The sequence below is a fragment of the Mus caroli genome, unplaced genomic scaffold, assembly GCF_978045245.1.
Source record: "Mus caroli unplaced genomic scaffold, Mus_caroli_1 scaffold_15, whole genome shotgun sequence".
NCBI lineage: Eukaryota > Metazoa > Chordata > Mammalia > Rodentia > Muridae > Mus > Mus caroli.
This window is the reverse complement of record NW_028227270.1, coordinates 32,938,435-33,010,523: the sequence shown is the minus strand read 5'-3', so window position 1 is coordinate 33,010,523 and position 72,089 is coordinate 32,938,435. Positions and strand designations below refer to the sequence as shown.

The following is a 72,089-nucleotide window of genomic DNA, read 5'->3' as shown; positions in this document are numbered from 1 at the left end:
CATGGCTTTCATTGCTCTAAGTCCCTGTTGCACTCTCAACCTTGCTTTTCCCTCTCTGCATCTGTTTCTCCCCTCTGTCTTCAGGGTCATTCTGTGACAAACTCAGGAGCTCTCTATTTTACAAAAAGCCAAATTCTTTTCACTTACAAAAAAAGCTATTTCCATAGTGGAAGAAGTTCCTCCTCTTATTCTGAGCTGATATACAGCTAGACTACAACCATCTCCCATCTTATTTCTTAGTGTTGTCTTTGGGCTATATTGAGGCCAATCTGACCTTCTGTGACCTTCCCCATGGCAGTTTTCTTTTTAATATGACAATCTCAGAGAATCTTCTTTTTGGGCAGATGAGGAAGTGTCATGCTGAGCAATTAACAATTGAAAATACAAGGGCACATCTACTTAGCTGTTTAGTACAATATATGGTGATGTAAGTCATTCTCACACAAAATAAGTCAATATTTCTAAGACTTTATAATTATAATCACTGTGATATTTTAGGTCTTCATCAATATTTGAAACCATCTTATACACAATTTTGTTTCACTAGATAATTTTATAATAATTCTATGTTTCTTTTTTTTCTTTTTTTTATATATTTTTATTACATTTTTTCCTCAATTACATTTCCAATGCTATCCCAAAAGTCCCCCATACCCTCCCCCCCACTCCCCTACCCACCCATTCCCACTTTTTGGCCCTGGCGTTCCCCTGTACTGGGGCATATAAAGTTTGCAAGTCCAATGGGCCTCTGTGATGGCCTACTAGGCCATCTTTTGCTATATATGCAGCTAGAGACAAGAGCTCCGGGGTACTGATTATTTCATAATGTTGTACCTACAGGTTTGCAGATCTCTTTAGCTCCTTGGATGTTTTCTCTAGCTCCTCCATTGGCCCTGTGATCCATCCAATAGCTGACTGTGAGCATCCACTTATGTGTTTGCTAGGTCCCGGCATAGTCTCACAAGAGACAGCTATATCTGGGTCCTTTCAGCAAACTCTTGCTAATGAATGCAATGGTGTCATTGTTTGGAGGCTAATTGTGGGATGGATCCCTGGATATGGCAGTCTCTAGATGGTCCATCCTTTTGTCTCAGCTCCAAACTTTGTCTCTGTAACTCTTTCCATGAGTAATTCTATTTTTTTTGCATAACATTGGGGAGAATCCCTTAGCTATCTTTATATAGAGATCATAGAGAAAATAATTTTATAAGAAATAATCACAAGAGTATCACAATGGATCTGAGAAACCATAATGTTATACTTGATATTATTATTTGTTCTCTGTAAGAGATCTTTACTAATTAATTCTACCTTATCAGACACTTTTGCCTTTAATATTGTTCTGGGCCTCTAGCAACATATGTTATAGAGTTGAACAAATAAATTCAAGAGACACTCAGCCACAGTAACCCATCTGCATGCACCTTTAAGACAAGCACTTTCTACCAGTATGGGGAAAGAGGGATATGAAGGTTAAGCCACTGCCAGAACAAAAAGTCAAGGTTGCCTAGCGTTGTAGAAAGGTTGGGAAATGCAGACTGGAGAAAGTGGTAGAACATGAATTAACCAGTCACATCCTTCCTCTCACAGTGCAAGAATCCTGCACCTCCTGTGAATTAATATTTTCTTATGTGTCATTTTTCAGCATGCCAAAGGTTCATTTTCTTAACTTTCCTTATGATGCTAGACATAAAATAAATTACTGTATATTCTTCATGGAAATGCATAATAAAGAGGGAATTTTATATATTAATTTATGAGATTATGCAATAGGTGTGGCCTTGTTTGATGAAGTATGACACTGGAAGTTTGAGGAAGTGTGCCATTGGAGGCTTTTGTGTTTCAAAAGCCTATAACAAACCCAGTATCCTCCCCCTCTGCTTCTCTCAATCTCTCTCTCTCTCTTCTTCTCTATCTCTTTCTCTTTCTTCCTTTCTCTCTTTTTCCCACTATCAGTGGATACAGATGTAGAAATCCCAGGTACTTCACTAGCACTATGCTTTCCTGTATGCTGTTTTTGTTCCATGATATTATGATAAAGGATTAAACTTCTGAGACTGTAAGCAAGCCCAAAATAAATGCTTTCCTTCTTAAAAGTTACAATGGTACTTGTGTCTTTACAACAATAGAACACTGAATAAGACACCCCTCATTTAAAAAAAATGTCTCATTGAAACAGATGGTGAAAATTCAACATATTATCCAATTATTTTCGAAATAGTTACTCTTATACTTAAAGATAAGTATAGTTCTAACCCCACACCAAAATTTTTCTCTTACATTATTTTATTCTAAACCTTGTATATAAAAAGGACTTTATGGAGCATGAATGAAGAATTATATAAGTTACAATCAGAATTTTATAAAGTGAAAATAGGGGTGTAGGAGTGTGTGTGTGTGTTTTCAGAAAATAGCACTTAATCTGAATTTATACCAAAAGGATATAACCTCAGCTGAATGTATAATGATGGCATTTTCCACAACAATACTGAAATATAATAATACATTCAGATTCAGCCCAAAGATGAAATAGCTTGATGAATGAAACACATATCAAATTTGACCTTATGGTTTGAAATGAATTGAACACTGAAAAAAATAGTTTAAGTTTTTCAAGATACATACAAAATTTACAAAGTGAGAGATGATTCTTGAGACAAAAGAAAATTGTAGTTTCTATGAACTGTATATTATGTTCACTACATTCTGCAAATAGAAATTGAATGTAACATTCTGCTTGCTATTAATTAAAATTTATAAAGGAATACGTCTGTATTATTTGTACTTAAATAATTATTTAAATTGTTATGAAATATCTACTGTAAATGCAGAGAAATATTGTTTGTTTTAATAAACAAAAGAGGGAAAGATGACAAAAACTGACCTTAAAATGTAAGAGAATTAAAACAAAGAGAAGATTCTGAGGTTGTGGAAGAGAAAAACAAAACAAAACAAAACAAAACAACCCCCCCCCCCCGTATTTCAGCTGTATTATCTCACATACAATTTAAGAAAGAGCTGAAAGGATGTTAATATCTTATTGGGTAAAAGTGATGTAAGTGTTGGGGATAGGTTCTTATGTTTTGAGTTAATTCGGGTCCCCAAATATTGGCATCTGCATGTTCAAATGCTTAAGTTTTTTTTGGTCCCCAATCTGTTTTTGTTTAATCAATAAAGAACCAACAGCCAATGGTTAGGCAGTTAGTTTGAGGTGGGGACTTTAGATTTGCGCAGGCTAGGGACTGGGAAAGAGAAAGGAGGAGAATTGCCATAAGATGGAGGGAGACAGATACGATTTACAGTTGCAGAAGGAACATCATCCAAAATGTAGGTGAGAAGGAATGCTGCCCATGGAAGAACTGCCCAGAAATGTATCGAGCAGTGTTGCTATTATAAAAAGAGTTATTAAGATATGTTCTACAGGGGTGTGGTGAGGTGTGGGGCAAAGGGATGTCTAGGAGGGCCCATCCCAAGGCATCCCTTCTCCCCGAGGGACCAGTCACATGAAGGTATAATGTAGAATAGCGTTTATTCAGGGTATGGGAACGGGAGTTAATAGCGTAGTAGAGGCAAAGAAGGGCACAGAGAGGGAGAGAGAAGAGAAAAAGAGACAGGCCTTGACCAAGTAGGGTGGGGGAAGGGAATGGGAAGGGGAGGAGAGGAAGAGAACAAGAGACAAAAGAGAGATGTGAGAGTAAAAGAGAGAGGAGGAAGCAAGCAGCCTCTTTCATAGTGGTCAAGGCCTACCTGGGGAGGAGCAAACCTGGCTGTTGCCAGGTAACTGTGGGGGTGGAGTCCAGACAGAATGCCAACAGGCAGCAAAGACTAGGGAGCCACCCAGAAGGAGCCAATGCAGCAAAGATAATATACAGAATTAGAGGGCATTAAGCCAGGTGTGTGGGAGAGGAGGGGTGCAGGGTACACGTGCTAGCCATGGCGAGGATTAGAACCTTTGAGCTTGTCAAGGCATATTTAAAACTAATGCATGTACCTGTGCATGTGAATCTCTAATTCGAGAATACAGATTACTCTTGGGTGGGTGTGCATGTGTGACCCATGAAGAGCAAAATGCAGTTACCCAAATTACTGCTACATGTGAGGATATAGACTTTTGGTTTTTCCTGACAATTGTTTATAATATATAAGTGTGTTGTAAATTTTGCAAGTAGTCTGTTGAATGAATTGCTTATTTCCAAACATGGTTTGCTAAGTCTATAGGTATTTCCAGTTTCTACTGCAAAGCAGATTGAAGTTTGTCACATTGAAAGTATTACTAAAATGCCTAGAATAAGACCCCTTGAATTTGAAATTTGGCTTTGCTCATAGCAAAGCTCAATTGGCATCAAAATAGTAATTGTTGAAACATAAATTTATGGTTTTATTTTCATATTTTTGAAATTACAGAAGCATTGTTTTGACTTTTGGAAGATGAAAGAGACAAGTATAAAATTTTATGTGTCTTCATATTCACACATACCAATAAGCATATTTGTCACAAAGCTTGATGTTTTGGTGTAAGTATACATGTGAAGCAATAATCACAATTAACTTCATGAATATAGACATCCTCTCATATAGCTGTTGTGTGTATATGCATTCATAACACTTCATATCTGTCTCATAAGCATATTTCAGCAGCACAGGAAACACTGTTAATTTATGTTCCTTATCACAAACACTTGTTTAAATTACATAAATAAAATCTCATACCTTTTGCCTTTAACTTTGCGTTACACTTTAAAAGAAATCATAAATACAAAAACTGTTTTATGTGTCTTTATTTTAGCTGATATTTTTCAATCTCAATAATAATTAATCACTGCAGTGTTATTAAGTTCAGACATGTATATATTTTACACAATTTAATTCATATTAAAGTAAAAGTAATTTTACTTTAAAAAGTTTAAAACTATTTTTTTTTGCATTTGTAGTTTACTGTTAAAGAGTAAGGACACATTTATTTAATTTTCAGGGTTTAAGAAATTACTAAAACATTTGAATCTATGCTGGGTTTATTGCTTTGTCTAAGATAATTCAAGTCTTACAGGACAGCCTGGAAGTCTGATTTTACTCAGCAACAGTGGTGATTTTGATAAGCTGTAAGAGCATCAGGAATGTGTTCCTGGGATTGTACATACAACAAAATTACCCAATATTAGCCTTTCCTGGTAAGGCCAACTTAGTTTCACAGTCTTGAGCTTTCTGTCAACTTCATGAGACTAATAGAGTGAAAATGCCAAGCTCTCTTGACCTAGCGTATCTACGTTTTACAAAATGACTAACTCAGTAAAGCTTCATATCTTTTGGTAATCATGCGATTAATTTAAAAGCATCGCAAGATTGAAGTTTACATTGTTCCCTAGGAAGAACAAGGTAAAAACACTGACTTTATAACTTTGTATTATTGATATACTTTTTATCGTCAAGAACAAAGAAAAGGGGTTTTAGTGCCATGTTTTCTATGAGATTCTCATCATCTGGCTTCTGGAGTTTCTATAACAAATAATAAATGAGATCTCCATCCTCATTCATTGTACTAGATTCTCTTGAGATATATTTTTCTTGCTTAGCTGTCATACAAATTGCAGAAATAAGCATTTACTTGGGAATGCCAATAGAATATAAGGAGATTCTGAATGTGAAATAGCTTAATATCTCTTGATAGAAATGGTCTTTCTGATTTACCAACAAATACAATACCTCTGAATTAATCTACTGTTCTCTTTTGAATTTGTTTTGCCTTCTTAACACAAGGTCCATATACCCTGTAAGATGACCTGACCTTGTTTTAACCTCTGAAGTACTGAGATTATTGGTATCTACCAACTACTGCTTTATGCAGCACTGAAAATCAGGTCTGTGGTTTGGGTATAACAACTGATTTACATCACAGCCCCAAAATAAAAATTAGTAATAATAATGACTGGATCCATATGTTCTAGGTAATTATATTTTTATCATCTATATTTTTTAATAAAATTAAGTAACTAAGGGAGTATTTTTTCTTAGAAATTATGTTATTATTTTCGTGATTGAAACTATTTGGTTCCTGACATTCATTCTTGTGTACCTTCCTTGCAGACAAGAAGATATGCTGTCAATGTCTTTTTGCTTAACCATGAAGCAGAGAAATGTTCCCATATATGTATTACAACCATAAAACAGGAGATAGTTAAAGCAAATCAAGAAACAAGCCTAACTGATGTTGACTCTCAATAAATAAACTACAGACTTATATTTGTCCAGAAAACACGAACGTTTCACTAAATACCTTAAAGTTGAGAGAATCTTACCTTGGTGCTGAAACACTGACTAGGTGCATATTCAGTAAAATAAAGCATAAACTGAGAGTTATGCTCAGTGAAGAATCATTTTAATTTAGATCAGAAAGAGGAAGGAATATTCTTAACAAGATAAATGCACATCTCACTTTATTTAATTACAATAAACTCTATCACAGATATACCCAGACTCTCATATCTGAACAGTAATCTTCTAAATTCTGAAACCCTGCTTTGCAAGACTACCTCAGAGAAAAGGTTTTGAGGGGAATAATCATCCTTCAAAAAGTTCGTTCCATGGACTCACATAAAATCTTATTTATTACCTTATTATTGTCTGTTTGGCCTGAAGCAACCTCCAGGAGAATAATTTCAGGTGATTTTTTTTCAATATGTTTAAAATAATGAAAGCTCCTTTCATTCATGCAAATCACATAAACCTGAAGATTTGTGGCTGGAACAAAATTAAGTTTAATCTAGAACGAAGTAGAAAAGCTTTCTGTATAATCTACACTATGTCTAGGGAAACTTCATTGAAAAATGAAGTTTCTTTACTGACATATTCTTCAATATTATACTAACATTTTTGATATATTGTTGATCAGCACTTTCTCACAGACATGTCAAGGGATTAAGGTTTTTGGTTTTTGAGTTTTCTTTTCCTATTTTGTGTATAATGTGTCTTTTCCAATAAAATGTTCATGCTGTCTATTCAAATTAAAATGATGGAATTCTCAGTGCCTAACAGGGATGAACGTAAAGACTCAGTAAAAACACATCATAAAACTAGTCATACTAATAGATGTTTAATTTTCTAAATTTCATTTCTGTAACATTCATTTTTAACCTGATTCCTAGATCTTACATTTAAAACTTATTTGTCTGTGTATCTAAAATTTGGTTGCTTTAGGTTCTAGGGATGCCATGAGGAAGAAGTTATCTCTACCTACAGTGATAATAGATCTGTAATGAGAAATGCAGTTCTTTCTTTTCATGGCAAGATACTACTTCCTTTTAAGCAAATGAATGTTTTTTAAAAGTTAAGAAGCTAGAATTTGTATAGCTGAAAATTTGGTGATTTTTCATATATGGAATGGAATTTTCATATTGCATCCAATGAGGCATAGAAAATATTTATCAATGATGACAGTACATTTTTAATACTGGGAGCACTATGAACTTGAGAAGGAAACTTGATTCAGACTGAAAAGGAACAGAACTTTGATCAGAGGGCTCATGAATTAATTTCACTTAACACTATCTAATCTACTTTTGAATCTGTCTAGACCTTAAAGAGTTTTAAGTATGAATAATATCATTTAGGTCATCTATCTGATATTTATTTATTTATTTATTTTAACAAATTAAATTTTCTTTTTCGACTATCAGGTAATCCTCTAGGACATATTTTCAAGAGTATATTCTGGTAATTATGTCTGTCTATCAGTTAGTTTTGAGACCATTCTATAAGGTATCATGCAAGGTATGGGCTGTTTTTGTCTGTTTTTTTTTTGTTTGTTTGTTTGTTTTTACACTAAGGTCCCAATCGATTTAAAAAGAATTCTTCTACCTTTACTTACTTATTTTTCAGAGTTTCATATGAACTTTATCATTTTTATTCTTTCTTTCCCTTATTAAACTACTGCAATGTGACTCTCTCAAATTCACGTTCTGCTTTTTCACTTTGTGCTTCGAATCTTGCAATTGACTTTTATTTCTTCCTTACCTTACTTTTCATACATGGATATGTAGTTGTCTCATGGATGTGAAGATGGGTAATCTCTGGATTGCACTATAAAATTTTATATTCAAAATTGCTGCTTCTTCCTCCATACATAATAAACATACATATTATGCACACAATATACATTTACAATGTACATATCTTATATAAACAATGCATGTAAGAAATGTATTATGCCATTGTATTTGCCAGTTGTAATGGCTGGTTTTATGTGTCAACTTGACACAGGCAGGAGTTATCACAGAGAAAGTAGCTTCAATTGGGAAAATGCCTCCATGAGATCCAGCTGTGGGGCATTTTCTCAATTAGTGATCAAGGAGGGAGGGCTTCTTGTGGGTGGTGCCATCCCTAGGTTGGTAGCCTTGGGTTCTATAAGAGACAAATCTGAGGAAGCCAGGGGATGCAAACCAGTAAGAAATATCCTTCCATGACCTCTGCATCAGCTCCTGCTTCTTGACCTGCTTGAGATCCAGTCCTGACTTCCTTGGTGATGAACAGCAATGTGGAAGTGTAAACTGAATAAACCCTTTCCTCCCCAACTTGCTTCTAGGTCATGTTTGTGCAGGAATAGAAACCCTGACTAATATGCCAGTGAAGCTTTGGGTTTGCATTATTATCTCCCTAGCTCTTCAGTTAAACTCCTCATTCCATTTTTTGATGGCATCTTAATTTCTGTGTGCAAACTAAAATATTTTGCTATTATAGATCTATAGAAAGGTGTAATCTTGGTGATTATAGATTATAACTTGGTGATTGATTTACATGTATTTCACAGCATGCAAGAACCTAACAATTTAGCTGGGCTTGGTGACACACACCTTTAATCCCAGCACTTGGGAGGCAGAGACAGGTGAATTTCTGAGTTTGATGCCAGCCTGCCTGGTTTACAGAGATTGTTCCAGGACAGCCAGGGCTATACAGAGAAACCCTGTCTTGAAAAACAAACAAACAAACAAACAAACAAACAAACAAACAAAAACAAACAAAAAATCCAAACAAACAAACAAAAAGAACCTAACAATTTGTTGTTTCTGATATGTTAGCAAATTTTCTCTCTCGGACATCCTTTCCATTTGTGCACCCTTTGCCACATGTTATACTTTTAGGATTCCTCTAGTAAATCTGGTTAATAATTTTCTCTTAGACCGACATCAATTCATGCATCTAGGTCACTATTGACATTCGTCAGTGGTATTTTTAATTTCGCTTCTTCCATCAGGCATTAGAGATTGCTTCTTAAAATATAGTTAAGGCACAGTTTTTTATCTTGCAGTTAAGAAACATACCTGTTACTCATTCCACACGTCAAACAAAATGCTTAACACATCCAAAGTAACTGTCCCATGATTTTGTTTGTGCATGTTGTAAAATCAATAAGCTTTACTTTTTGAATGGAATGGTACAAATATTCAAACCTAAACATGAGTACATTACAAATGAGGTAGGTGAATATATAAGTATATACATCAGCATTTATGGGATGAGTCAGTTTTACCAAAGTGAGAACAAAGACTACATACACTACAGTTTGTGAGCATCATTTTTTAACTAAAACAAAATTTTGTGTGAATGTCACACCATACACTGCAATCTCACCCATCTCCACATCTGTACATATCTGCCCTCCACCCTTGCAGTTACCCACCACAAGGAAAGAAAACAAACCAACAAAAAACAAAGAACCAAAAAAATCTTGCCTTGAATGCTGCAGGGTATCATATTATTTGTGGATATTATGAAGGGTGTTTTTCCCCCTAATTTCTTTCTCAATTTATCATTTGTATAATCAGGGATGCTGATTTTTTTTTTTAGATAATTTTATAACAAGACATTTTGTTTGAAGGTGTTATCATCTGCAAATACCAAGAGCTTGATTTCTTCCTTTCCAATTTGTTCCCCCATGATCTCCTTTTGTTACCTTATTGCTATAGCTAGAACTTAAAGTATTATGTTGACTGAATAGGGAGAGAGTGAGCTGCCATGTCTCATTTCTGATTTTAGAGGAACTGCTTCATGTTTCTCTCCCATTAATTTGATATTGGCTATTGACTTGTGGTATATTGCTATTGTTGTGTTTAGGTATGTGCCATGAATCCTTGACTGTTTAGACAGCATACCTGGTCTTTATTTAAATTTGGTAAGTGGTATATGTATGGAAAGTCCTCTATTTCATTTATTTTTCCCAGTTTTCTGAAGGACAGACTTTTGTAGTAAGACCTAATGGCTTTTAATTACCTCAGTTTCTTATATTTTGTCATCTTCTCCATTTCTAATATTATTAATTTAGATACTGTTTCTGTGCCTTTTAGTTAGCTTGGCTAAGGGTTTATCTATTTTGTTGATTTTTTTGAAGAACCAACTTTTGGTTTTGTCAATTCTTTGTAATGTTTTCTTTGTTTCTAACTGACTCTATTCAGCTCTGGATTTAACTATTTCCTGTAGTATATTCTTCATGGGTGTGTTTGCTTCTTCTTGTTCTAAAGGGTTCAGATATGCTCTTAAGTTGCTTGGATGAGACCTCTCTGTTTTCTTTATGAAGGCACTTAGTGATGTGAATTTCTTTCTATTATCACTTTTATTGTGTGCTCTAAGTTTGGGTATGTTATGTCTTCATTTTCATTGAATTTTGCAAAATGTTAAATTTCTTTCTTCCTTCCTTCCTTCCTTTCTTCCTTTCTTCCTTTCTTCCTTCCTTCCTTCCTTCCTTCCTTCCTTCCTTCCTTCCTTCCTTTCTTCCTTTTTCTTCCTTTTTCTTCCTTCCTTCCTTCCTTCCTTCCTTCCTTTCTTTCTTTCTTTCTTCCTTCCTTCCTTCCTTCCTTCCTTCCTTTCTTCCTTTTTCTTCCTTTTTCTTCCTTCCTTCCTTCCTTCCTTCCTTTCTTTTTTCCTTCCTTCCTTCCTTCCTTCCTTCCTTCCTTCCTTCCTTCCTTCCTTCCTTCCTTCCTTCCTTCCTTCCTTCCTTCCTTCCTTCCTTCCTTTCTTTCTTTCTTTCTTTCTTTCTTTCTTTCTTTCTTTCTTTCTTTCTTTCTTTCTTTCTTATAAAATTGATCACTGAGTAGAGAGTTGTTCAGTTTCCACTAGATGAGTATGAGCATCTACTTCTGTATTTGCCAGGTACTGGCAGAGCCTCTCAGCAGACAGCTATGAGGATCCTGTCCTCAAAATCTTGTTGGAATCTGGAATAGTGTCTGCGATTGGTGCTTGTTTATGGTATGGATCCCCAGGTGGGGCAGTATCTGGATGGTCATTCCTTCAGTCTCTGCTCCAAACTTTGTCTCTATAACTCCTTCCATGAGTATTTTGTTTCCCCTTAAAAGAAGGATCAAAGTATCCACACTTTGGTCTTCCTACTTCTTGAGTATCATGTGTTTTGCAAATTGTATCATCTGTATTCTGAGTTTCTGGGCTAATATCCACTTATCAGCAAGTACATATCATGTGTGTTCTTTTATGATTGGTTTACATCACTCAGGATGATATCCTCCAGATCCATCCATTTGCCTAAGAATTTCATGAATTCATTGTTTTTAATAGATGCATAGTACACCATTGTGTAAATGTACCACATTTTCTGTATCCATTCCTCTGTTGAGGGACATCTGGGTTCTTTCAAATTTCTGGATCTTATGAATAAGGCTGCTATGAACATAGTGGAGCATGTGTCCTTACTACAAGTTGGAACATCTTCTGGCTATATGACCAGGACTGATATTGATAGATCTTCCAGTAGTACTATGTCCAATTTTCTGAGGAACCACCAAACTGATTTCCAGAGTGGTTGTACCAGCTTGCAATCTCACCAACAATGGAGGAGTGTTCCTCTTTCTCCACATCCTTGCTGGCATCTGCTGTCACCTGAGAGATTGATCTTAGCCATTCAGACTAGTGTGAGGTAGAATCTAAGGGTTGTTTTGATTTGTATTTCCCTAATGATTAAAAATGTTGAATTTTATTTAGGTGCTTTTCAGCCATTTGGTATTCCTCAGCTGAGAATTATTTGTCTAGCTCTGTACCCCATTTTTAATAGGGTTTTATGGTTTTTTCTGGAGTCCAACTTATTGAGTTCTTTATATATATTGGATATTAGACCCCTATCAGATTTAGGATAGGAAAAGATCTTTTCCCAATCAATTGGTTGCCTTTTTGTCTTATTGACAGTGTCCTTTGCCTTACAGAAGCTTTGAAATTGTATGAGGTCCCATTTGTAGATTCTTCATGCTACAGCATAAGCCATTGGTGTCCTGTTCAGGAATTTTTCTCCTTTGGCCATATCTTCCAGTCTCTTCCCCACCTTCTCCTCTATGAGTTTCAGTGTCTTTGGTTATATGTGGAGTTCCTTGATCCATTTAGACTTGACCTTTGTAGAAGTAGAATGAATCAATTCGAATTCTTCTAAATGCTAACTGCCAGTTGATCCAGCACCATTTTTTGAAAATTCTGTCTTTTTTCCACTGGATGGTTTTAGCTCCTTTGTCAAAGATCAAGGGGCATATAGGTGTGTGGGTACATTTCAGGGGCTTCAATTCTATCCCATTTATCTACCTGTCTGTCACTGTACCAGTTCCATGTAGGTTTTTCTTTTGTTGTTGTTGTTTTGTTTTTTGTTTTGTTTTGTTTTATTTTTGTTTGTTTGTTTTGTTTTTTTTTTGTTTTTTCACAATTGCTCTGTAGTACAGCTTGAGGTCAGGGATAGTGATTGCACCAGAGGTTCTTTTATTGTTGAGAATAAATTTTGCTATCCTAGATATTTTGTATTCCAGATGAATTTGGAAATTTCCCTTTCTAACTCTGTGAAAATTTGAATTAGAATTTTGATGTGAATTGCATTGATTCTGTAGATTGCTTTTAGCAAGATGCCCATTTTTACTCTATTAATCCTCCCAATCCATGAGCATGGGAGATCTTTCCATCTTCTGAGATCTTTGATTTCTTTACTCAGAGATTTGAAGTTCTTATCATACAGACCGTTAACTTCCTTAGTTACAGTCACACCAAGGTATTTTATATTATTTGCGACTATTAGAAAGGGAGTTGTTTCCCTAATTTCTTTCTCACCCTGTTTGTTCTTTGTGTAGAGAAAGGCCACTGATTTGTTTGAGTTAATTTTATATCTGCCTACTTCACTGAAGTTGTTTATCAGGTTTAGGAGTTCTCTGGTGGAATCTTTGGGGTCACTTATATATACACTAGCATATCATCTGCAAATACTGATATTTTGACTTCTTCATTTCCAATTTGTATCTCTTTGATCTCTTTTGTTGTCTAACTGCTCTTGCTAGGATTTCAAATACTATATTGTATATGTAGAGAGAGAGAGTAGGCAGCCTTGCCACTCCCTGATTTTAGTGAGATTGCTTCAAGTTTCTCTCCATATAGTTTGATGTTGGCTACTGGTTTGCTGTATATTGCTTTTATTATGTTTAGGTATGGAACTTGAATTTCTGATCTTTCCAAGACTTTTATTGTGACTGTGTGTTGGATTTTGTCAAATGCTTTCTAAGCATCTAAGATGATCATGTGGTTTTTGTCTTTGAGTTTGTTTATATAGTGGATTACATTGATGGATTTATGTATATTAAACCATCTCTGCATCCCTGGAATGAAGCCTACTTGATCATGATGGATGATCGTTTGATGTGTTCTTGGATTCAGTTTGCGAGAATTTTATTGAGTATTTTTGCATTGATGTTCATAAGGGAAAGTGTTCTGAAGTTCTCTTTCTGTGTTTGATCTTTATGTGGTTTAGGTATCAGAGTAATTGAGGCTTCATAGAATGAATTGGGTAGAGTACATTCTTTTTCTATTTTGTGGAATAGTTTGAGGAGAATTGGAATTAGGTCTTCTTTGAAGGTCTGATAAAACTCTCCTCTAAACCCACCTTGTCCTAGGCTTTTTTTTAATGGTTGTGAGAATATTAATGACTGTTTTAATATCTTTAGGGGCTATGGGACTGTTTAGATCATTAATCTTATCCTGATTTAACTTTAGTACCTGATATCTGCCTAGAAAATTGTCCATTTCATCCAGGTTTTCCAGTTTTGCTGAGTATAGGCTTCTGTAGTAGGATGTGATTTTTTTTTTTTTTTTTTTTTTTTTTTTTTTTTTTTTTTTAGATTTCCTCAGATTCTGTTATGTCTCCCTCTTCATTTCTGATTTTGTTAATTAGGATACTGCCCCTGTGCCCTCTAGTTAGTCTGGCTAAGGGTTTATCTATCTTGTTGATTTTCTCAAAGAACCAACTCCTGGTTTGGTTGATTCTTTGTATAGTTCTTTTTGTTTACATTTAGTTGATTTCAGCCTTGAGTTTGAGTATTTCTTGCCATCTACTCCTCTTGAATGAATTTGCTTCCTTTTGTTTTAGAGATTATAGGTGTGCTGTCAAGCTGCTAGTGTATGCTCTCTCCAGTTTCTTTTTGGGGACACTCATAACTATGAGTTTTCTTCTTAGGATTGCTTTCATTGTTTCCCATAAATTTGGGTATGTTGTGGCTTTATTGTCATTAAACTCTAAATAGTCTTTAATTTCTTTATTTCTTCTTGACCAAGATATCATTGAGGAGAGTGTTGTTCTTAGAAGCTATGTTGCCTGTGCTCTCCTAAGTGGACCAGCCTTAGAGAGATACTGGATAGAAAATGGTGATCTCCCCTGAGACCTAGGGGTCAAAGCACTCCAGGGAGGCACACTCTCCTCTGCCAGGAAAGGTGCACAGAGGACTGAAGGTTAGCTCCACCTCCTGGCTGTTGGCCTGTAGTAGGACTGTGTCCAAGAAGCTCTGTTGCTTCTGCAGCCTACACTCTGCTGCGTGGACCACTTTCTCTTTTTCTCCTGGTTTAGTCCAGTCTTAATCAGTTGTGACCTGATAGAATGCTAGGGGTTATTTCTTTCTTCTTGTATCTATTGAGGCCTTCCCCCCGCTCCTTTTCATTTTTTTCTTTTCTTTATTTGTACCTGATTATATGGTCAATTTTGCAGGATACTGTGAGGTTCAGAAAGAAGGTATATTCATTTGTTTTTAGGTGAAAGTCTCTCTCAAAAAAAAAAAAAAAAAGACTCTCTAGATATCTGTTAAATCCATTTGGTTCATGACATCTGCTAATTCCATTGTTTCTCTATTTATTTTTCTGTTTCTTTGACCTGTCCATTGGTAAGAGTGTTGAAGTGTTGAGAGTGGTTATGCTGAAGTCTCTATATTGTGTGAGATTAAATGTGTGTTTTGATTGTTTGTAACTTTACTTTTACAAATCTGTGTTTTTTTGCATTTGGGGCATAGATGTTCAGAATTGAGAGGTCATCTTGGTGAATTTTCAAGAAAACAATAGGAATTCATATAACAAACCTGGAATTTTAGTAAAGTATTTCAATTACTTAGAAACTTGGCTTTTAAGGATAGACACAAACTAATCTCAGCAATTCATCACTTTGCTTTTGCCTTAAGAAAAAATTATTTGGCTTTAGAGGGGGAAAAACATAAATTAATCAAGCTAATGTAATTTAGACAACAAAAGATTATACCAAAAAATTCATATGAGAAAGCACCACACTAGTAAACAATTCTCCATTTCCTGCCTTTGTTTGAATGCTTTTCAGGATCAGTTAATAAGCCCAGTCTCTAATATACTTAACACTTTCTTCTTAAAACCCCTCCTTATAAACAGATTTATTACAAAATGTTGTCAGTTAAAATAATTTTAATAAATGTAAAGAGTAATAGACTATCCACAATCAAGTTATTACTTAAATTTATTTTTATACTGTCAATCCTCCAGAGTGCATCCCTCATCAATTGATCGAGCAGTATAAATACTTATTAATGAGCCAGTTTTCCTCAGGTCAATATAGGGATTTTTTTGTTGCTCTTTGATTTTTGTTTTGTGTTTTTAAATATTTGCCTATTTTCTACAGGACAAGAATCATCTGATGCTTTAAAATTAGGAGGATGCACAGAATATATTTGTAGTCACCTTTGATTTTAAGCTTTCAGGTTTGATCTGAGGATTTCAGTGCTTATAACATATAGAGCAAAGAAGCTGTGCAGTAATAAAGAACCCAGCGTTGAAATAAAGCTATGAGTACTTAAACAAAGGCTTCAAGAAAGGCTTCCACTCTCTAGACCTACTTGCTTCCCAAGATGTAACATGAGGGCAGCAGACTTATTTTTGATTAATCAGACATTCCTCTGAGAAGCCACACTTTACCACCATCACCAAATTATTAGAAGCTACAATCCACAAGTTTTTAGCTTTTAGTTATTTGACAATTTGAAAATACTACTGATCGGGCATGATTGACTTTAAAATATTTATTCACAGATATTAAATAAAATTTTCTCTGTCTGCTGCATCCCAGCTAGCAAAGGTTAAATCTCCCCACTCACATTTCTTTCTCCATCTTTTCTAACATTTAAAAAAAAATCTCTAGGAAATGTATTTATAGTGAAGTTTTAAATCAGCTTCTGAAAATCTTGATGCTTTCTCATTTTCTTGGAAGGGAAAGTGATAGATTGCATTTGCAAATGAAGACTCATGCTGTTACTGTCTTCAATTCTGAATAGTCATGTTAGATTAAACAGCATTCTGTTGTATGTCCCTTATTAATTATGAGGCTTCCTGCTGCCTTGCCGATGCCTTTTGTTCCTGGTGGTTCTACCATGGAGAACCACAGTATCTTTCAAAGAGGCGATCACAATGCAAGTAGCTCATTAACTTCAGCCTTCCTCCCTGGTTCTGTGGCAGCATTAGAAATCTTCTCTAAGTAACTTCAGAGAGATAATAAAGTTTCCCTTTCCTTTCACATCAATCCAAGGGCAGTTTGGCATGTCCTTTTCTTCCAGAAAGATATTTTTTAAAGGAAGTTGAACTAAACTCTTTTTTTGAAAAAGTTTTGAAAGCCATGAAGTTGTAAGTTGCTGTAAATGATAAACTACTTCCATTTGGTAGTCTCACCTTTCTTTCTTTCTTTCTTTCTTTCTTTCTTTCTTTCTTTCTTTCTTTCTTTCTTTCTTTCTTTCTTCCTTCCTTCCTTCCTTTCTTTCTTTCTTCCTTTCTTTTCTTTCTTTCTTTCTTTCTTTCCTTCTTTCTTTCTTTCTTTCTTTCTTTCCTTCTTTCTTTCTTTCTTTCTTTCTTTTTAAAATCAGCCTGAGTTAAGTATGCATTCGCTTTAGAGAGTAATAAAATGATTCCAATTGCTGTATTTTTATTTTTAAGTTAAATAGAACTTTTCTTTAACTAGATTGATCTTTGTTCTGCTATATATTGTTCTGCCTATTTATTGTATCAGTCTAATTCAAAACTGTTTAAATGTCAATGTTCCTAAGTCTCTCAATTATCTAAATCCACTATTCTTTCACTGAATTTATGTGTCCACAAATTTTCTACAATTGCAAATTCTTTTAGAAAGTATACATATCTAAGTAATTTTCTCAATATGTTTGATTCAGACTCTACCATGCTAAAATAAGAGAAAACACCCAAATTTCAGTAGGCCAATAACACACACACACACAAACACACACACACACACACACACACACACACACACTGTTTTTTACTGAACTGTTATGTGAAAATATATTGTTGGTTGGCAGAGAGCTTTACAAATCCATGAGGAGTGACATCTCTATGTTCTTACAAAATTCCATTACTACTGAAACACTCTTGAAAACAGAAAGATCGGGAAAGGAAATTACTTGCATAATTCCTTCTGAACTTACTGAGAACAACAGCTGGTGAGCCAAAAGGGCATCCCTGACTATGCCGGCTTTGGCTTTAAGAGAGTTAAATAATGTAATCCTGTTCAAAGTGTAGGCAAGCAGCATTTGGGAACAGTCTCAGAGCAAAAAAGTGTTGTACATTAATTCCTTAAATTCATTCTGCCTGATGACTAGCTAGAATAAAGACAAGGATTATATATACTTATGTATGAAAGAAGGTATGTTATCAGACTTTATCAAATGTATTTTGCAGACCTAGAATAAACCCAGTACTCAGAACCTACTGCATGACTAGAAGTATTCACCAAAGCAAAGCTTCAGGTTACCAGGCTCAATGTTGTGAATTAAAAGTATAATTTTTAATTTATGTTAAGCAATTTAATAAATTATATCAAAAAGATATATTCACCAGTATAGAAGAAAGTCATCGGTGCTTAATTTAAAACCAAATTTGATGGAAATATTTTATATTGTTAATAAAGAAAGGTTGAGAATGACTTTCTTGGATATGCAATTTATCTTTTCCCTGTTTAAGTCTTACATGATTTTGTCTCCAATTGCTCTTATAGCTGATCATATCCACTGAAAAACAAATATTCATAGTAGGAAAAATAAAGGACTTGAGTTTAAATATTTTATTGTTCACTTAATTCAAAACATCTATAAATATATAGCTATTGTTTTGGTCAACAAATCATATATTTATGAATTTAATAACCATTTATTATTCCTTGACTCCAATCTCTTAAATAATCCCTAATATTAAATAGGTCCTTGTATTTCATTGGAATGTCTACTGGCTTCTGAAGCAATATCACTCACAAAAATGTGCAGTCTCGGGTTGCTTTTGAGAGGGACGTATGTTCAAATTTTTTATGAATGTAAAAGTATTTAATAAACAATATTTATTAAAAGTGTTATTTTTACCTTTAGGGGAAATTAATGAAATTTGGAGAACATAGGTAAGTCTATCAAATTTGGCTTCCATGTTTCTTATAAAAAGGGGAATACTTGGGCCGCCACAGCCATCTTCCAGTAACTTGCCAAAATGATGAACACAAAGGGAAAGAGGAAAGGTACCCGGTATATATTCTCTAGGCCTTTTAAGAAACATGGCGTTATTCCTTTGGCCACATACATGCGAATCTACAAGAAGGGTGATATTGTAGACATGAAGGGAATGGGCACTGTTCAAAAAGGAATGACCATAAGTGCTACCACGTCAAAACCGGAAGAGTCTACAATGTCACCCAGCATGCTGTGGGCATCGTTGTCAACAAGCAGGTTAAGGGCAAAATTCTGGCCAAGAGGATCAATGTGCTGATTGAGCGCATCAAGCACTCAAAGAGCAGGGACAGCTTCCTGAAGTGGGTGAAGGAGAACGACCAGAAGAAGAAGGAAGCCAAAGAGAAGGGCACCTGGGTGCAGCTGAAGCGCCAGCCTGCGACACCCAGAGAAGCACACTTTGTGAGGACTAACGGAAAAGAGCCTGAGCTGTTGGAGCCCATTCCAGATGAATTCATGGCCTAATGTACAAAAGAAATAAAGTACCAGGACTGCAAAAAGAAAGAAAAGAAAAAAAAAAAAGAAAAGGAAAGAAAGGAAGGAAGGAAGGAAGGAAGGAAGGAAGGAAGGAAGGAAGGAAGGGAGAGAGAGAGAGAGAGAGAGAGAGAGAGAGAGAGAGAGAGAGAGAGAGAGAGAGAGAGAAAGAAAGAAAGAAAGAAAGAAAGAAAGAAAGAAAGAAAGAAAGAAAGAAAGAAAGAAAGAAAGAAAGAAAAGAGGGGCAGGGGGAGATACTCTTGTGAGAATGCACAGAAAAGAAAAACTCTAGGTGCTGTGGTTGAAGAGAAAACAGAAGAAGGAAACATACTGAACTCATTGCTCAACCCTTCCTCAACTTTGCATTTGGATTTGATCTTACATTTATGTAACAGAATTCATATCTTCTTCCTTAAGTGTACTTTGAGTAGGAGTTATATTAAAATTTTATTTTTATTCTTTCATTGTGTATGTGTGTATGAGAGAGAGAGAAATAAGAAAGGGAGAGAGAGAGAGAGAGAGAATCTGTAGATGTATATTATATTTGGGTTTATATATCTGAAGGCCATATTTATTATATCACTGAGAAAGAAGGGGTGAACAAATCTAGAAAAAATTAGAAAGTGAAGAATAATTCTGAAGACACCTCAATTTTTATCAGAATGGTACCTGAAAATGATTCAAGTGCGTTATATACTACATCCCTTCATGACAATATCACAATGAAATGCATTGTTTTTCACTGCTAATATATGATAGTAATGAAAAGTTATTAATTTCCAAAAGAAAACCATTACTTGTCTTCACATGTAGTTACTAGAAGGTGACAAATACATGGGAAAAAAATCTCATGAAGTTGTATCAAATGTAAAAAAGATGTATTACAAGGGAAAAGTCATATTAAGAACTCGAGATACACACAGAATTCTGAAATAATAGAAGTAGAAGGAAAGTAAAAAGAAAAATTTTGCATAGGTAAAATGTAAAAGAAATCAACTATAGATTAGTAAATTCATGGCATCATCTCTAAATAAGACAAAGACAGTAAGTATTTGAGGAAGTAAGCTTTAGTTTTTAATACAATTCAGGTTTACTTTAAAGCAATAACATCATATATTAATACATTTATTCAGTATTTACATGAATTTCTTTAAAATCTTAATTCTTCCTGTAAATAAGAAAACTAAAAATACACTTGTTAAAAGATTTGTTTTTAATTATTCTTTGACAATTTCATAGAATACATTTTAATAATATTCTTTTCCTTTCCACAACTCCTCCCCAAATCACCCTATACGTCCCTACCCATTCACCTTTGTGTTCTTTGAAAAATATGGGCAGATGTGGCCCATGGGTTGTGAGTTTTGCTTACCTACTAATACTAGTACTGTCTTAAATAGTCATTCTCTGCGTTTAGATACCATTATAAAAAGATGGTATCTCCAGACTGCCCACTATGGACATACAGTGGCACACATTCCACATAGACAACTGCTAATACAAACACACTAGTATGAAACACTGAACTGGGGTTTGGTGTAGAAAATAAAAGCCACTTTTTCTGTCCTGTGTCTTGCCACCCCCTACTTGAACTGAAGAGTCAGCTTGGCTGTGCCATATCAGGTTCTTCCAGAGTAGCCACCAACTGGAGGCTGAGCTCAGTCACATGAAGGTTTCTCAGGCAGCTGCAGACTTCAAACATTTCTGTCTGCAGACTGCTCAACATGATCCTCTGCTGACTGGAGTGTCTTCAAGTACAAACCAGACATCTATTTTAGAACTATTCATTGTACGGCATTCATAATTTAAAATTTAGAACAGATCACAGAGTACATTCTGAGATTCACAATGTTTCAGCCTTGCTTATAGGTGACAATAGAGGTGTGCATGGTTATGTCTATCAACAACCACTTTTAAAGTGACAAGTACTTTTTAAATATAAAACAGATTCCCATTTTTAAGTGTGTTATTAAAGTCCTTCTTGAAGTCCTCTACCATCATCAGGAGATATGCTTTTAGATCCGTGTCTAGCTTTTCCGGTGTGTTGGGGTGCCCTGGACTGGGCGAAGTGGGAGTGCTGGGTTCTGATGATGGTGAGTGGTCTTGGTTTCTGTTAGTAAGATTATTACGTTTACCTTTCGCCATCTGGTAATCTCTGGGGTTAGTTGTTGTCGTTGTCACTGTTTAAAGATTGGAGCAGAAGCTGTGTTCCACTCACCAGCAGTATCAAAATCCTGTGGCGGGGGTCGTGGGTAGCTGGCGGGTGTCAGCCGACCCTGCGCTCTAGCTACACTGGTGCTGTTCCTGCCGGATGAGGCCTGTGGCCCTACTCAGGCCGGTTTCTGCTTCCCTAACTAATGCAGTCTCAGGTCCCGCGCACAATTGGATTGGAGCAGAAGCTGTGTTCCACTCACCAGAAGTCTTAAGATCCTGTGGTGGGTGTTGTGGGTAGCTGGCGAGTGTCAGACGACCCTGCGCCCTAGCTACCCCGGTGCTTTTCTGACCGGAAGAGCCAGATTCCCATTTTTATATAAACTTTCAGCAGTTCTAAAATTGTGAGTGCCGATTTTCTGATAAGTTATTACAGTAAAGGTAAGTTAGAGTTGTGTAAGTCTCATATGTCTGGTTCTGCCTCCCAGCCCTATGATCCAAGAAATAAGACCCAAACTCAACATATATTTACAAATACTTTGGCTGTATTGCTAGGCTCTACTCTGAATAGATCACAACTTACATAACACAGTCATTTTAACTTATATTTTGCCACATAGCTGGTTACCTGTACTCAGGTATGATGCATTCACCTCCTCAAATCCTCTGGGGGAATCTCCTGATTGGCTCTATTCCAGAAACCTTTCTCTTCTACCGATTGTCCCACCTCCTATTTAACTCTTTCTTATAGGTCATAGCTTTTTTTTTTAATTGTCAGATGATGCATACATACAACACAAAGTATATTCTCTCTATACTCTCATCACAACCTTCCTCCTATTCTACTCTTAGCAAGGCTGCCTCAAGTGTCATTCCCAAAATTATCTAGTACTTCATATAGTTAACCATTCCATTCTAGCCACAGCTTTAATGCATATGCCTTGTGTTTAAATGATGCATCTTTTTGAACTTCATTGTTTCAGACTATTAGACTCTTTCTGGTGCTTATGGAAATATAAAAATAGAGCACCTATCTAAAAAGTAAAGTTCCAAGATCTGCCTAAAAAGAATCCCCGAATGTAAGTGGGATTTTATATTAATACAGACAAGAAAATAAAAGCTGAATTTCGATCATTATATCATATTACATTAGTTTTCTTTTAATATCAAATGCACTAAAATATTTGCCTCACTAAATATGTACACAGAAGCCAAGTAAATTCAATGACATTTTAAAATTTTCAGTTGTAATGTGGAACCTGAGGTGGATGGTATTAAAATTATCTTTGATAGCCCCTTCCAGTAAATGAAGCCAAAATCAAAAGTAATTTAGAACAACAATATAAAGCCCAGCTTATTTAAAAGAATTAAGGATGTTAATGTAGATGACAAATGTCAAAAGGATGAAGTACTGCGAAAGGTACATATGTGTAGAGTAAGTTTGTATAGAACCCAGGAAACTAGAGAGAAGCTCATGACAGGGAAGGAAAGATTGCATAAAATAGAAGAGTATTAAAAAATGTGATACTAGAAACCGGCCTGAGTAGGGCCACAGGCCTCATCCGGCCGAATCAGCACCAGGGGAGCTAGAGCGCAGGGTCTGCTGACACCCGCCAGCTACCCACGAACCCCACCACAGGATTTTGAGACTGCTGGTGAGTGGAACACAGCTTCTGCTCCAGTCCAATCGCGCGGGACCTGAGACTGCTCTGGTTGGGGAGAGAGAAATCCGGCCTACATAGGGCCACAAGCCTCTTCCAGTCAGAAAAGCACCTGGGAAGCTAGGGCGCAGGGTCGGCAGACACTCGCCAGCTACCCACAACACCCGCCACAGGATCTTAAGACTTCTGGTGAGTGGAACACAGCTTCTGCTCCAATCCAATTGCGTGCGGGACCTGAGACTGCATTAGTTAGGGAAGCAGAAACCTGCCTGAGTAGGGCCACAGGCCTCATCCGGCCGGATCAGCACCAGGGGAGCTAGAGCGCAGGGTGGGCTGACACCCGCCAGCTACCCACGACCCCCACCACAGGATTTTGAGACTGCTGGTGAGTGGAACACAGCTTCTGCTCCAGTCCAATCACGCGGGACCTGAGACTGCTCTGGTTGGGGAGAGAGAAATCCGGCCTACATAGGGCCACAAGCTTCTTCCAGACTGAAAAGCACCTGGGTAGCTAGGGCGCAGGGTCGGCTGACACTCGCCAGCTACCCACAACACCCGCCAAAGGATCTTAAGACTTCTGGAGAGTGGAACACAGCTTCTGCTCCAATCCAATTGCGCGCGGGACCTGAGACTGCATTAGTTAGGGAAGCAGAAAACCAGCCTGAGTAGGACCACAGGACTCTTCCTGCTGGACCAGCACCGGGGTACCGCCAGCTACCCACGACCCCAGCCACAGGATTTTGAGACTGCTGGTGAGTGGAACACAGCTTCTGCTCCAATCTTTAAACAGTGACAACGACAACAACTAACCCCAGAGATTACCAGATGGCGAAAGGTAAACGTAATAATCTTACTAACAGAAACCAAGACCACACACCATCATCAGAACCCAGCACTCCCACTTCGCCCAGTCCAGGGCACCCCAACACACCGGAAAAGCTAGACACGGATCTAAAAGCATATCTCCTGATGATGGTAGAGGACTTCAAGAAGGACTTTAATAACACACTTAAAGAAATACAGGAGAACAATGCTAAACAGGCAGAGGACACTAAAGAGGAAGCACAAAAATCCCTTAAAGAATTGCAGGAGAACACTGCTAAAGAGTTACAAATCCTTAAAGAAAAACAGGATAACATAATCAAACAGGTAGAAGTCCTTACAGAAAAACAGGAAAACACATCCAAACAGATGATGGAAATGAACAAAACCATAGTAGACCTAAAAAGGGAAGTAGACACAATAAAGAAAACCCAAAATGAGGCAACACTGGAGATAGAAACCCTGGGAAAGAAATCTGGAACCATAGATACCAGTATCAGCAACAGAATACAAGAGATGGAAGAGAGAATCTCAGGTGCAGAAGATTCCATAGAGAACATCGGCACAACAATCAAGGAAAATGTAAAATGCAAAAAGATCCTAACTCAAAACATCCAAGAAATACAGGACACAATGAGAAGACCAAACCTACGGATAATAGGAGTGGATGAGAATGAAGATTTTCAACTCAAAGGACCAGCAAACATCTTCAACAAAATTATAGAAGAAAACTTCCCAAATCTAAAGAAAGAGATGCCCATGAACATACAAGAAGCCTACAGAACTCCAAATAGACTGGACCAGAAAAGAAATACCTCCCGACACATAATAATCAGAACTACAAATGCTCTAAATAAAGATAGAATACTAAAAGCAGTAAGAGAAAAAGGCCAAGTAACATATAAAGGCAAGCCTATCAGAATTACACCAGATTTTTCACCAGAGACTATGAGAGCCAGAAGATCCTGGACGGATGTTATACAGACACCAAAAGAACACAAATTCCAGCCCAGGCTACTATACCCAGCCAAACTCTCAATTAACATAGATGGAGAAACCAAAGTATTCCACAACAAAACCAAATTCACACATATCTCTCCAGGAATCCAGCCCTTCAAAGGATAATAACAGAAAAAAAACAATACAAGGACAGGAACCACGCCCTAGAAACAACAAGAAGGTAATCCCTCAACAAACCTAAAAGAAGACAGCCACAAGAACAGAATGCCAACTTTAACAACAAAAATAACAGGAAACAACAATTACTTTTCCTTAATATCTCTTAATATCAATGGACTCAACTCCCCGATAAAAAGACATAGACTAACAAACTGGCTACACAAACAAGACCCAACATTTTGCTGCTTACAGGAAACTCATCTCAGAGAAAAAGATAGACACTACCTCAGAATGAAAGGCTGGAAAACAATTTTCCAAGCAAATGGTATGAAGAAACAAGCTGGAGTAGCCATTCTAATATCTGATAAGATTGACTTCCAACCCAAAGTCATCAAAAAAGACAGGGAGGGACACTTCATACTCATCAAAGGTAAAATCCTCCAAGAGGAACTATCAATCCTGAATATCTATGCTCCAAATACAAAGGCAGCCACATTCATTAAAGAAACTTTAGTAAATCTCAAAGCACACATTGCACCTCATACAATAATAGTGGGAGACTTCAACACACCACTTTCACCAATGGACAGATCATGGAAACAGAAACTAAACAGGGACACAGTGAAACTAAGAGAAATTATGAATCAAATGGATCTGGCAGATATCTACAGAACATTCTATCCTAAAACAAAAGGATATACCTTCTTCTCAGCACCTCATGGTACCTTCTCCAAAATTGACCACATAATTGGTCACAAAACAGGCCTCAACAGATACAAAAATATTGAAATTGTCCCATGCATCCTATCAGATCACCATGGACTAAGGCTGATCTTCAATAACAAAATAAATAATAGAAAGCCAACCTTCACGTGGAAACTGAACAACACTCTTCTCAATGATACCTTGGTCAAGGAAGGAATAAAGAAAGAAATTAACGACTTTTTAGAGTTCAATGAAAATGAAGCCACAACATACCCAAACTTATGGGACGCAATGAAAGCATTTCTAAGAGGAAAACTCATAGCTCTGAGTGCCTCCAAAAGGAAACTAGAGAGAGCACACATTAGCAGCTTGACAACATACCTAAAAGCACTAGAACAAAAGGAAGCAAATTCGCCCAAGAGGAGTAGACAGCAAGAAATAATCAAACTCAGGGGCGAAATCAACCAAGTGGAAACAAGAAAAACTATTCAAAGAATCAACCAATCAAGGAGCTGGTTCTTTGAGAAAATCAACAAGATAGATAAACCCTTAGCCAGACTCACTAGAGGGCACAGAGAAAGCATCCTAATTAACAAAATCAGAAATGAAAAAGGAGACATAACAACAGATCCTGAAGACATCCAAAACACCATCAGATCCTTCTACCAAAGGCTATACTCAACAAAATTGGAGAACCTGGATGAAATGGAGAAGTTCCTAGACAGATACCAGGTACCAAAGTTGAATCAAGATCAGGATAATGATCTAAACAGCCCTATATCCCTCAAAGAAATAGAAGCAGTCATTAATAGTCTCCCAACTAAAAAAAGCCCAGGACCAGATGGGTTTAGTGCAGAGTTCTATCAGACCTTCAAAGAAGATCTAATCCCAGTTCTTCACAAACTATTCCACAAAATAGAAACAGAAGGTACTTTACCCAACTCATTCTATGAAGCCACAATTACTCTGAAACCTAAACCACAAAAAGACCCAACAAAGATAGAAAACTTCAGACCAATATCCCTTATGAATATTGATGCAAAAATCCTCAATAAAGTTCTTGCTAACCGAATCCAAGAACACATCAAAACAATCATCCATCCTGACCAAGTAGGTTTCATCCCAGGGATTCAGGGATGGTTCAATATACGGAAATCCATCAACGTAATCCAGTATATAAACAAACTCAAAGACAAAAACCACATGGTCATCTCGTTAGATGTGGAAAAAGCATTTGACAAGATCCAACACCCATTCATGATAAAAGTCTTGGAAAGATCAGGAATTCAAGGCCCATAACTAAACATGATAAAAGCAATCGACAGCAAAACAGTAGCCAACATCAAAGTAAATGGTGAGAAGCTTGAAGCAATCCCTCTAAAATCAGGGACTAGACAAGGCTGTCCACTTTCTCCATACCTATTCAACATTGTACTTGAAGTCCTAGCCAGAGCAATTCGACAACAAAAGGAGATCAAAGGGATACAAATTGGAAAAGATGAAGTCAAAATATCACTCTTTGCAGATGATATGATAGTATATATAAGTGACCCTAAAAATTCCACCAGAGAACTCCTAAGCCTGATAAACAGCTTCGGTGAAGTAGCTGGATATAAAATTAACTCAAACAAATCAATGGCCTTTCTCTACACAAAGAATAAACAGGCTGAGAAAGAAATTAGGGAAACAACACCCTTCTCAATAGTCACAAATAATATAAAATATCTTGGCGTGACTCTAACTAAGGAAGTGAAAGATCTGTATGATAAAAACTTCAAGTCTCTGAAGAAAGAAATTCTAGAAGATCTCAGAAGATGGAAAGATCTCCCATGCTCATGGATTGGCAGGATCAACATTGTAAAAATGGCTATCTTGCCAAAAGCAATCTACAGATTCAATGCAATCCCCATCAAAATTCCAAATCAATTCTTCAACGAATTAGAAAGTGCAATCTGCAAATTCATCTGGAATAACAAAAAACCTAGGATAGCAAAAACTCTTCTCAAGGATAAAAGAACCTCTGGTGGAATCACCATGCCGGACCTAAAGCTCTACTACAGAGCAATTGTGATAAAAACTGCATGGTACTGGTATAGTGACAGACAAATAGACCAATGGAATAGAATTGAAGACCCAGAAATGAACCCACACACCTATGGTCACTTGATCTTCGACAAGGGAGCTAAAAACATCCAGTGGAAGAAAGACAGCATTTTCAACAAATGGTGCTGGCACAACTGGTTGTTAACATGTAGAAGAATGCTAATCGATCCATTCCTATCTCCTTGTACTAAGGTCAAGTCTAAGTGGATCAAGGAACTTCACATAAAACCTGAGACACTGAAACTTATAGAGGAGAAAGTGGGGAAAAGCCTTGAAGATATGGGCACAGGGGAAAAATTCCTGAATAGAACAGTAATGGCTTGTGCTGTAAGATCGAGAATTGACAAGTGGGACCTCATGAAACTACAAAGCTTCTGCAAGGCTAAAGACACCATCAATAAGACAAAAAAACCACCAACAGATTGGGAAAGGATCTTCACCTATCCTAAATCAGATAAGGGACTAATATCCAATATATATAAAGAACTCAAGAAGGTGGACTCCAGAAAGTCAAATAACCCCATTAAAAAATGGGGCTCAGAACTGAACAAAGAATTCTCACCTGAGGAATACCGAATGGCAGAGAAGCACCTGAAAAAATGTTCAACATCCTTAATCATCAGGGAAATGCAAATCAAAACAACCCTGAGATTCCACCTCACACCAGTCAGAATGGCTAAGATCAAAAATTCAGGTGACAGCAGATGCTGGCGAGGATGTGGAGAAAGAGGAACACTTCTCCATTGTTGGTGGGATTGCAAGCTTGTACAACCACTCTGGAAATCAGTCTGGCGGTTCCTCAGAAAATTGGACATAGTACTACCGGAGGATCCAGCAATACCTCTCCTGGGCATATATCCAGAAGATGTCCCAACCGGTAAAAAGGACACATGCTCCACTATGTTCATAGCAGCCCTATTTATAATAGCCAGAAGCTGGAAAGAACCCAGATGTCCCTCAACAGAGGAATGGATACAGAAATTATGGTACATTTACACAATGGAGTACTACTCAGCTATTAAAAAGAATGAATTTATGAAATTCCTAGCCAAATGGATGGACCTGGAGGGCATCATCTTGAGTGAAGTAACACAATCACAAAAGAACTCACACAATATGTATTCACTGATAAGTGGATATTAGCCCAAAACTTAGGATACCCAAGATATAAGATACAATTTGCTAAACGCATGAAACTCAAGAAGAATGAAGACCAAAGTGTGGACACTGTGCACCTTCTTAGAATTGGGAACAAAACACCCAGGGAAGGAGTTACAGAGACAAAGTTCGTAGTTGTGATGAAAGGATGGACCATTTAGAGACTGCTGTATCCAGGGATGCATCCCATAATCAGCTTCTAAACGCTGACACCATTGCATACACTAGCAAGATTTTGCTGAAAGGACCCAAATATAGCTGTCTCTTGTGAGACGATGCCGGGGCCTAGCAAACACAGGAGTGGATGTTCACAGTCAGCTATTGGATGGATCACAGGGCTCCCAATGGAGAAGCTAGAGAAAGTAACCAAGGAGCTAAAGGGATCTGCAAACCTATTGTTGGAACAATATGATGTACTAACCAGAACCCCGGAGCTCTTGTCTCTAGTGGCATATGTATCGAAAGATGGCCTAGTCGGCCATCAATGGAAAGAGAGGCCCATTGGACTTGCAAACTTTATATGCCCCAATATAGGGGAATGCCAGGGCCAAAAGAATGGGAATGGGTGGGTAGGGAAGTGGGAGGCGCTATGGGGGACTTTTGGGATAGCATTGGAAATGTAATTGAGGAAAATATGTAATAAAAATATTAAAAATTAAAAAAAAATGTGATACTAAAAATAGAAGGGGGCATCAAGAAGTGAAAATGTTTCAGGGATGATAGGTAAACAGAGAAAAGAAGAATTTGGAGAGGAGGGTCAGTCTGAACTTATCAAAAAAAAAAAAAAAGATAATATCAACCATTCAGTCAAGAGATACCCATGGGAAAAGGAATGGCCAGTCTGCTATCAGGATGGCTTACTGTTTTTTTGTTTGGATTTGATACCTGCTTCACAGGAGGAAGTTCACTTTAGGTACTTTAAACTTTGTCAAAACCCCATGACTAGCAGGTCAAGGACTCTAATGTGGAAGCTATTGCTTGTTATTGTTTAATAAGTAGACATGGTATACCTTTCAAAGTCCATTCTAAATAACTAGAGCATGTATACCCATAGACTAATGCTATTCCCATCTTTGGTTAGAGAAGGATCTTTTTGCAGTGGCCAGAAATGATTTATGGGATGAAATCCTGGTCAATTGAGAAATCTACATGTTTACTGTCCACCTACAAATGGGACATCTCCAAAGCTGAGGGACAGCATAGAACAAAGGGCAAAAGAATGTAAATGCTGGAGAAAAGGAATAAGCATTGCAGAATACTGAAACCAGGGCATGGTGTGGATGTTGTATTCTTGAACTTTCACCAGCTGTAGTCATCTGTGTAAGATCTTCACAAGATTAGGTTTGTAAGCACACTGTCATGAAAGGGAGAGTGTTCACTGATAAATTGCACATGATTCTGTAAACAAACTCCCATTTATGCTCCTGCAAACAACTTTAATGGAACTCATTGGTTAACTAAAGGAAATAATAAATAGGGCAATGTCTGTATAAAAACAGAAAAGGGAATAACTTGAATGGCATTGGGACAAGAAAAGGTAATTATGGTGCACATGAATGAAATATATTGTGTAGCTATTTAAAAACATCACAATGAAACTCCTCCTTGTAAATCTATTATATGATATTTGTAATACTACTTTGCACCCCTCCCCAAAATAATCTTTATCCATAAGTCTTCCTTAGTGTTCCTCATTCTAGGTGTTTTAGGTGGGAACTGAATTCTTGAACAGAAAATCAAATTTTGAATTCTGATACTGATCTCAGCTGGATTGGTAAGTACTTATCTTCAATAAGATTTGGTAATAATAGTGTGTAAATGAGAGGATAGTTCATTTGCTTTTGAATGCTATTAGTGAAAGGATGAATGGTATATCTTTTCCACTGTTCAGCACATATGTTAATACGAAGACAAGGAAAGTGCCAAGATACATTTCACAAACACAGGAACAATGAGAACACTTACCTCAAGGCACTCTGATTATGAAGTTTGAAGGACAGATTGTGACCTGGGTATGGCATGACTAGAGAGAGAGAATACATGCTCTAGCTGAAGTCATGGATAAAGACACCATTGTACAAGATCTTTATCAACAGATCAGACATATTTAGTAGGGATGTGTTTGTGCAACTTGTGTATTGAACTTGATATTCAAGGTTGTTAAATTTTAGAATTGCATTAAATATGTGTAAAGGATTACAAACAAACCCTTAAAGCAGGGTTCTGAACTGAGTAATTATTTGCAACCAATTTAATGTTAAAATATAGTCACAAGATGAAAAATAAATTCTATTTTTATTAATAAGTAAAAGATGCTTAAACACTTAGCCTCTCTTTTGCTAAAGCAAGGATCCACAATGTGACAGTACTAGGGTTGCCCCTAAGCCAAATGAGTCATGTGGGGTCCGCTCTTGCTCTTAGTATGCAGTTTCAATACTGTTTCACTCAAAATAGAAAGAACATAGCCTCTAAGGATTCTGCACTTTAAGCATACTGCACTCTAGATTTAGTAGAAATTAAGAAAAGGAGAAAAGATGGGAAAAGAGCCTAAGGGGATACTTTTGTTCTAGGACAGTTGGCTGCTCTGTGCATTTAATTCACAGAATCTTTTAATTTGAATGGATTGTGGAGGTCAGTAAGTCAAACCTCTTTAAGTGTGTGACACTTCAATAAAATCACCTATACATGGTAATTTCATCTTGCTTGGCTACCTCTGGTAATAAAAACACACTAATTAGCAAGGGAGCAGGAGCTGGGTGATTATTCCAAATCTGCAGTTTACATACAATTATTATACTATAGGATTCCTATTCTGATTTTGCCTAGCCATGAAAATAAAAATGTATAAACACAAGCATTCATCTGCCCTGGATTTTCCCCTACAAATCTTCAGTTTATGACAGGTGTGATATTTTTCTGATCTTCAAAAGTTGCGTGATTCTTTTAAATCTATCTTTTAAGAAAAATAGTGACCATTTGTAGCAGACTATGGCAATGATAGCAGACATAGAATACACCAGCAAAATGGCCTTGTCCTGAATTTACTATGAAATACTCTTAGGTCTTGAACAAGCAGGGAAGAAAGAACCTGCCCAGTATCATCACACAACTGAGTACTTGCACCAGAGTTTCATGAGAGACATCTTCTCTGTGGAGGCTGAGATAATAGCTCATTTATTTGGTTAATGAAGTATTTATTTTACTACCTTATAGTTTCCAAGAGAATAATTTAAATTCAAAAGGATAGAGGAATATTACAGTCATGATAATTTAAAACAATTATTACTGAAGTATTCTTTACATAAATAGCCATGATAGATGTTGAAACAATTCATCAATAATCAGAATTTTCCTTAACAGATAGTAAAACAATTAGTCAAACTCAAAACAATGCAATTTGAACAAAAAGTATTCTACATAAAACATGAAAGTCAATAAATTTTCATATTTTCTGGATTTGGGGCTAGAATTAAGGCAGAAGTCACCATGAATAGCCTTGTTTTCTATAATTTATACATGCAATGTCTTTTCAATCAGTAATACATTAATAAATAAGACAATAAAACAATTTTTGCTCAAGTAGAAACATCAAAGCTTCAATAAAATCTGCATAGTTGTGCTGTCTTATTGAGTATAAATCATAACAGAAGATAGAGTAATCTGATAAAACAGAACCTCAACTGGGAAGATGCCTCCATAAGATCTGGCTACAGTGTATTTTCTTAATTAGTGATTGATGAGGAAGGGCCAGCCCATTGTGGGAGGTGTCTTCCTGGGCTGGTAAAAAAAATAAAAAAGGCAGCTGGGTAAGCCTCTATGAGCATTACAGTAAGCTGCACTCTTCCATGGCTTCTGCATCAACTCCTGACTCCTGTTTTCAGCCCTGTCAGTTCCTGTCCTGACTTCCTTCATTGATGAGCAGTGGTGTGGAAAAGTAACCCAAAAAAAAAAAAAAAAACTTTACTCATGAAGTTTCTTTTGTTATGGTGCTTCGTAACAGCAGTGGAGGGTCATATGGTGAAAATGGCAGGCAGCTATACCTCTCTCCCCCACAGGCCTTTGTGTGAGTGCCCATTCCCAGTTTCTGTGCAACAGCAGAGGCTCAGCAACAGAGGCTTAGCAGCGTACTTAATGACTAGCATCCTGACTCAGGCTGCAGCTGTGGCTTGGGAAAAGGAGGAGGGGAAGTGAAATGCAGCCGTGCCAAGATTAGTTGGTGCAGCTGCAAGGCAGTAGATGCTGTGTTCTGTGCCCACCGCTGCGTCAAAACCAGCGGGAACTAGATCTCCTGACAGCTAAAAAAGGTGGTCTTTGCCTGTTCCTACAAGAAGAATGCTGTTTTTACGTCAACCAATCTGGGATAGTGAAAATTAAATCCAGTAACTACAGGTAGACATCAAAAATTTCAGTGACTGTAAGACCTCCAGTTCTGGGATTATTGAAAACCCCATATGGAAGTGGATACTCCCTTTCAAAACACCTTTCCTAGTCATATTCCTGGTGATATTATTGGTTCCTTGTCTTATTAATCTTGTCTCTACATTCCTTCAACAAAAGGTACAAAAAAAAAAATCTAACCAAACTATTATTCAGTTCCTGTTACAGGATTACCAGCCGCTGCCCACAGAAGAGCCACTGTCCATAAAAGAACCTGATTCAGACAATTACCAAATGGATTCTGATGGTGAAAGCCAGATATACCCTGAAATTGATGACACCCCTTAGACAGCAGGAAGCAGTTTGAGAGATACTATGCCCTTGTTCCCTTTTCACCATTGGCTTCCCCCCTCACTTTTCCTTCCCTTCTTTTTATAATAACAAGAAGGGAGGCATGCTATTACCAGGGCATTCCAAACTCAGGCCCTAACAATGTGACCCATGACCTATGTTGCCAAGCCAATGACCCTCAATCTCAGAATCCACTTAGCTCACTCCCCCCCTCACTTGTGTGACTTCATTTTCCATATAAATTAGGAGATCACCTCCTTCTCACTCTCTTTCTTTCTTCTCTCTTTCTTCTCTGTCCCTCTACTCGCCTCGCTGCTCCCCTTTGTCTCTACACAATAAACCCCTCTCATGTGGAACTGCCTTGGCCTGGTTTGCTGTTTGGTATATCTGCTATATATATAGATAGATATATAGATATAGATATAGATATAGATATAGATATAGATATAGATATAGATATAGATATAGATATAGATATAGATATAGATAGATAGATAGATAGATAGATAGATAGATAGATAGATAGATATTGATATTAATAATACATCAATGGGGCTACTCATTTTTTGCAAGATTTTAATTGGAGTTACATTACATATTTTACTCCTCCGATAGACTGCCAAATAATAAACCCAATACCAGACATGACATAATTCCCCTGGGGTTGCTGACCAGAAGTGTTCAAGAGACCTTCGAATTGTACATGATATTGTTCTTGCTATTGTGTTCCCAACATAACGGTAAAGCCTTAAAAGTCTACATGCATGTAAACAAATAGAATATTTATGCACCTGACCATAAATAGAAGATTTTTTTTCTCCTGCTGTCTGTTTTTATGATACTGAAGGGTGCTATGTAGGCTGCTATGGGTGTTATCAACAATTGTTTTCTTTATACTACAAGAAAATATTGGTGTTTCCCCTCATAGAAAGTATGAAAAGACTTCTTTATGTATGTTGGGGACCTCGTATCAGTTGGTGTATGCTGCCTGTTTGTTGGTCCAGTGTTTGAGAGATCTCAGGGGTCTAGATTTGTTGGGCACAATTTTGGCCCTGGTTTGGGCCTTGAGGACAAACTAGAGCCTAGCTTGAGTTTCTGCAGCCTTGTGGAAAAGCCTAAGCCTGGCTTGAGTTTTGAGACCTGTCTCAATTACTTCTATATTTGGGTGACTCAGCAAGACCTGTTTGGCCTTGCCTCTGCCCCACCATTGCTGATGTAGAGCTTTGCCATTGGCCCTGTCAGTCACTGCATACACACACATCAGTCTAAAGCAAGCAAACAAACAATAACAATAATAAAATAGTTAGATTCTTTATTGTTCTTCACAATTACTCTTCTGTAACTACTGCTGTATTACTTATTTCTCCACTGCTATGAATCCTATGGTAACATACTCTTTGATAGCTATTTATACGAGAAGAAATTTATTTTGAATTATGTTTACAGGGGACTAAAAGTCAATCAAGTGGCTGACATGGTGGATGGGGCAAGAAACTCAGAATGTCTTGAACCACAAACATGAAATACAGACAGAGAAAAAAACTTGAATTGGAGTAAGGCTATAAAACTTTCAAAGTCTTAACATGTGGTTTTAATAAAAAGCCATTGGGAGTAGATTTAATATCATGTCCAGTTAGAAGTACAATTTTAATAGGTTTATTTTAGTTTTTGTAATAGGTCTAGCCATAGGTTCTTGGCCAGATAATGGTGCCATATATACCATTCTTTGTACAACAGGCCTCAATTCCAACCAGAAAGTTCCTGGTTAGTCCCATTAAGATCATGGCACTGTTACACCCATAGTCATGTCATGTTAGATCAGTCATTATTGTAGTTCACAGAGTTCACTGCTGGGTAAAATTAATAATTGCTCTTTTTCTCTCTTATAGCACCTTTTATAGCACTATAGAAACTTGCCAACAGGGATAATGATTTCTGGCTAATACCAAGTTGATTCTTCATGTTTTACTACACTGTATGTGGTATATTCAGAATTAAGGTGTTATCATCAAATTCTAGAGGATAACTAAGAGCACTGACAAAAGCCTATAACAAGCCGGGCGTGGTGGCGCACGCCTTTAATCCCAGCACTTGGGAGACAGAGGCAGGCAGATTTCTGAGTTCGAGGCCAGCCTGGTGTGAGTGAGTTCCATGACAGCCAGGGCTACACAGAGAAACCCTGTCTCGAAACACCCCCCCCCCTAAAAAAAAAAGGCCTATAACAATTGATTTGGTATCTCACCAGGTAACAACCAATTCTTAAAATTGGATGTTATAGTCTCTGTTGTCTAGTATTGGTATTACTGTTCTGTTATGGAATAATTCCATTTTCACTCTTTCTATATATGTACACATGTACTTTAATAACCTTCCACAATCTTCATTTTTGTACTGTCTCTACAGTTCTTCCACAGCCTTTTACTGTACAGTTCTATTTTTTTCATTTATAGTCATAGTTTGAAATCACATACCCATACCCGGCTTTGTTCCAAAAAATCTGCTTAGTCTACTGAAGTAGTTACATGACAGTGAAAAGTACTGATCACAGTTCTGTTACTCTGTCTCTTTCTCTGTCTCTTTCTCCTCCTTCTCCTTCTCCTTCTCCTTCTCCTTCTCCTTCTCCTTCTCCTTCTCCTTCTCCTTCTCCTTCTCCTTCTCCTTCTCCTTCTCCGTCTCTTTCTCTTTCTCTTTCTCTTTCTCTTTCTCTTTCTCTTTCTCTTTCTCTTTCTCTTTCTCTGTCTCTGTCTCTGTCTCTGCTTCTGTCTCTGCCTCTCTCTCTCTCTCTCTCTCTCTCTCTCTCTCTCTCTCTCTCTCCTCAATTAAAAATTATTCCAGTCAGTTTTGGACTCCTAAAATTTAAACATACTAAATAAATAAATAAATAAATAATAAACAAATAAGTAGATAAACTCAAAAGTATTTAAAATCTCTTAAAGTTTTCCACTATAATCAAGTCTTAGCAAAAGTCAAGGGTCTCTATATTTTACATGTATAACCTTGCAGAAAACCCCAGCACCTATTAAATATCTTCCTAAATGGTAGTAGTAGGTTTCTTATTGGTTCTTTGGCATAAAATGGTATGCTTACTAGTAAAAAATCTAAATGTAACAAATTTTGGAAAGGTTATAGAAAAATAATAGCACATTTGTTCATAGAAATTGATGCAAATGTTATAAATTGTAGTGCAGAGGCTCTATCTAAAGATTTTGTCACTATAAGACCTAGGGTTCTCTCTTTGGAATATACAAATAAATCAAAACTATCACCTTTGGACATTGCTTCATGACTGTGTTTATAGTCAGCATCAGTTTTAATGACTAATCTACTGAAACCATCTCTCCATTAACTCATAAGTGGATCAATACAATGCTCTCTATATGTTTACAGCAGACATTATTCAGACACTAAAGAGTTATTCTAACATATGAAATAGTATGCATGAACCTAAATGACTATGTTCAATAAGTTCTGTTAGACACAAATATATACTGTATAACATAATATTTTAAACCTAAAATATATGCAATACATTTTAAACAAAATAATTAATTAAAAATAAACTAATTGATGTTTCAGGGTGAACATACTTTGACTTTTTAGGACAAGCATCAGAGACTCTTGAACACAATTCTTAATTATAAGGAGGCAGCTATCCAATGTACAAAATGAACTCTTGAGTTAATATACCATATTATATATTTATTTCACTTAGTTATTCCTTTGAGCATTTGCCATATATGAACATTTCCCTCATATCCTTTTCATATGTGAATATAGTTTCTTGAAAGAAAGATGTTATTGAAATGACATAAACAAATAACATAAATTCCAAGAAAGCTCAATTATTATGAAAGATAGAGTATCATGTATAGTCAGAATAAAGAATATTTGATTATGATATATTCATTTCAAGCTTACAGAAAATGAGATATTTAACATTATTCTTAATGAATGACTGGACTTTAGTAAGCAGATAAAGGATAAAGTAGATTATATTTTTTGACATGCAATAAAGTCAGAGGTGTGAATTAATTTTTAATTTTCACTGTCAAATTAAATGTATAAAATAGATTTATCTTTCATGTCTTCTATAATGCCATGCCCAGAGTAAATATGTAGCTTTTACAGAATATGAGAAAGTACTAAATTTCTAAATATATTACAATTTATCATTTTTTTTATTTTTATGGAATCCTATCAGGAGGTTATATTTATATGTTCATGTGATTAAGGATATTTTTGTAGCTAAGCTGCTGTTTACTACAAACTATGTAAATATATTCTTAAAATGTCTTATTTTGTGATTATCAAATAGTAATTGTGGTTTCTTCATTCCATTAACAACATATTTTTGTTTTAAATGTTCTTTTAGGTAGGAATGATTATAAGATAAATATTTTGGAAACAAGTTTCTCTCTACATAAATAGTTAAATAATAATTACATATCCAGTGTTTACAAAGTTCTCTTAGAACTTTATTCATTTACACCTTACAGATCTTCTACTTCACCAGAAGAGGTTTATCAAATTCTAATTAAACATATAATATAAATACAAAGAAAGAGTCCTTCACCCTTTTCTTCTTTTCTAGAAATCAGTGAAATGGAAAATCCATGAGCTGGATTGGTACGTAGATGCAAAGTTTCAAACTTTCATTCTCATGCCCTGTTAACAGCTTCAGAGAATTCAGTTAGTCTCATAAAATTAGGTTTCAGAACACATTCCTATACTAGTAACCCTGTCTCTCAATCAGATCATTCAAATTATTCTGTGCCAGTCAAAAATTGCTACTTTACATTAAGATTATAGGAAACTTTTGCTAAAGTTTAAACTAAAGATGTCTTACATTTTAAATAGGCAGTTTCTTTTCTTTAAATGATAGAACTAATATGCTGAATTCTCTTTGCCTCCTCATACACTACACATTATTTTTAATATTTTTCCCTAGAGTTCATCCTTTTATCTCTCCCACACAAGTACCATACACAATTAGCAAAAAATTGTTTATCTCTATTTTAACTCAATTTTTAGTTCTCAGAATGGAAATTAAGGAATTATAACTGATTGATGAATATACTTTCAAGGAACAAAGACTTGTTTCAGAATTATCTTTTAACTTAAAAATATGAATATTTACCTGTAAATATATATGTACAGACACATACATACATACATACATACATACATACATACATGAAATCATTTCTAGACTGGGTAAACTAAGGTGGGGGAGCTCATTTATCAAAGAGTAGTACCATTTCTTACATTGGGGTTTCTGAGTGAGAAAGAAAGAAAGAATGAAAGAGAGAGAGAGAGAAGAAGAAGAAGAAAGAGAGAGAGAGAGAAAACAGGAGAGCTAATTCATCTCTGATTCCTGAGTGTAAATACAGTATATGGGACATGTTATCTCTCCAGAGCAGTTTCAAACAGAAGCACCGCCAAGTCCTTGACAGCTTTGTCAGTTTCGTCTGTCTCAGCCTTCTGCAAAAGGGTCTCACAATGTGGTTTTCAAGATTGATCTCTGCATGATTTTTGTCATCATATAGTCCATTGTAGATTGTTCTGAAATAACATTTAACTCTGAATATTTCTTCTCATGAATATTAGTTAAGACTTTAGACTTTGGACTTAAATGTACATATGTCTGTTTTGGTCATTTAGCTCTTTGTTTTGCTCAAATCCCTAAAAAATGTGGGCCTTCATAATCCTCTGCATGTTGGCTGTCCAGCTGTAAATACTTGTCATAATGAAGGTAGAAGCCTCTTAAGGATTATCACCTTTTCAACCTTCTTGTCCAAGATCTCCTTCATGAGTTTTGCATATTCTAAAACTTTGACTTATTCTCCTCCATTTTCTTCTTCATCTTCTGGAAGTTCCAGCCCCTCCTTAGTCACTGAGACCAAGCTATTTCCATTAAATTCCTTGAGTTGCAGGATTCAGTACTCATCTTTAGGCTCAGTCATATACACTTCCTCAAAGCCCCACTTTGGCCCACATTCCTTAAAGACAACATGGGCCACTTGCTCTTTGCTCTCACCAGTGAAGTAGTAGATGGACTTCTGTCTCTTCTTCATGCAAAGCATACATTCTTACAGGGAAGTCATCTCATCTCCAGATTGAGAGGTGTGATAGGGATGGAACTCAGAGAGGTTGCAATGGTTAGTGGAATCTTCATGGATTCCAAGCTTTAAGTTCTTGGAAAACTCCTCATAAAATTCCTTGTAGTTCTCTTTATCTTCAGCCAACTTAGAGAAGAGCTTAAGGCATATTTTCATAATGCTTTTGTTGATAACTTTCAGGATCTTGATCTGCTGGGGGCATTTCTCAGGAGATGTTCTGGGACAGGTCCTCAGAGACAACCATACCACGGTTAAAGTTGAAATACTTAGGTATCAGCTCATTACAGCTGTCCATGATGAACACATGACAGACATACAGTTTGATTTTACCCTTGTTGCTTTCAAAAACTGTCAAAGGGAATTTGCCAGGAAGTGAAGAGCGGAGCACTGAATTCCAATTGACCTTCTACAGAGAAATGCTTGACTGCCAAGTGATCTTCCCAATCATTGGTGATTCCTTTACAGCACTCATCATAGTCCTCTTGAATGCTGTCATCTGGGTTCCCGGTGAAAATAGGCTTAATCTTACTCACCTAGTCTTGTTCAATATATTTCTCCATAGTTTTCATTTTTCTTCTTACTTTTGCTGCTGTCATTTTTCTTGTCAGATTCCATACCTTCGGTCTTAGACTGCTATTCATCATCCTTATCTTCCTCCTTTTTCTCTCCTTTCTCTTCCTCTGCCTCATTATCAATGATCTCCTTCTCTTATTCCTTCACCAAGTAGAGGGTGATGGTGGTAGTCGATAAACTGTAAGTTCTTCTTCACCATTTCTTGACCCTCCTCTTCCCTGAGTACTCTACCTGATCTTCTTTGAAGAGAAGAATCAGTTTGGTATCCAGGGCAATGGGCTGACTATAGACTGTATTAACTCTGAAGGATTCACCAGCAGAAGACTCCCAGGTATACTGTTCATTATCATTGTGCTTTGTGATTACAAGCACTTTCTCTGCCACTCAATAGGCCAGATAGAATCCAGCACCAAACTGCCTAATCATGAAGATCTCTGCACCAGCCTGGAGAGTCCCCATTAATGTCTTTGTACAAGATTTAACAATGGTTCCAAAGCTATTTATGAGGTCAGCCTTGGTCATGGCAGTGTCTGTGTTTAACAAAGTCAGTATGCACTCCTGAGGGTTGCAGATGATATCAATTTTCATCTATTTCCTGCTGTTAAACTTGGAAGAGTCTGTCAGACTTTCATTCCTAATCTTGTCCAAGACATCAGAAGCATCTCAAAAAAGATAATTCTCTTGTTTGAATAGAAAATGTTGATGATGAGGGAAATGAGCTGGGCTATTTTGTCCTGAAAGACAATAGGCTCCAGTTCTTCCTCTCCATTGTATACTTCCTCAAGCATGTTTCCAGAAAAGTCAAGTCATAGTACAGAGCAGGATGGGCCTGGACTCTGTCAGACTGGCAAGGCAAGTTCAGGCTGCACAGCAGTGACTCAAGACTTTTACTGCTATTTTTAAATATCCCACTTTACCTACAATCTCTTTAGTTAAATTGTTTTTCATTACTACTTGATTTAAAAACATACTGGTTAAAAAGATCTCATATTTTAGCAACCCAGTTATATTTCATCAGTCAGCTATGCTGGCATCAGACATTTTGCAACTGAAGACCATAAAATTGTTATAAGCTGAAACAAATGAAACAAGTTTCTGTAAAATTATTCACTGTTTTAGAGTGACAATGTTGTTCCTAATTTCAGACAAAAAGATGCTGCTAAGGTCCCCTGTAGGCAGTTTCTTTTACAAAGTAAATGCCTTTCTGTTTTAAGATGTGTCTACTATTAGATGTCTTAATCATTCATACTTATTTATAAATAAAAAGTAGAAATATGTGATCTAAGAAAGAAAAGCAGAAAGCTAAAATTTTCTCCCTTTAGTCTTACATTATAGAAGCAATCTCAGTATGTAACCACTAAACACCATCAATACACTTTGAACATTTTGAAAAGAATGGATAGAAAAAGCAAACAAAAGTGATACACCCTGTATGGGTCGGAGAATTGTAATAACCTGAACCAAGCAAAGCAGTTCCCATCCCTTGGAAGGTATGTAAATGATAATGCCAAATTATTCATGACAACATAAATGGAAAATGACCAAGAGGCTAAAATCTTTAATAATGGAAAATCCATTACTTTCAGCAACAACAACAATAGCAGCAAAATATTACAGCATAGGTCAGTGACACATTAAAAATGATTGTTTTGATTTGTAGTCATTATACAAAGAAAAGGGTCTAAGAAATCACTCACTACACCCATATCCTAATGCCTAAAGCTAAGCAAGGAACAATGAAAGTGATTTGCATTTTAATAGTCATTATTACTTAAATCCTATTGATACCCAATCTGATAATTATTCATTACAATTATAGATCAAAATCTATTTTCCAGGATATTTTTATGCCTGAACTCTTTTATTTTATTTTCAAGAGAAACAGGATAAATACATGTGTCTAAATAACCTACACAATAATTTTCTGTAGTTCTCTGTCTAGAGATGAAAACTCCATTGGAGATTTTCCTGTTTTGTGTTAGTGTGTGTATTAATATCACCGTTTTACTCTTCTATTGTTTTTTACATTGAGGATAGTAAATATCTTTAGGCTTATATTTTTCAAAACCTACTTTAATAAGGGATCATAAATGCATTGATATCCCCTCTAGCCCACCACCCACCAGAAGTACTGCAAAGGAGAGGTTAATAGGGAAAAGAGAGATATGGACCTGTTTAAAAATAGTTCTTTGGGGCCATACCAATCTTCACTGTCAAAATAGCTGGGATTAAATTCACATGAATGAGCAACAGTAGTTCAATCCACTCACAAATACCATTCATGAGTCATCAAAGGCAGTTCAATTGAGAACAAACTGTGAGGCTCGGCCAAACATCCTGAGTCCATAAAAACAGAAATTACCTGCCAGAATATAAGAAGTTCTTCAGTGTGTTTATCTCTTCAAGTCAGTAAAGAAGGCAAGGCAAACCAATGTCACAGTGTCATTAGCAAAGACCAGTATAAACAAAATCCAGTGAAGACCAGCAAAGAGTGGCAAGGCAAACCAATGCCACACAGCATTGTCTCTGTCTGTGGGGTTATATATATATATATACACCCTTCCCAAATATCATGTGTTCTCTCAAGCATCCACTCTAGCAAACATCACATGCCATTTTTTCAGAAATACACCATGTGTCTGTTCTCAACAAAATATCCTCTCATAAGACAATTTCCAGGAAAAAAAAAAAAAAGACAGAACTTAGTCTCCAAATGTTCACTTCCAATGCCCTTTAATCTAAGTGTGTGTGTGTGCGCGTGCATGTGTGTGTGTGTATGTGTGTGTGCGTTACATCTCTATGTGATATTTATGCCTGTGGATATGTATGCTCAAGTATAGGGCCCAGATATCAGACTCCCTACACTAACAATTTCCAGAATATTCCTTTGATTCATAGTCTTTTACTGAATTCAAAGGTAGGCTCAAAACCAGCAACTTCACAAGTTATCCTTCTGTTTCTGATCCCCAGAATTCATATATGAGAGTCACCTTTGGCTACCTGAACTCATTGTTAGGCATATTCAGCAAGACCTGTGATGTACCAAACTATCTCTGCAGCCTCATCTGTCATCTCTTTATTCCCTTCCAATATTCCTTAATAGTGGAGAGTCAATGCCATTTATCACTGCCAATTTCAGAAGGTTGTTTCATGTATTCACAATTTGGTATATTTAGGAATAATTCAGATCATAGATTTTTTTAAGTTTCTTTTGAATTTAATGTTTGGACATTATTGCTCAGTTTAACAATACCAAAATTAGCCAAGAGAAGGAAATACGTTTCAGGCCATAATTTTGTCTTTCCTGAGATTACTGATGTATTTTCAAAAAGAAATCACATTCTTACATGAATAACTTCTCTACTCAGCAAAGTTCATTGGGAATAACATGGGATATGTGGAGACATTATAATACCTAAAAGTCAGAGTAGATTTTGCTGAAGTAATAATATCTTATATGTAAATTTAATCTTTCTTGAAAAATCAATAATAATTTAATATATACAAAAGAAATATGATAAATTAAATGTAGTATAATCTAAATATGCAAGGAAAACACAAATTATGTTGAATGACCCATGTGTAGTGGCATACACTTTTAATCCCACCACTGGGGAGACAGAGGCAAGCTTATTACATCTAAGTTTAAGGACAGCCAAATCTGTATACTGATTTCTAGGACAGCAACAGCTACATAATAAAATTTTCATCTAAAAAAAAAACCCAAAACAAACAAACAAAGAAACAAACAAAAAACAAGACAAATAAAATGAATTGCCTTGAGTGAAAATAGTGAACACTGTTTACAGCGTAGGCAAATAGATAAATAAAAAATATACCATCTATGAGTAGGCTACAATATACAACATTTACATAGATAGGTTTAAACTGTGGCTACAATTATTATCTTTAATGTCTTGCATAGGCCAAAACACAAACAAACAAACAAACAAACAAAAAACAACTCACACTTTTTTAATCCTTTATTATTCATTGTCAAATATGCAAAGATTTCTCCACACCATCCTTGATTACTATCTTGCGGGTGAGTCATTCTGGCAGCCAAAATGGGTTGTCTTCACTCTGTGGAAAAACACAAACAGCTCCCCTGGATCTTATCAAAATAGGATCGGGCCTTTCCACAGACCAGTTAAGACATCCTTCCATTTGACCATTTCTTTTGGTCTATCAGGGTATGAGCTATGTCGATCAGCTGCAGAGAGACCTTGCTCGTCAAGATTCAAAAAATTAAGTGTAAAGAGTGCCATAGATACAGCTACTCTTGGCACTGAGGGCAGAGTCTCATCACCCCCCCCTTTTGTTTTATAAAATAAGACTTGAGTGTACGATGGGCACGTTCCACAATGCCTTGTCCTTGAGGATTATAAGGAAGGCCAGTCAGGTGAGTGACATCCATTTGATGACAAAATTGCTGAAATTTAGTAGAGGTATATGCTGGCCCATTATCAGTTTTAAGAATTGTGGGCTTGCCCAAGCACTCCATGCTTCTAAACAGTGCTGTATAACATGAGAGGCTTTCTCATCTGTTAAAGGTGTAGCAAACATAACACCAGAGCAGGTGTCAATGGAAACATGTAAATATTGATTTCATCCAAAGGAGGAAATATGAGTGACATCCATTTGCCAGACCTGTAATGGCCTGATGCCTCGGGGGTTTACCCCTACATGAGGAGTAGGCAGAAATTGACAACAGTTTTGACATTGGGTGACAATGTCATGAGCTTCTTTCTTGGTTAAAGTGAAACGGCGGCGTAATGTTTCAGCCATCACGTGGAAGCATTTATGAAACTCCCTTGCAGTCTCTGCCTGCGAGGACAGAGCAGCAGCCACTATTCTAGTGGCTTTGTCTGCCAAGTCATTTCCATGAGACATGTGGCCAGGAAGGCCAGAATGAGCCCTAACATGAGTAATATACACAAGATGTCTTCTATCTAACAGGGCTGACTGAATTTGCTGAAAAATGCGAGCAAGCTTGCTAGAGGGTCTAATTAAACCAGCAACTTCAAGCGTATTAACTGCATTAACTACATATAAGGAATCAGATACAATATTGAGCGGTCCCGGAAAAGACCTCTAGAACTACCAAAACACTCTACAACCTGGTGTGATATCTCATTATATTGATTAGATGTTACTTAGCCATTTACTACTTATGCACCTATACCAGATTTAGATCCATCTGTATACACTACTACCCATCCAGAAGTGGGTGTTTGGCTGTTATTATTGGAAACACTATGGCTTGTCTTAAGGCGAACTGTAAAATTGGATGTTTTGGATAATGATTATCAATTTGACTTGAATAGGAGGCAACCAAGACTGCCCAATCGTTAGTTGTTGCTGCCAGGGTTTGAACTTGAGCAGAAGTATAAGGTACAATTAGCATATGAGGTTCTTTCCCAAAATGAGTAATGGCTGCTTTTATCCCCCTAAGTGCAAGTTGAGCAACTGCATTAGGATACAACTCAATGATTTTTGTAGGGGAAGCATTAGGATGGACCCACAATAAGGGTCCATTTTGCCATAAGACTGCTGTTGGTAACTGCGGTTTTTATTATGCACAATTCAAATGACTTTGACTCCTCAATGCGTTGTAATTGAGCATCTTATAAGGCCTTTTCTATCGTTTGTAAAGCTTGACATGCAGCTGGGGTAAGTGCTCTGTGGGAGGAGATGTGGGTATCTCCCTCTAATATGTCAAATAAGGGCTTTAATTCTGCTGATGGAATTTTCAAAAATGGTCTTAGCCAATTATTCTTTGCGAATCTCTAATTTTTGAGGAACAATTTTGTAGGATAAATGAGTCACCCTAGGAAGGCTCCCATTTGAGCAACTTGCACCTTTTCGGTGACCACCTGCAATCCCCATTGCCCTAACATTTTTATTAATATAGGGTATGTATCTTGCAATAACTGTGAATTTCTATGGCAAATCAAAATGTCATCCATATAAATTATCACCTGTAATGGTGGAAAATGTTCTCTAACTGACTTAAGTGCCAATTAGACATACAGTTGACACATGGTGGAACTATTCGCCATCCCCTGAGGTAGGACCTTCCATTGGTATCTTTGATTCGGCTCTAAATGATTAATGGCTGGGATGGTAAATGCAAATTTTTGCCTATCTTGAGGGCATAAAGGTATAGAGAAAAAGCAAACTTTAATATCTATAATTATAATTTCCCAATTTTTGGGTAAGGCAGAAAGCAATGGTAGCCCTCGTTGAACTGGTCCAAACAGGCGCATTTGTACATTAATTGCTCTAAGATCATGTAATGAGCACCATTTGCCAGATTTTTTCTTAATTACGAAAATAGGTGTATTCCAGGGTGAGGTAGAGGGCTCTAAATGACCCAATCGTAGCTGTTCAGAAATTAGTTTTGTGGCTGCTTCTAATTTTTCAGAGGAGAGAGGCCATTAAGGAACCCATACAACTTCCTCTGTAAGCCATGGTATGGGCATGGAGCCCTCAACGGCCCCTAGGAAAAACCCAAACCTTGTCTCCCATTATTACCTTCTTGAGGGATAGGTTCAAGTCTACCCTGCTCTCCTTTCCGTAATCCCCTTCCTCCCTTATAGCCCATTTTCTTTATCATTTGAACAGCTTGTGGCGAGTATTCATTAGTCAAGGTCAGTCCTAGTGCCTGTAAGATGTCTCTCCCCCAGAGATTTACTGGGAGTGGTAAAACATAGGGAGTAAATCGTCCCGTTTGACCTTCAGGCGCTGTCCAGCTCAAGGAATGGGAACTAATAGTGGGACAGGACTGATAACCTAAACCTTGCAAAGAACGTGATGACTGAGTAACTGGCCAGGCTTTTGGCCACCATTGGGAAGAAAGGATACTTTTATCTGCTCCTGTGTCTAAAATCCCTTTAAATTGTTTTCCTTCTATAACTAATTCTAAGAATGGCCTGGAGTAAAGAGGCATTACTAAGTAAGCAGAATCATTTCCAGTAGAACCAATCCCTCTGGTATCTCGAGTGACACCAGAAGAAGGAAAACAGTTATGTAGGCTTGGCAAAATTATTAACTGAGCTATTCTATCCCCTTGTGAAATAGAAAAGACACCCTGAGGACAGGAACAGAGAACTTGAAGTTCCCCTTCATAATCTTGATCTACGACTCCAGGGTGAACAATAAGACCTTGTAAGGTAAGGGAGGCCCGGCCCAATATTAAGCCAACACTCCCGGATGGCAGAGGTCCTTTATAGTCACTAGGAATAGGCTGCACCCCCATTTGGGGCAACAGCATGAATCGGGTGGTGGTATGGAGGTCCAACCCAGCTGATCCTTCTGTTGCCCTGCGGACTGTGGGATCCACCTTTTGCCTGTTGGGGTCCCATATGTTTTCAGGACCTGAGACCTGGGGGCCCTGTACTGTTTTTTTGGAATGGTCTCATTATCTACTGCTTGAGGGAATCCTGGCTGCAGGGGCCTGCCTCGAATGTCCCTGACTGAACGACAATCTCTAGCCCAATGATATCCTTTCCCACACTTAGTATACAGTCCTGGCGCTCTCCTTTTGACAAGGGCTCTACAGTCCTTTTGTAAGTGTCCCGGTTTGCCACAATTATAGGAGAGTTTGAGCTCAGCCGTGTCAGGGCGTTTTTGCCCTTGTAGAATGGCAGCTGCTAAACCGGCATTAGTGAGTGGCCCTCCAAGCTCATGGCAAACCTTCAACCAGTCCTACAGTCCTTTCTAGGTGTAATAGCTGCCCTGCATTCCTGGGTAGCCTGTTCATAGATCAACTGTTCAATTAAAGGCATAGCTGTTTCTGGGTCCCCAAAAATTCTCCCTGCCGCTTCTGTCATTCTAGCTACAAAATCTGAGAACAACTCCTGGGCGCCCTGAGTAATCTTTGTCAAATGCCCACTTGCCTCTCCCTTCTTAGAGAGTGCCTTCCATGCCTTAAAGGCAGCAGCTGAGATCTGGGCATACGCTCCCCAATGGTAATTTGTCTGGTTATTAGCGAGTTGTCCCTGACCTGTAAGCAACTCAAAAGTCCATGTTCCTTGGTCCCCTTCAACATTGGCATTGGCCCTTGCCTGTGCTTGGCAGGAGTCTTGCCACAAAGCTTTCCATTCTAAATACATTCCCATGTTAGGAGATGCGGCTTTTACTATGGTCATCCAATCGCCGGGGGTCATTGCCAGAGTCGCAAGCCTTTCGACTTGGGCCACAGTAAAGTTGGCATTGACCCCATAGTTATGGACTGACTCCACAAGTTCTTTAAACTGTATATACTCCACTGGGGCGTGAATGCGTCCACCATCAGCGCCTTCAAAGACTGGGAACGCTTGCTGCACTTTTCTCTGTTCCTCTTTTGAAATGAATGAGTATGAATGATACCTCTGCACTTAGGGCGGAGGTGTACTAGGACCCAGAGGTTGCGGATTCGAAGACCGCGCAGCAATTTGACATTTGTCTCTAGCTACTTTTGCTTTCTTTATGTTATTCTTTGACTGATTAGCTCGTCTTTCATCTTGCTGGTATTTTTCTTCCTCATAGCCTGCTGCTTCTTCCTCTAAGTCTGTTTCCTCAGAGGGGCTAAGTTCCTTATCTGATTCTGAGCTACTGACAGCTAGTGCCTTGAACTCATCTAATGGCTGGTAGAGGCTCCTTTCCTTATATGCCTCTACAGCTCGACCTTTCCTTTTCTCTCCCTTTCCATCCCTTTTTCTAATCTCTCCCAGGGCATTTTGTCCCTTATATCTCTTTTCCTCAGGCTCAAGGCCCGTAGAAAGGCCTATATTCTTCGATACACCTTGTTTCTTCTCAACTTTTACTCTCTCTCCCCTCTCTGCTTCTGATAGACTGTCTTGAATTTCATCCAAAACTTTCTGCCCTGCTTCTACCATTTGCTGACAATCCTCGTCTGTTAAGCACGATCTCACTAATTTCCACAACGACATGATCCCTGCTTTAAGTTTGCCGATCTGCTGTTCCCTAACTAGATCTCCTTTCAGTTTGTCCCATGAGGTGACAGTTAACAACCCTGAGCAAGCATAACATGGTGCCACACGGTCTATCTCCCTGACAAAACCCTCTATAGTCTTAGTGGCGATTTTCAGGCCACACTGCTTCAAGACCGACTGTAAAGCCACTACTACAGAGTGGGAGATTCCCATACTGCTGCTGTCTAGGCCTGACCACGACTGAAATTGGTCGCTGTCCAGGCCTTACAGCGACTGAAACTGGTCGCTGTCCAGGCCTGACCATGACTGAAAACCAGTCAGCAGTTCCAGTGGTAGAAGCAAAACGAAACCGAAATGGAAAGTACAATCGCTGTGCAAACAATCAAAAGGGAGTCTAACTCTGGAGAAATTTCAAGACTGTACATACCTTACAGAGCCTTACGTGTCCCACAATTCTGGTTCCGCCCCGTGAACGGGTGATCTCCCTTGTGCCAGTGTAATGGTAGTTCCCAGGTCTTCGGCACCACTTATCCCGAGCTTTTATCCCCGCCGGCAAGAACACACTCGGAACAACTGGAATATTCTGCGGTAAAAGCTTTATTGCTTCTTTAAGAGGGAAGACCCTGACCCCAGAAAATGGAGTCACTTATATAGCCCTCAGCCATGGCGTTTCAGCACCTGATATGGCGTGTCAGCTCCTGATTTGTTGCTCGCCCATCACCCCACTACTACGCCCCTAGATGAGCAGTGACTAGGAGTGAGTTCACTCTCGCACCTGCGTACAAGGCTTGTTTACTAGTTAGGCACAGTGGAGGCCAGTGCCATCTTATAATGGTGATTGCTAGCAGCTCACGATTGCTCACGGCATGGCTCTCCACATACCACTAGTGAGCATATACCCAAAAGATGTCCCAACATATTACAAGGACACATGCTCCACTATGTTCATAGCATCCTTATATATAATAGTTAGAAGTTGCAAATAACACAAATGTCCCTCAACAGAAGAATGGGTACAGAAAATGTGGTACATTTACACAATGGAGTACTATTCAGCTATTAAAAACAATGACTTCATAAAATTCACAGGCAAATGAATGGCACTAGAAAATATCATCCTGAGTGAGGTAACTCAGACACAAAATAACAAACATTGTATATACTCATTGATAAGTAGATATTAGCCCAAAGGCTCACAATGTCCATGACACAACCCACAAACCATATGGAACTTAAGAGGAAGAAAGACCAGGATGTGGATGCTTCAGTCGTGCATTGAGAGTCGAACAGGATGATCACTGGAGGTCAAGGAATGGCTACTAGGTGGGAGAGAGGAATGGGAGAAACAAGTTGGAGGCAGTATAAAGTACTAGAGGGGACAGGAGAGAGGTACAGAGGGTCAGGATATTGAATAAAATTATGTTGCAGTAAATGAGGAACAGTGGATAGCCACTGGAGAAGATTCCAGACTCCAGAGAAATGAGAGGCTCCCAGGACCCAGTGAAGATGAATTTAGCTGAAATGTACACAGAAGGGGAGATAGAACCTGTAGAGATCACCTCCAGGAAATTTGTATGGCCCCGATTTAGGGATTGCCCCCGTCCCATCTATCTCAAATTGTTTAACCTAGAAATGTGCCTGTCCAAACGCAGAACAGAGACAAAAAATTAGAGCAGAAACTCAAGGAAAGGAACTGCTCCACCTGGGGATCCATCCTGTCTACAAACACCAAACTAGAGACTGTTGCTACTGCCAAGAGGTATTTGCTGACAGGAACCTGGTGTGGCTGTTCCTTGGGAGCTTCAGCCAAAAATTGACCAATACAGATGTGTATGCTTGAAGCCAACCATCAGACTGAGTTCAGGTACCCTAGTGAAGAAGCTGGTAGAAGGACTGGAGGAATGGAGGGGGATTGCAACCCCATAGGAAGAACAATATTGGCTGGGTGGACCACCCTGTCCTCCCAGGGACTAGACCACCAACCAACCAGTGTACAGGGAGGGATCCATGGTTCCAGATACATATATAGCAAAAGATGTCCTTGTCTGACATCAATGGGAGGGGAGGCCCTTGAACCTGTGGTGGTTTGATGCCCCAACATAAAGGGATGCTGGAGGTCTGGGGAAGGAGAGGGTGGATGGGTGGAGAAACACACTCATAGAGGCAAAGGGAAGGGAAGAGATGTTGAATGTGGAATGGTGGGTTTGTGGAGGGATAATCAGTAAGTGGGATATCATTTGAGATGTAAACAAATGGAATGATAAACAAACAAACAAAAAAGTTGGAGAGAAGGACTGAAAAAAAAAAAGAAATCTGTAGAATTCCTTTATACAAATTATAAATAGCCTGAGAAAGAAATTCTGGAAACAACTCCCTTCACAGTAGTCACAAATAATATAAAATGTCACTGTGTTACTCTAACTAAGCAAGTGAAAGATGTATATGAAAAGAATATCAAGTACCTGAAGAAAGAACTTAAAGAAGATATCAGAAGATGGAAAGATCTCCCATGCTAATAGGATTAACATAGTAAAAAATGGCCATTTTACCAAAAGCAATCTACATAATTCAATGCAATCTCCATTAAACTTTCAACACAATTTTTTACATATCTTGAAAATCAATTCTCAACTTCATATAGCAAAACAAAAACCCAGGATATGTAAAGCAATTCTGAACAATAAAAATCTTCTGGGGGAATTACCATTCCCGACCTCAAATTATAATGCAAAGCAACAGTGGTAAAAACCAAACAACCACAACAACAAACAAAAAACAAAATAAAACAAAAGACTTTATTGTATTGATACATAATCGGACAGGTTGATCAATGAAACTAAATCAAAGACCCAGAAATACAACCACATACCTATAGATACTTGATTTTTGACAATGAAGGTACAACCACACAATGGGGGAAAAAGTATCTTCAACAAATGGGTTTGGTCTAAGTGGATGTCTACAAGTAGAAGAATGCAAATAGATCCATATTCATCACCTTGCACAAAACTCAAGTACAAGTGGATCTAGGACCTCAACATAAACCCAGATACACTAAATCTCATAGAAGAGAAAGGGGGAAATAGCCTTCAATGCATTGATACAAAAGACAATTGCCGGAACAGAACACCAATTGCTCAGGCTCTATGGTCAACAATTGATAAATGGGACCTAATTCTTTTAAACATGAGATGATTACTGTACATTTAAAATAGTGTGAATGATGCCCCAAATAATGGTCAAAGGAAAAACACAGTAAATATATTTCTTTTTTTCTTCTTTATTTATTTATTTTATTATTTATATTATTAGATATTTTATTTATATACATAAGATATTTCAATTCTAAAATTTTGTGCTAGATAGTTGTAGCTAGACCACATTTATATTAAAGCCATTTCTCTTTCTTTTCAGATGCATAGGACTTATTAAAATACCTATAACAGAGATAAAGTCTTCTTTATGACTGAAAACTTATTTTTAACATTTTAAGTTACTGATTTTATATCTTAAGCCACACTAAGTTTCCAAAATAAGAATTATGCTTTGGTTTTCAACTTTCTCTACTAGTGCATTCGCAAAGTATTTAGATTATCTGGTATTTCCTTTAAAGAAAGGAAACATCATGATTTTGTAAACAAACTGCAAAGTATTCTTTAGAGTTACTTAAGCAGTCAATCGAATCCTCTGCACCTGCTGCCACTACTAAAGTTTCTTCAGTGCATCATGAGTATTGGTAATGGCAACAGACACAGAACTTTGTTAATATAATCTAAGGTGGAAATGTCAGGCACACTCATGCTTGGATCAGAACTTCAGGAAGAAACGTGTTTTCTCTTGTACAAAGCAGTACAATATAAAGTTAAAGCAGTTAAAATGAAATTTTTATCTCTATTTCCAGGTACCAAAAATGGAACATAATTTTAAAGTCACAGAAGTGTTTGAAGATACATTTAATATACATGTATTATTTTAATATCAAATACATCGCTTTTAAAATATTAGTAGATAGACCAGTACATATTTTCTCTATTGCAGATGTTTATATTAAATAATAGACATTGATTCAACAAGACTGAATATTATAATTACAGTATTCTCTAGTATGGACAAATTTTAACATAAACAAAAACATAAGGACTAGAACAAGTACCTTCTGTATGTCAAACACAGTCTCAGCAACTATTACTTGGCCGATCCTGCTCCATCTGCATTTATGATTATTTTTCTTCATGCTGTAATGTTTATGAAAAAGATATAGCTATAACAGAAATTAATCTAGAGGTATCTTCATATATTCTAATCTATAATATATTTTAAAACAGGCATAACTCTTGAACTAATCTAACACTTAATTAACACCAAAAATTCTGTATTATAAAAGTTGATTCACGTTAAAATAGTTTAGTAGAGGTTTTCTTTTTTTTTTCTTTTTTTTTTAGATTATTTTTTTCTCCAATTTTTATTAGCTATTTACTTCATTTACATTTCAAATGCTATCCCAAAAGTCCCCTATACTACTCCCCACCCCCACTCTCCTACCCACCCACTCCCACTTCTTGGCCCTGGTGTTTCCCCTGTACTGGGGCATATAAAGTTTGCAAGTCCAAGGGGCCTCTCTTCCCAATGATGGCCGACTAGACCATCTTCTGCTAAAAATGCAGCTAGAGACACTTCATCTCTGACTGTCAAATAGTGTATGGAGATTCACTAGAAAAGCTATAAGTGCCTTTTGAATCGGCTAATAACCAGGTATGGGGATTCAATGTCAATATTGCTGCTTCTTGACGCATACTTCAGCCTCCTGACCATTTTACAGAAGACAAATTCAAACATTGTTACTTCCATGGATCCTCTCTAACACTCACTGATCACATTTTGCAGTGCCAAGGAAATATTAGTGATTCCCTCCAAAACCATACAGGAGCCGATCTGATGCAACTCACAACAGGGTCTTTATTTCATCTAGCTCAGCCCCTCCAATGCAACACCATCACACAGGACAGTTTGGGTGGTGGAGGAGCCCCATATATCTATCAGGGCAAGAATGTACAGTAAACAGTAGGTGACAGGGGGTGAGTGTGCAGAAACTGGTTGATACTAGGAGTTGTCCTGGGAGTGCAGGTTTGTTGGAGATGCTGCTCATGTGTAGGGTGTAACCTGGAAGGAAACATTGGTCTTGTTGGGGATTAGCCTAGAGTCTGGAGCTAGGCTTGGGTTTTGTTGGGGGTGGGGGGCTAGGTACCAGACTGTTAATTTACCTGAATTCAGACTTAGGTCGGGTTCTCTAAAATGGAGTCTTAACTTAAAAGATTTGACTTCTCAATTGGAATAGATTATCTGTCATCCTCCTAGGTCACATCATTACCGTAGCTGACATTTCTTCTAATTTCCTTTTGGAAAAATATATATCACCAAAGGTTTAAAGACCAATTTTTGAGGTGATTAGTGAACTTTATCCTGATTAGACACTATGTAATTTGGATATGTGTCAAAGGGTCACATGACATTTTTAAAATGTACACAATTATCATGATAATTAAAATCTAGAATGAAACATAACACTGAAAGTGAAAATTCATTGTCTTATGCAGGTAAAGTGGAACTGTCCACATAAATCCCTCTTAATAAGATGGTCTAAGGAAGATTGCTCCACTTCAAGAACACCTGTCACTTATGGAGCTTTTTATTTTGAAATATAAGTAATCAGACCATTTTAACGGGTTGTAATAAATGATTTAACATGGTATGACACAGTTACAAAATTAAGAAATATTTTACAGTAATAACAACGGTAGAAAACAGCATGGTGCTCTTTCATAAAGAAAGGCTTCAGGAGAAATGATCAGATTGAATAGGTAGGTAATGAGTAGAGTTATTCTGGAAAAGAGAAGGTTTCTATAGCCAGAGACAAGTTGCACATGACTTAACCATTTGAAATGAGTGACTCCATTATTTCTAGTAGAGAAAAGGGGTTAAAAAGTATCATTGAAAAATGGGAATTATGTGGAAAATGTAATGGGCAAGAGTAATATCAATTGATAAAGGACAGCCAACCATGAACAAATACATTCAAGAATTGAGACTTATTAAAGGATATGAAAAACTCCACATATTTCTGGAGGGGATGAAGGACAGTTGGTTCCCACATAGCCAAAATTCTACAATATTAGAATTCAGAGAATGAGGTCTGTAATTTGAGATTAACTGATAATATTCATCTTGGTTACAGGGTACTTCAATATATTTGAGGAATAAGGACTTTGGTTCATGACTGCTTAGTGGCAATACTGGGTTACAGAACTTACAGGGCCCCCAATGGAGGAGCTAGAGAAAGTACCCAAGGAGCTAAAGGGATCTGCAACCCTATAGGTGGAACAACAATATGAACTAACCAGTATCTCCCAGAGCTCCTGTCTCTAGCTGCATATGTAGCAGAAGATGGCCTAGTCGGCCATCACTGGGAAGAGAGCCCCCTTGGTCTTGCAACTTTATATGCCTCAGTACAGGGGAACGCCAGGCCCAAGAAGTGGGAGTGGCGGGGGAGGGTTTGGGGGACTTTTGGGGTAGCATTGGAAATGTAAATGAAGAAAATAACTAATTAAAAAAAAAAAGAACTCTACCTTTGTTAATTTCTGATGTGGCAAAGCTAAAATTAGCCAGCAGTAATTTTAGAATGATGTTTTCAAAATATCATCCACATTCATTAAACTTTAAAGTGTTTTTAATTTGTGGGGCTAGTAAAATTTACCTGTATTATTTATGTCATAATTCATCAGTTTTCCACAATGGAGTCCAGGTTATTTCTGGTATTTCTGACCCTAAGAAACAGGTTAATTTCCAACTATCTGTTCTCTAACTGAGTCATCTTACACAGAGGTTATTTCATGCAGGTACAAAATTCCACTTAAACAAGAGAATATCTACATTTCATTCACCTCTCTGAAACATTAAAAGGAAGATTTTTTTCCCATTAGTGCTGAGATTTTCCATGGAGGTTTTTTCCATGCTTGCTTCCACTGCTCTTTATAGGATATTTTTTTCTCTGCCATGCAAAAAAATCTTTCAAAATGCTGTGATCTCTGTCTTCTAGCCCTTGTATACATGGCAATAGCAACAAAGAAATTTCACCAGGAATAATTGGTTCCTGGAAGAGTGGGAGTGGGCATTGTGTCTCCAAATGAAAATCATAAAAGCTGTTCTTTGCATGTGGAAGTATTGAAGAAGACATTTATGAGCTAATCTTTTATAGCATATTTGAAGTCCAAATATTCTATAACATTATTACAGAATTACCAAGAAATGTTGTAAGAGTATTATAAGTTTTGAGGAATGTTCACATCTAATTTTTCTTCCAGTATCTTTTCTAGCATGTTTTGGGGGCCACTGAACCTTTTCTTCCCTCCCACTCCACATCCTTTCTTATGATCCTAGCATACATCTCTGCTTCAAAGGCTAAATTAACATGTTAAATTTAGTTAGTAAGAACAAATACCATGGCTTCTCCATTATTTTGACAGGAATGAAATTGCTCTGCTGATTCATTAATCAACTTATCAAATATGGAGTAGGATAGTGAACATACTAATTGAAAATCAAGAAACAGAGATTAAGTGTTTAATGTCAAAAGCTCAGACACAGGTTTCAGGTAATTGCCAAAGAGACAATTCACATGAGTTTTAAATATAAGCACTTGATCTCTGTTAAAATAAAGACACTTTCTCATTACTTGAAAGGGGCTTCTTCAGCACACAATTTAATTTGGATTAAATAAGCAATTTAAGTTATATAAAAAAAGATGTACTCAATTGTAAGCAAAATTTTAATTTAAGTCTGTACAAAAGTAAAAACAATCTGCAAGTATTCAAAGCAGAAAAGAAAATGTTCTGCTAAATATACACATTAAAAACAAATGATGTTCTCAAAACAAAGCAATGCCTAGTAAGTATTTTGAAAGCTTAATTTGTTTTTATTACATCTTGCAGACTGTTTATTATTATAAAGGTACTATGTGTAAAATGATACTGTCTAAAATTTGTAAGAGGAAAAGGGAATTTAATCATTTTAATTCAAATCTAGGAAGTCCTTAAAATCAGATAAAACACACAAAATTCCATGTGGATTGTTTCCTATAAAATAAGGATATATCTTTAAAACGTAAAATCCCAAGTGGCCCTAAAAAACAATACTATTGGATATTATCCAACAAGTTCAAAAATATTGAAATAAATTGAGTCATAAATATCAATTTCAGTAGATCCCAAATATTATCCTAATTGTAACTCTATTTTTAATCAAGTCCTTCATTACACTTTAATAGTATGTTTCTATTTTTCCCACCTCCCAATTACTATGATTTGAATTTTCTGAGAAGTCCAAGATAAAGCCAACTATTTTAATATTTGTTTAACACAAGAATGTAGATGTTGAATATGTTCTGTATGTGTCTTTCTGCTTTTTTGTTCAATTTTTAAAGATTTTTTTTTTTTTTACAGCCCAGTCTTTATCCCCCTCTTGGTCTGACCTCTGACTGTTCCTCATCCCATACCTCCTCCCCAACCCACACCCAATCTCCTAGAGGATGTGTCCATGTCCCTACCCCACCCCACCAGACCTCCTGCTTCCTGGGGCCTCAAGTCTCTAGAGGGTTAGGTACATCTTCTCTCACTGAGTCCAAGCCAGGTAGTCCTATTCTGTTTATGTGTTGAGGGCCTCATATCAACTCATATGTGTTGATATATGCTGCCTAGTTGGTGACTCAGGGTCTGTACCATCTTGGGAGTCCAGGTTAGTTGAAAACCATAGTCTTCCTGTAGGGTCAACCTCCCCCTCAGCTTCTTCCAGCTTTTCCCTAAATTCATCCACAGGAGTTACCAGCTTCTATCCACTGGTTGGGTTGTATTGCATCTGAATCTTTCAGTTGTCTGGTTGGCCTTTTTGAAGACAATTATGCTAGGGTCCTGTTTATAAGCACACCATAGCATCAGTAATAGTATCAGGCCTTGGAACCTCCCCTTGAGCTGTCTCCCAAATTAGGCCTGTTACTGGAACTCCTTTCCCTCAGGCTCTTCTCCATTTTTGTTCCTGATGTTCTTTCAGATGGAAAAAATTCTGGGCCAGAGTTTTTGACTGTGGGATGGCAACCCCTTCCGTCCTCTTGATGCTCTGTCTTTTTACTGGAGGTGGACTCCACAAGTTCCTTCTCCCCACTTCAGGGCATTTCATCTAAGGCCCTTTGAGTCCTGAGAGTCTCTCATCTTCCAGATCTCTGGTACATTCTATAGGGTCCTCACACCTCCTACTTCTTGAGGTTGCCTGATTCCGTTCATTCTGCTGGCCCTTGGGGTTCAGTACTATACCATAAGACCTGATTATGTTACTCTGTTCCCCTTCCTGTTCCTTTTCTCACCCAGGACACCCTCCTTGCACTCCTCTTGTGATTGCTTTCTACTTCCTCCCAAGTAGGATTAAGTAGGGCCCTTCAACTTGTTCTTGAGTTCGGTGGATTGTATTTTGGTTATTCTGTATTTTTTGGCTACTGTCCACTTATTAGTGAATACATACCATGCATGTCTTTTGGGTGTGAATTACCCCAGTCAGGATGATATTTTCTAGTCCCTTCCATTTGCCTGCAAAACTCATGATGGCCTCATTCTTAATAGCTAAGTAGTACCCCATTGTATAAATAAACCACATTTTCTGTATTCATTCTACTGTTCTGAGACATCTGGGTTGTTTCCAGATTCTATCACTAACAAGGCTGCTATGACCATAGTGGAACATGTGTCCCTATGGCATGGTGAGACATCTTTTGGGTATATTTCCAAGAGCTGTATTGTTGGATCTTCAGGTAGACCTATTTCCAATTTCTTGAGTAACCTCCAGATTGATTTCCAGGGTGGTTGTACTAGTTTATTATCCCACCAGCAATGGAGGAGTGTTTCTCTTTCTCCATATTTTTACCATCATGTATTGCAACCTGAGGTTTTTATTTTAGCCATTCTGATTGGTTTAAGGTGGAATCTCAGTGTCATTTAATTTGCATTTCCCTAGTGACTAAGGGCTTTGAACATTTCTTTAAGTGCTGCTCAGCCATTCGAAATTCCTATGTTGTGAATTTTCTGTTTAGTTCATGTTTTGTTGGGTTGTTCGGTTTCTTGGTGGTTAACTTCTTGAGTTCTTTTTTTGGATATTAGCCCTCTAACAGATGTGGGGTTAGTGAAGTTCTTTCCCAATTTGTAAGTTAGCCATTTGTCCTATTGACAGTGTCTTCTGATTTATAGAAGCTTTCTAGTTTCATGATGTTCCATTTGCCAATTCTTTATATCACAGCCTGATCAATCAGAGTTCTATTTAGGAAATTTCCCCCTGTGCCAGTGAGTTTGAGGCTCTTTCCCATGTTCTCTTCTATTCAGTATATCTGGTTTTATGTTGAGATCATTAATTCATTTGGATTTGAGCTTTGTGCAAGGTGGCAAATATGGATCCATTTTCACTTTTCTACATACAGGCTGCCAGTTAGACCAGCACCATTTATTGAAGATGCTTTCTTTTTTCCATTGTATATTTCTGGTTTCTTTGTCAACGATCAAGTGTCTATAAGCATGTGGTTTTATTTCTGGGTCTTCAATTCTATTCCACTGATTAACATGCCTGTTTCTGTACCAATACGATGCACTTTTTATCACTATTGCTCTGTACTATTGCTTGGTGTCAGGGATGGTGATTCCCCCAGAAGTTCTTTTATTGTTAAGTATTTGCTCTTCCAGAAAAATTTAAAATTGTTCTTCCCATGTCTTTGAATAATTTTATTGGCATTTTGATGAGGATAGTGTTGAATCTGTAGATTACTTTTAGTTGGATGGACATTTTTACAATGATATTTCTGCCAATCCATGAGCATGCAAGATCACTGCATATTCTGAGATCTTCTTAAATGTTTTTATTGAGAGACTTTGAAGTTCTTGTCATACAGATCTCTCTCTCTCTCTCTCTCTCTCTCTCTCTTTGGTTATAGTTACCCCAAAATGGTTTATATTATCTCTTAATGAACTTAATTCACCTATAAAAAGACATAAGCTAACAGACTGGATAAGTAAACATATTCCATTACATACAAGAAACACACCTCAATAACAAAGACAGCCATAACATCAGAGAAAAAAAGATAGAGAAAAATGATGGAGAAAAGGCTTCTAAGCAAATGGTCACAAGAAACAAGCTGGAGTTGCGATCCTAATATCTAATAAAACAGGCTTTCAACAAAAAGTTACCAGGTGAGATGAGGAAGGATACTTCATAATCATCAAAGGAAAAATCCATCAAGAGAAAGTCTCAACTTTGAACATCTATGCCCCAAATGCAAGTGTACCCACATTCATAGAAGAAACTCTAAGTAAAGCCCAAAACACGCATTGAACTACACACAATATAATGAGAGACTTCAACACCCCACTCTCACTAATAAACAGGCCATTCAAACAGTAACTAAACAGAAACACTGTAAAACTAATATGTTATGAACCAACCAGATTTAATAGATATCAACAGAACAGTCTACCCTAAGACGAAAGAATATCCCTTCTTCTCAGCAACTCATGGTACCTTCTCCAAAACTGATCATATAATCAGACACAAAACAAGCCTTAACCTATACAAAAAGATTGAAACAATCCCATGCATCCTATCAGATCACTACTGCTGATCTTAAATAACAACAAAAACCATAGTATACCCATATAGCCATGGAAACTGAACAACTCTATACTCAATGACAACTTGATCAGGAACGAAATAAAGAAAGAAATTAAAGACTTCATGTAATTCAATGAAAATGATGACATAGTATGCCCGAACTTATGGGAAACAATGAAAGCAGTGCTAAGAAAAAATTTCATAGCACTAAGTGCACTGGTAAAGATTTAGAGAGATCCTACACTAGCAACTTAACAGCAAACCTGATAACTCTGGAACAAAAAGAGGCAAATACATCCAAGAGGAGTACATGGCAAGAAATAGTCAAACTTGGGGCCTAAATCAATCAAATAGAAACAAAGAGCATGATACAAAGAATCAACAAAAACAGAGGCAAATGGAAGGAGAAGAGGGAGTTTGGGGGGTGGGGGGATGATGGAGGAGGTAACCATGAATTGGAATATCATTTGAGATATAAAAGAATGGAATGATTAATTTAAAAAGAAAAGAAAAGCTGATTGAAAATTAACAAGATAGATAAATTCCTATCAAAACTAACTAAAGGGCCCAGAGACAGTATCCAATTTAACAAAATCATAAATGAAAAGGGAACAACAGAAACTGAGGAAATAAAAAATATCATCTGATCTTACTACAAAAACATTTAGTCAACAAAACTGGAAAATCTAGACAAAATGAATGACTTTCTAGACAATGAACACATACCAAAGTTAAATCAAGAGCAGGTAAAACTACCTAAACAGGCCCATATGTCCTAAGAAAATAGAGGAAGTCATTAAAGTCCTCCAAGACAAAAGCAAAAACAAAAAACAAAAAAAAAACCAAACAAACAAACAAAAAAACACGGACAGATGGGGAATTACTGCAGAATTCTACCAGACCTTCAAGGAAGGTCTAATACCAATATTTCTCAAACTATTCCATAAAATAAAAGAGAATGAACAATACTTAATTTACTCTATGCAGCCACAATTACTCTGATACATAAATCACACAAGGACCCAACAAAGAAGAGAACTTCAGACCAATTTAGCTTATAGATATTGATTTAAAAAAATCCTCGCAAAGAAAATCTTAAAACACATCAAAACCATTATCTAGTCTTGTGGGATTCAGTTATTCGTGGGTGTGAGGGGGACCACAAACCTGGAAGGAAATGGGAGGAAGAGAAGGAGAAGCAGGAGACCAAGAAGATGTTACCTATCAAGGTTTCGTTTATTAGGCTGAGGTGCCTTGTTTTAAAGCATACATCGTGCGGAATAGGGGAGGGGCCGAGGGGGAATTTTACAAAGAACAAAGTGGGCATCTGCTGACATGGGGGCCGAAGTCAGCAGGTGCAAGGCAGTGGGCACTCTGCATCTTATCTCCGGAGCATAGATTCTCCCTGACAGCCTTGGGTGTCAGGCTGGGCTCAGGTGTAACTCATGTCCTTGGATGACATGGGAGTTCAGGAAGAGATAGGGAAGAGGGGACTATAATTCAGCTTTTACAGCTTCAGGTGCCAGGAAGGGGATAGGGAGGAGGGAGTGATAACCAGCTCCTAGCACGAGGCCATTTGGCCTGTCAGGGAGATTGTGAAGGACTTGCTTTCTCACGGGATGGTCTCTGACAAACCATCATTCACCACGATCAAATAGGCTTCATCCCAGGGTTTGCAAGGTTTGTTCAATATATGAAAATCCATGAACATAATCCACTATATAAACAAACTCAAAAGAAAAAAATCACAAAATCATCTCCTTAGATGCTAAAAAAGCATATGACAAAATACAATACCCCTTGTGAAAAAAGTATTTAAAGTTAAAAGGTTAGAGAGAATAGGAATTCAAGGCCCACACCTACATAGAATAAAGCAATTTACAGCAAACCAACAGCCAATATCAAATTAAATGGAGAGATACTTGAAGCAATCCCATTAAAATCAGGGAAAAGGTTGTTCACATATCTATTCAATATAGTACTCAAAGTGAAGAGACATGGGAAGACTGCCTCAGTGCCTCCTCTTCATTTGCAGAGACTACCTCACCACCTCAAATTTTAGAGAGGGCTCGGCCTGGTGCCGAAATATTGACATCCCCGTTTTCGTGGTGGCACTCTCTAACAACCTCCTTCCCCTGCCCGAGAACAACAGATGCAGGCTTGAGAATAGACAAATGGCAACATCTCTCAGCCCCTTTGTCACTGAGGCTGGCACTCTCCCTGATAGCACTTCTCAATGCAGGTGGCACTTGTCCTTGGGAGAAGCAAAGACCAAACATCTTTGAAGAGATAAGTTCCCCACTTTTAGGCCAGGAGAGGAGGACAACTAAGCATTCCTAGACAGCTGTGGCCAGTTTGTAAAAACGCATTACTTCCTGATAGCACCATAAAGTTACTTCCCAGGTTAGAAGGGTCCTCCCCTTCCAGTTGTTAGATTCTATCCCACTGCCTGAACAAAGTTTGAAGGAGGACTTTGCTTCTCACCTCCCACTGTCACCTCCAAAGCCCAAGAATTCCTGCTTACCTTTGTATAAAAACACGAAGCTCCTAGAAATGGGGTCAGACTCTTAACCGGGGCATTGGGAAGGTTTTCGATCTGAGTCTGTCTTGAATAAAAGGCTCTTTTGTTACCTTGCATCAGGTTGGCAATTTCTTTGAGTTAATCTGGGAATCCTAAGACATGGGCTATAGAAGTTCTAGCCAGAGCAGTAAGACAACAAAAGGATATGAAGGGAATACAAATTGGTAAAGAAGTCAAGGTCACTTGTATAAATAAGTGACCCCAAAAATTCTATCAGAGAACTTGTACAGCTGATAAGCAACATCAGTAATGTGGCTGGATATAAATTTAAATCAAATAAATAAGTAGCCTTCCTTTATACAAATGATTAACTGGTTGAGAAAGAAATTAGGGAAACAAGACCCTTCACAATAAATAGTCTTTCTGTTTTTCAAAGTTACCATGATACTTAAAATATGCCAGATTTGAAAATTCCAATATCGCATCTATAATTTCTCAAGTACTCAAAAAGAAATTAAAGAATAAAAAATCCCTGGGCATATATGTAGGAATATTGGAGTGGAATATGACCACATGTGAATGAAAGTAAGAGAAGGGATAGAATTAAGAGCAATGTAATAAATATGATTAAGTGTGTTGTATATGTGTATGCACATTTAATAACATTCTACACTGTGTATAATTAACATACATATTCTATATAAAAGATATATATATACATATATACACACACACACACACACACACACACACACATATATATATATATATATATATATATATATATATATATATATATATATATACACAAACAGGGACAAAGTTCTGTATAAGAGTAATTATGAAAAAAATGACAAGAAAAGAAACCATCAGCCCTGTCACACAGGACTCCAATTCTGAAGCAAATGTGTATGACACATGTGCCAGGCTTTTTCTTGGTGATGTGCCTGGATTTTCCTGCTTGAACTTGGCCTGTTTTTCTTATCCCTTTTCCTACTTCATTGTCCCTGCCAATGGAAAAATTCCACCTTGTGAATCACACGTATTATAAATTAATCTTCAACCCAAAGAAGTATTAAGTCACATTAGAGTCATGTATAAATATATTATTTTGATTCTTTACATATGTTACATCCCAACCACATTTCTTCCTACCCACTCACCAAGTCCTCTCTGCCTCAGATCAACTTCTCCTCTGTTTCCCTACCAAAGAAACAAACACCAGACCTCCCTAGCTATATCAGTGAAGCATGGAATAACAAAATGCAATAACTTTTGGCCTTATTATCATATCAAGGCTGAACAAAACTCACTAGGAGAAAAGGGATTCCAAAAGGAGCCAAAAATACCAAAAATGACCTCACTCCCACTGCTAGGGGCCCACAAGAATACCAAGATATAAAACCATTCAGGGCCCATGATTGTTGCTTTAGTCTCTTTGAGACGTATGCACCTTAAGAGAAGGGGGTAACCCCCATGGGTACCATATGCCCTGCATGTGAGTTCAGAGCAGAAGTAAGCATATCCTTTCCGACGACGTCAGACAAAGCAGTCCAGATAAGTGAAAATGATCCAAAAGCAAACAACAGAGTCAGAGAGAGCACACACTTCAATTGTTAGGATATCCATATGAAGACCATGTTGCACATCTGCTACTTGTATGTAGGGGGTCTAGATCTAGCCTATATATGCTCTTAAGGTGGTAGTTCAGCCTCTGTGAGCCCTATGGGCCCAGGTTAATTGACTCAGGCCAGGTCTTTTCAGGGTGTCCTTGACTGCTTCCACTCCCTCAATCCTTCCTCTCATTCTGCCACAAGACTCCCTGAGCACCACCTAATATTTGATTGTGAATCCCTGCATCTTGCTTCGATCAACTGCTAGGTGAAGCCTCTAAAGAGAGAATAATAAGAGGCTCCTGTCTGCAAGTATACCAGATTAATATTAATAGTGTCACTCCCATTCTGTAGACTGCCATTTTGTCCTATTGATGGTGTCTTTATAGAAGAAAATCTTATAGAAGATTTTCAGTGTCATGAGGTTCCATTTATTAACTGGTGTTCTTAGTGCATGAGCTTCTGATGTTCTGTTCAGTAAATTTTCTCCTGTACCAATAAGTTCAAAGCTATTCCCTACATTCTCTTCTATTAGATATAGTGTATCCAGTCTTATGTTGAGGTCTTTAACCTAGCTGGATTTTGTGCAGGATGATAGATTTTTATCTATTTTGCATTGTTGACATGCAGACATTCAGTTCATTTGTTGAAGATGCTTTCTTTTATCCATTGTATTAATTTGGTTTTGGTGTCTTATCAAAAATCAATTGTCTGTAGATGTATGGGGCTATCTCTGGATCTTTAATTATATTATATTGATCAATCTGTCTGGTACTATATCAACCCCATGCAGTTTTTATTACTATAGATTTATAATCTACCTTGAAATCAATACTTCCAGAAATTTCTTCTCCCCTCCTCCCCCTCCCCCTCTCCCTTCCTCCCTCCCTCCCTTCCTCCTCCTCCTCCTCCTCCTCCTCTTCTTCTTCTTCTTCTTCTTCTTCTTCTTCTTCTTCTTCTTCTTCTTCTTCTTCTTCTTCTTCTTCTTCTTCTTCTTCTTCTTCTTCTTCTTGGTTTGTCAGATGTTTATTCACAGCAATGAGAAAAGTAACAAATACATCATTCTTCTATTTACAGAAAGTGAAAATATAGTGATAATATAGTGAAATCATTTGCCTGGAAAACTAGGTGTTAATTGTTAGATCACACTTATTTTTGTTTGTGGAGGATCAAGAAGGAAGACTGTAGAAATATTTGCTTATTTTTTCATCAATCTGTTTATTATTATTATTATTATTATATTTACATTCAAGACATTGCCCCTTCCAAGACAGCCCCCACCCCACCAGTTCCTCATCCCATTCCTCCAAATCCCTGTCTCTGAGAGCTTGCCCCCCCTCTACCAGTGGAACTCTCCCGTCCCGTCCTTGGAACCTCAAGTCTCTGGATTATTAGGTACACCTTCTCACACTGAGGTTAGAACAGGTAGTCTTCTGTTATAAATATTTCAGGGTTTGGGACCAGCTCTTGTATGCTGCCTGGTTGGTGGCTCAATTCCTGGGAGCTCACAAAGGGTCCACATTAGTTGAGACTGTTGGTCTTAAATCTGTCAGGTTGCCCTCCTCTTCAGGTTCTACCATCCTTCACCTAATTCAACCATACAGGACCCAACTTCAGTCCAAGGAATGGGTGTAAGTATCTGCATCTGCCTCCGTGAGCTCCTGCTTGTGCCTCTCAGAAGACAACCATGCTAGGCTCTTGTCCATTAGCAATCCATAGCATCAGTAATAGAGTAAGGCCTTGGTGCCTCCCAATGAAACGGATCCCAAGTTGAGTCCATTACTGGATTACCTTTTCCTCTGTCTCTTCTCCAATATTTGTCCCTGCAGTTCTTTTAGACAGGAACAATTCTGGGTCATAAATTTTGACTGGGGGTGGCAGACATATCACTTCACTTAAGGTACTACATATCTGCTGGAGGTGAATCATTCCCATTAAATAAAGAGAGTCTCTCATACTCCAAGTCTCTGGTACGTTCTAGAGGGACCCTCTCCCCACCTGCCACCAATCCCAACCAAGATTGCATATTTCAATTCATTCTACTGGCCCTTTAGGCTTCTCTCATATCCCACAAACCCAATACCTGATCCTGTTCTCCTTTCCCCTCCATATTAATCCCTCTGCCTTCTGTGATAATTTTCTTCACCCTTCTAAGTGGGATTGAAGCATCTTCACTTTGTCTTTCTGCTTGTTAAACTTAAGTACTTTTTGGGGAATATCCACTTATTAGTAAGTATATACCATGCATTTCCTTTCAGGTCTGGGTTATCACACTCAGAATGATAGTTTCTAGTTCCATACATTTGCCTGTAAAATTCATGATATCCACGTTAATTTTGTATCCAGTTACTGCACTGAAGCTGTTTATCAGGTTTAGGAGTTCTCTGGTGGAGTTTTTAGAGTCACTTATATATACTATCATATAATGTGCAAATAGTGATATTTTGACTTCTTCTCTCTTATCCACCCAACTAGCAGGAAAGACGCAACACCACTTTGTCCTTCTTCAAGCAGGTTTATTCAGGAACACTTAGCGTTGCAATGCAGAAACAGGAATTTCTCGAACAACCCCTGGGCGCACCTTAAATACTTTACTGACTCCTCCCAATCACCCCAGTCACAATGGCAGTCCACAGGTTCACAGCAAGTGACGACACCTTAGGCGAACTGAAGAAGCATGGCATCTGTGCAGTGCAGGTGGCTGGGATGTGGATAAGTCTGAGATAATGAGGAAGTCAGGCCCAGGTCATAAGACCTGGCAGCCATCCTGAGCGCCATCTTGGGGCAGTGACCGCACCCATTCCTCACATTCTTCATTTACAATTTGTATCCTGTTGACCTCCTTTTGTTGTCTAATTGCTCTGGCTAGGACTTCAAGTACTATATTGAAGAGGTAGGGAGAAAGTGGGCAGTCTTGTCTAGTCCCTGATTTTAATGGGATTGCTTCCAGCTTCTCTCCATTTACTTTGATGTTAGCTACTGGTTTGCTGTATCTTGCTTTTATTATGTTTTGGTATGGGCCTTGAATTCCTGATTTTTCCAAGATTTTTATCATTAATGGGTGTTGAATTTTGTCAAATGCTTTCTCAGCATCTAATGAGATGATCATGGGATTTTTTTTTCGTTAAGTTTGTTTATATAGTGATTACATTGGTGGATTTCCATATATTAAACCATCCCTGCATCCCTTGAATAAAGCCTACTTGATCATGATGGATGATTGTTTTGTTGTGTTCTTGGTTTCCATTTGCGAGAATTTTATTGACTATTTTTGCATTGATATTCATAAAAGAAATTGGTCTGAAGTTCTCTATCTTTGTTGGGTCTTTATGTGGTTTAGGTACCAGAGTAATTGTGGCTTCATAGAATGAATTGGGTAGAATACCTTCTGTTTCTATTTTGTGGAATAGTTTGAGGAGAATTGGAGTTAGGTCTTCTTTGAAGGTCTGATAGAATTCTGCACTAAACCCATCTGGTAATGCTTGGGTTTTTTTTGTTGTTGTTTTTGTTTTTGTTTTTTTGTTTTTTTTGGTTGGGAGACTATTAATGACTGCTTCTATTTCTTTACAGGATATAGGACAGTTTAGGTCATTAATCTGATTCTGATTTAACTTTGATACCTGGTATCAGTCTAGAAATTTGCCCATTTCATCCAGGTTTTCCAGCTTTGTTGAATATAGGCTTTCGTAGTAGGATCTGATGGTGTTTTTTATTTCCTGAAGTTCTATTGTTATGTTTCCCTTTTCATTTCTGATTTTGTTCTTAAGATACTGTTCCTGTGCCCTCTATTTAGTCTGGCTAAGGGTTTATCTATCTTGTTGATTTTCTCAAAGAACCTGGTTTGGTTGATTCTTTGAATAGTGCTTATTGTTTGCACTTGGTTGATTTCACCTCTGAGTTTGATTATTTCCTGCTTGTCTACTCGTCTTGGGTGAATTCGCTTTGTTCTAGAGCTTTTAAGTGTGCTGTCAGTGTATGCTCATCTAGTTTCTTTTTGGCAGCCATAAGAGCTATGAGTTTTCCTCTTAGAAATGCTTTCATTGTGTCCCATAAGTTCGGGTATGTTGTGGCTTCATTTTCATTAAACTCTAAAAAGTCTTTAATATCTTTATTTCTTCCTTGACCAAGGTATCATTGAGTAGAGTGTTATTCAGCTTCCACGTGAATGTTGGCTTTCTATTATTTATGTTGTTATTGAAGATCAGCTTTAGTCCTTGGTGATCTGGTAGGATGTATGGGATAATTTCAATATTTTTGTGTCTGTTGAGGCCTTTTTTGTGACCAAATATATGATTGATTTTGGAGAAGGTGTCAGGAGGTTTTGATAAAAAGTTATAACCTTTTGTTTTAGGATAAAATGTTCTGTAGATATCTGTTAAATCCATTTCTTTCATAACTTCTGTTAGTTTCCATGTGTCTCTGTTTAGTTTCTATTTCTAGGATCTGTCCATTGATGAGAGTGGTGTGTTGAAGTCTCCCACTATTATTGTGTGAGGTGCATTGTGTGCTTTGAGCTTTACTATAGTTTCTTTAATGAATGTGGATGCCCTTGCATTTGGAGCATTGATATTCAGAATTGAGAGTTCATCTTGGAAGATAGTATCTTTGATGAGTATGAAGTGCCCCTCCTTGTATTTTTTGATAACTTTGAGATGGAAGTAGATTTTTTTCGATACTAGAATGACTACTCCAGCTTTTTTCTTCCGATCATTTGCTTGGAAAATTGTTTTCCAGCCTTTTACCCTGAGGTATTGTCTATCTTTTTCCTGAGGTATGTTTCCTGTAAGCAGCAAAAAGTTGGGTCCTGTTATGTAGCCAGTCTGTTAGTTTTGTCTTTTACTGAGGAATTGAGTCCATTGATATTAAGGGAATTAAGGAAAGTAATTGTTGCTTTCTGTTATCTTTGTTGTTAGAGTTGGGATTCTGTTCTTGCAGCTGTCTTCTTTTACGTTTGTTGAAGGATTACTTTCTTGTTTTTCTACAGAGTAGTTTCCCTCCTTGTGTTGATGTTTTCCATCTATTATCTTCTGATGGGCTGGATTCTTGGAATGTTATTGTGTGAATTTTGTTTTGTCAAGGAATACTTTGGTTTCTCCATCTATGGCAATTGAGAGTTTTGCTGGGTATAGTAGCCTGGCCTGGCATTTGTGTTCTCTTAGGGTCTGTATAACATCTGTCCAGGATCTTCTGGCTTTCATAGTCTCTGGTTAGAAGTGTGGTATAATTCTTTTTTTTTCTTTTTCTTTTTATTACATATTTTCCTCAATTACATTTCCAATGCTATCCCAAAAGTCCCCCATACCCCCCCACTTCACTACCCACCCATTCCCATTCTTTTGGCCCTGGCATTCCCCTGTATTGGGGCATATAAAGTATGCAAGTTCAATGGGCCTCTCTTTCCAGTGATGGCCGACTAGGCCATCTTTCAATACATATGCAGCTAGAGACAAGAGATCCGGGGTACCGTTTAGTTAATATTGTTGTTCCAACTATAGGGTTGCAGATCCCTTTAGCTCCTTGGGTACTTTCTCTAGCTTCTCCATTGGGAGCCCTGTGATCCAACCAAAGTAGCTGGATATAAAATTAACTCAAACAAGTCAATGGCCTTTCTCTACACAAAGAATAAACAGGCTGAGAAAGAAATTAGGGAAACAACACCCTTCTCAATAGTCACAAATAATATAAAATATCTTGGCGTGACTCTAACTAAGGAAGTGAAAGATCTGTATAATAAAAACTTCAAGTCTCTGAAGAAAGAAATTAAGGAAGATCTCAGAAGATGGAAAGATCTCCCATGCTCATGGATTGGCAGGATCAACATTGTAAAAATGGCTATCTTGCCAAAAGCAATCTAAAGATTCAATGCAATCCCCATCAAAATTCCAACTCAATTCTTCAACGAATTAGAAAGTGCAATCTGCAAATTCATCTGAAATAACAAAAAACCTAGGATAGCAAAAAACTCTTCTCAAGGATAAAAGAACCTCTGGTGGAATCACCATGCCTGACCTAAAGCTTCACTACAGAGCAATTGTGATAAAAACTGCATGGTACTGGTATAGTGACAGACAAGTAGACGAATGGAATAGAATTGAAGACCCAGAAATGAAGCCACACACCTATGGTCACTTGATCTTTGACAAGGGAGCTAAAACCATCCAGTGGAAGAAAGACAGCATTTTCAACAAATGGTGCTGGCACAACTGGTTGTTATCATGAAGTGTGGTATAATTCTAATAGGATTGCCTTTATATGTTACTTGACCTTTTTCCTTTACTGCTTTTAATAGTCTATCTTTACTTAGTGCATTTGTTGTTCTGATTATTATGTGTCAGGAGGAATTTCTTTTCTGGTCCAGTCTATTTGGAGTTCTGTAGACTTCTTGCATGTTCATGGTCATTTCTTTCTTTAAGTTTGGGAAGTTTTCTTCTATAACTTTGTTGAAGATATTTACTCGTCCTTTAAGTTGAAAATCTTTATTCTCATCTATACCTAAAGTCCCAAAGGGTGGTGGAAGGATGAAAGACAGGAGTTTGGCAGTGCCTCTCAGTGGAGGGGCTGATTCTAAAGCAATTGTAGCTGCTTTTGGTGAATTGATATAGTGCTCCTATTCATAGCAAGCTGCCTCCTCCATGAGAGTCTCTTCATTAGCAGGTGGCAGTTCGCTATCAAGTTCAATAAGGGAAGAAAAATGTTCTGCTGTAATTAATTCCTCCCTAGGTGGGGATGAAGAAAGATCCTTAATGGGCAGTAAAGGGGGAAGACCTGTGATGCCATCAGCCACAGAAGGTGGAGCAGATAAAGGTTCCTCTCTTGTTTGTTTGTTTGGTTTTTTGTTGTTGTTGTTTTTGTTTGTTTTGGTTTGTTTGTTTGTTTTTGTTTTTCGAGACAGGGTTTCTCTGTATAGCCCTG

General features: G+C 37.4%; 2 pseudogenes; one reads left to right on the top strand and one right to left on the bottom strand.

The window, feature by feature from the left end:
• The first annotated feature begins 18,780 nt into the window (after nt 1-18,780).
• LOC115029073 (large ribosomal subunit protein eL21 pseudogene) lies at nt 18,781-19,262 on the top strand (annotated as a pseudogene).
• A 19,859-nt stretch (nt 19,263-39,121) lies between these two features.
• On the bottom strand, nt 39,122-41,198 carry LOC110307722 (heat shock protein HSP 90-beta pseudogene; annotated as a pseudogene).
• Nucleotides 41,199-72,089: the final 30,891 nt, after the last annotated feature.